This window comes from Ceratotherium simum, chromosome 10 (assembly GCF_057802395.1).
Source record: "Ceratotherium simum simum isolate JZ-2026a chromosome 10, ASM5780239v1, whole genome shotgun sequence".
In the NCBI taxonomy this organism is placed as follows: domain Eukaryota; kingdom Metazoa; phylum Chordata; class Mammalia; order Perissodactyla; family Rhinocerotidae; genus Ceratotherium; species Ceratotherium simum.
The window spans coordinates 3721436-3793524 of record NC_141909.1 but is presented as its reverse complement, the minus strand read 5'-3'; the positions used below and the strand labels follow the sequence as shown (position 1 = coordinate 3793524).

General features: G+C 45.8%; 1 protein-coding gene across 1 annotated transcript; it reads right to left on the bottom strand.

The window, feature by feature from the left end:
- Positions 1-23630: 23630 nt before the first annotated feature.
- On the bottom strand, positions 23631-55016 carry IRS2 (insulin receptor substrate 2). Its single transcript, XM_087435858.1, has 2 exons — positions 50474-55016; positions 23631-26081 (listed from the first exon to the last, which is right to left on the bottom strand). The coding sequence occupies exons 1-2, from the start codon at positions 54471-54473 to the stop codon at positions 26077-26079; spliced, it is 4005 nt and encodes a 1334-aa protein (XP_087291984.1). The 5' UTR covers positions 54474-55016; the 3' UTR covers positions 23631-26076.
- Between the last annotated feature and the right edge of the window lie 17073 nt (positions 55017-72089).

The following is a 72089-nucleotide window of genomic DNA, read 5'->3' as shown; positions in this document are numbered from 1 at the left end:
GGACGTCTGAACTGGGCCAGAAGGGGGTATGCGAAAAACCATGAAAATGTGTGTGAATTTTGCATATATGTGCAAATATGCTTTTCTTCTTAGGGAAAGGTTTAATGCCCACCACCCCCCGCCCCCCGAAGCCCCAGTGCATAGTTGTGTATCCTAGTTGTATGTCTTTCTGGCTCTCCTATGCGGGACATGGCCTCAGCACGGCTTGATGAGCCATGCGCAGGTCTGCGCCCGGGATCCCAACTGGGAAACCTGGGGCCTCCGAAGCGGAGCGCGGGAACTTAACCGCTACGCCACCAGGCCAGCCCGAAAATTTTAACTCTTAAAGAAGTCTGTGACCCGAGAAAATGTCCTTTTCTTATTTTGGAGATGCTTGGGTGTCTAGTGGCCAGGACAGGGCATTTTATTGGATATAGAGGGGTAGGAGGACACTGCATCACTCCCAAGCCTCTGGCTTCTCCTCCACAGGGCGTCTAAGACTAGGAGCAGTTCGCAGACACCTTGCTCTTGAGTTACCTGCCAGCCCTTAGAAGGAGGAGTCAAGGGCACACCCACATTCAGACGTCGGCAAGTCTTTGGGCAGCTGCAGCTGTGCTTTAAGGGGGTTAATCGTTCAAGCACTGAATGAAGAAGCTGTTTCGGTTCCATCTAGGGAAGACCTGTCAGCTGTGTTTCTTCACGCCCCTCCCCTTGGAGGATCCCTATCTCAGCCAGAGGCTGATCCCTGCGCACTGAGAATGTGATACACTTTGCCCAGGAAAGGAGCTACAGCCTCACCCCAGGCAAGTGCAGGACAGCTTCCTGAGCAGCACACGGTGGCCTGCCTCACGCATTCCTAGGTAGCCGGCTGCAGGAACAAAGAGAAAGGAAGCCAGCAGCTTGCCCCCCCTCCACTCCTGCTTTCAGGCTGGACCCAAACAATCCCCTGCAGCCACTGGGAGCCCCACCGCGGCTTCACACAGTGGCGGGTGCATCGCAAATTAAAAACAACAGCCTGCCAGTCAGAGGCAGTGTTTTTAAGCACAGAAAGAGGAACACCACTGTGGGGGGTGGATAAAAGGGCTTTGAGCACCTTAGAAGCTGCTCACACACAGGGGCACTTCTGTGCCTTTGAACAGGAACTCCTGTATGTGTCCCAGGGTTTCATAACCTGAATGCTGCCTGTAGTGATGTGGTTTGAAAATTAACCTGGCTTTTCTTCCCACTGCTGTTTTACATATTAATTAAAGTGTTTTCCTCAGATGGGGAATGCCTGCAGGCTGGTTGGTTCCGCAAAGGCACCTCATTCCCTGCTGCTCCGCCCCAGCCTGGCTGTGCAGAGTTCAGCCATTCATACTTTCCCAAGTCGGCTGTAGACCTGTCCCGCCTTTATGGCATCGTTAGAACGCCTGCTTTGATATGGCCTTTAAACAGTCACCGCCTCTTCCCCACGAAGACGGGCTGCACAGAACTAACTGAGGGACTTGTGTTGTAGGGAAATCGTTGAGAAGTCGGCCGACGACTTTCTCCAACCCAAGTGACCGCCTTCGCGAGCCTACTTCTCTCTTTCTCTCTTTTCTTTTTCCAGCAGTGCCTGGACAACATGTGCAAACAGCTCACATTTTATGAATAAGTTGACTTGTTTTAATTCACATATTTATATATGAATTTATACACGTTACGGAATCATGGTGGCTTCAAGTTTGAAGACCACGGATCTGACCACTCTGTGTGAAACTGTTTAGCAGGGTTCAGATTCCAATATCCTATTCCACTGGGAGACTTTGTGTCCTGATTTGCAGCTTTTAATATTATTTTTTAAAAATTGAAGATTCAGGGGATGGCCCGGCGGCGCAAGCGGTTAAGTGCACATGCTCCGCTGCAGCAGCCCGGGGTTCGCCAGTTCGGATCCTGGGCGCACACTGATGCACCGCTTGGCAAGCCATGCTGTGGTGGCGTCCCATATAAAGTGGAGGAAGATGGGCACAGATGTTAACCCAGGGCCAGTCTTCCTCAGCAAAAAAAAAAGAGGAGGATTGGCAGATGTTAGCACAGGTTAATACATCTACCACCCAAGACAATAAAATTAAGTCATAGTTACTTCCTTAGGTTTTGGACACTTTGGCCCAATACATCCTTTTCATTTTTGAATTATAATTTGGACTGTATCCATGAATTTCTTGGATTATGTTAAATAAACATATTCTTTGTGATTTTAGAGAACGCTTTGTTCCCTATAAAATCAAGTGTAAGTGATTTAAACTATAAAATGCATAATGTTGGGACAACTGGTAACCTGTAATGAAGGCAATTAAATTTCTATATCAAAGAGCTGATTATTTCAAAATTTATATAACAGATTTTTTACATGTGCAAGTAGATACCAGTATAAATAAACAAATCCAGCTGATTTATTGAAAATAAAATAAAGCTGCTCTATTTCCCTACTTAGCATTTATTTATAAAAATCAAGAGAGATCAATGAAGGTCAGGATTCACTGTCATGAGAGTTTAGGGGTGCCATGGAAAGGTGACCTCCATACTATATAACAGCTGCATCATCAGAAATTCCTTCACTGTTGACTTATTCCTTGGAAATACATCTATGGTTTATCCCTCCTGCATATCGTGCGTGTGGCAGTTAGGATGGCAGAAATCCTGAATTAAACTTGTTTAATTAATAAAGAAATGTAGTGGTTCCTATGACCGTAAGTCCAGAGGCAGCGCCTGCTTCCTGACTGGAGGAGGCAGGGGTCCACTGTGCCGTCAGTCTCAGGTTCTCTCCATTTCTCTGCTCAGTCGTCCTGCACTAGCTTCACTCCCAGGCTTTCACCTCTTGGAGTCCTGGGCTGATGGCCTGAGAACTTACTTACGTCCACTGAATGAGTCACTTCCAGAAGACTTCTCAGTCTCAGTAGGGCTGGGAAAACCCTTCTGTGAGCCCCACAAGCCTCCCTCCCCCACCACCGCAGCAGTCCAGAACCACTCAACGGCCAGAAGGAGGCTGCGTTGTCCCCGCTGGAGCTGCGGGTGGAGCTGGCCTGCCTCACCGCATGAGGTCTGCCCGGGAATCAGCATTCTCTTAGAAATGTCTGTCGAATGGAGCTGAGATCTCCAGCAGAGGAACAGGCCGTGCAAAGTTGCAAATCCCCGACACCAGAAGAACTCCAGGAGACAGAAATGACTGCTTGCACTGAGAAGGAAGTGGGTCTCAACTCCATCTGGGGCCTCTCCCAACTCCAGGGCTCTGTAATGTTACACCTGTTTGAAAAGAAATGTCCCACTTTGTCACGACCAAAGATTCACAAAGGATTTATTGAATGCTGACTGTATGCCAGGCACTTCTCTAAGGTCTGAATAACCAGGAGTGAACAACACAGACACCACTGCCCCACGTCACTTACATTCTGGTGGGAAAGATGGACAATACACAAGATAAATAAAACACACAGAACTGTGAGAGGGACAAGTAGTGAAAAGAGACAGTTAGGAAAGGCATACATGAAACATGGTGGCCATGACTGGAGTTTTCATTTTAAATAAGTAGCCAGGGAAGTATTGATTAAGAAAGGAACCATCTTAATATCTCCTCCTTCCCCCACCCTGCCCCCACCCCAGTAGTCCGTGAGGCAAGGAGTTGGTTTCAAGTAATTTATTTGGGAGCCAACTCCAGGAAGCACAGTGGGGAAGTAGAGGGGGGGAACAGAAAGGAAGAAGGCATGGAAGGTGCCCTCGGAGTGAGCTGGCACTGGGGCAGTGGGGACTCCACGTGCTGAGGAGCAAGGGAGCTGGAGAGCACAGCTCCGGGCTTCCCTCAGACAGAGGAGGTGGGTGTGGGAGGCAGAAGGTCATGGTGCACAGGGAGCTGCCCTTTGTGGTGAGCGGGGTGGGGGACACGGGTGGGCACCAAGCCCTGCTATATGGTGACTTTGAGAGATGTGGCTGTGGGGTTACCTGGGAGCAGCACAGCAGGCAGTGGAAACAAGAGTTTCAAGGAGAAATGTTCAGAGAAGGAGCTGGGAGCCAAACCAGAAAGGTTTTTATGACACAGTTAGACTTTTACTCTGAGCGATGTTGGGACACATCTGACCTATTTTCCTAACAGGGTCAACAGTGCTTCTTAAAGAACGACTGAAAGGAGGCAAGGACAAAAGCAGGCAGACCAGTTCTTCGGAAGGAACCAAATCCAGGCAGGAGGAGTCTGTGGGGCGGGGGTACCAGTGGGAGGTGGCGAGGCGCCCGCGGTGGGCACAGTTGAAGGGAGAGCCCACAGGATCTGCTGCTGGCCTAGGGAGCAGGAAGTTTGCCATCTTTTTGGCCTAAGCCAAGGGAAGAATGGAGTTGCCATAAAGCAGGTTGAGGAAGCAGTGGGGAACGGTAAGCTGCAGGGGAGGGTGCTCCGTGTGGAATGTTAAACTCTCACTGCTTATTGGCCAATCAAGTGGATAAATGGAGGATGCCACAGGATACGCGGACCAGGGGACATGAAGGGGAGAGCCATCGGCGTGGAGATGGTGTTTGCACATTTACAGCCATGGGACTGGATGGCATGACCGTGATGGTGCATGTAGACAGATAGCAAATATGTCTAAGGCCCGAGGCTTGCAGGATAATGTTGGGAGGTGTGGCCAGTAAAGGAACAAGCAAAACAGGCTAAATGAGAGCAGGTGGAGCTGAAGGAGGACGACCTGCAACTGTGCTGTTCCAGAAACCAAGAGGAGAGGGGTCGCGAGGAGGAGAGAGCAGTCAGCGGTGTCAGGGCAGCAGTAGGTCAGATCCACACGAGCGAAACATCTGCACAGAGATGGGACGGAGAGAGGGAGAGGGACTGAGAGAGAGAGAGAAGAGAGAGAAAGACAGGCAGGGGTGGGGAGCAGCTCCTGTGTTTGCTGGCTTGAGTGTCTGCCTTTAGGACACCACATCAGGGTTTTGAACCTTAACTAGAGTATAAGAATATAAAACATCCAACTCACTAGAATGAGGAAATCTTTGTATTTGCTGCTGATGGGTAAGAAGTGTGGGTTTGGGGGAAGATGTCATTTTCCATTTAGATACCTTGGCCTCGGGAGGGAAAGCTGGCCTCTGCTGCCCCCCACTCAAACTGTTCTTTTATTTCTTGTAATGTCTCCACATGTTAAAAAAATGAATGTGCATATTATGGGGTTTAACATAATTTTCAATGAATGAGGGAATTCAGGTGAAGGGTTTCTCAAAATGCCAATATCAATTGGTTAGATCTTCTAAAGAAACATCTAGGACTCCTCTTATGAATAGGTTTTATAAATCCAAGAGGTCAAAAAAAAAAAAAGGAAACACACTTACGATATATTTGCCTGAGTTACACATAATCATATCTTTCAAGAACAGACCTGCCAAAATATACAGAAAAGTAGAGCTGGCCTACCCAAACTGGCCACAAAAGTCATTTATCAAAATCCAAAGTTAGTTCCCTACAGAAGTGCCTTTTCATACCAACCCACAATTCCACAAACAAATGATTTTGAAGACCCAAACATTCACATTCTCTGAGAGATCCGACGGGATTGGTGCAAAAACTCTAATCAGTGAGTGGCCCCTCCTCTCCCCTCCCCTCCCCGAGATGTAAGCTCCCCTAAAGCCTTTTGCTCCTTAGCAATGACAGGCGTTCCTCCCAGGGCTGCTCTTTGGGAGTAGTTTCACATTTCCAGAAGGCTTATCCCTGAGTTATGAAACCATAGTTACCACCATACTTTCATAAGCGTAACTGATTATGTGGAGTCAATTTTCTAAATATTTACATCTACGAGAGTCAAGGATCACAGAAGATGGGAACCTCAAAGAAAATGGTACATTTTAGTAGACGGATAAAGCAGGTGCCCCAAGTCAGGGGCAAAAATGGGCCCAAAAAAGTGCTATGGATCAGTCATGTGTTTGAGGGGATCGGGGAAGCCTTCATGGAGGAGGTGACAAGGGAGAAAGGCCTCCAAGGATGGAGTTAGGCAGGACTCTGGAAGATACAGAGGTGTAAACGGGAAGTGAGGGCGCCTGGTTCCTGCCTGCCCCTGGGCCACTGTAGCACAGGGATGTGAGGATGAGCTACGAGACCACGATGGAGTCGGGGCTCGAGATGTAAGGGCCTGGAAGACCAACCCATAGTTTGGACTTGATTCAGTACAACTGGGAACTCTGAAGGTTTTGTGCTTAGAGCAGTGACGTAATCCGAGCTGAGCCTCACAACGATGAATCTGGGCACGCCACAGAGGTAGACTGAAGGGGAGATAAACTGGGACAGGAAGCCCAGGCATGATAAGTCATGTCACCAGTGGGAACGGCAAGGATGGGATGGATTCGGGTGACGTCTTAAAGACAGAAACTGATTGGATGTGGGGAAGGCCCACGGGGCTGACAGAAAGGAGCCGCCCACTCCAAGCGTTAGCCTCAACGACTCCGAGAAAGCGGTCAGGAGGTGGAACTGACTTTCAGAGAAGACAGCGGTCCATTTGTGGATGTGTTGAATTTAAGATGCCCTTAGGAAAACCGAATTAAGGCATCCTGCAGGCAACTGTAAATGCGAGATCATGGCTTCTCAGACTTGAGAGGCCGCTGCAGAGATAGAAGCAGAAGCCAAAGAGCCAGATCACAGAGGAAGGAAATGAAGCACCGAGAAGATGACTGATGGAAACTCGGGGTTGATGAGATTCAGAGAGCAGAGGAAGGAAGAAGGGTGAAGGCAGAGGAAGCTCAGCAACCAGAGCCACGGAGGGAGGGCAGGGCGGCTGCGTGCACATTTGGAACCAGACAGACTCGGGTGTGAGTCCTGGTCCTGCCTTCTGTGGTCATGAAACCTTGGGACTTGGTCTAAGCTTTCTCTGTCAGCGTTTCCTCACGTCTTAAAGGCGAGTTATTGTGAGAGAGAAACGGGATGCGAGGTGTTTGGTGCAAGGTAGCACTCAAGGAATGGTGCTGTGACTTCAGTCAGTAGGGAGGGTCAACAGAGGGAGCTCGAGAGGAGCAACATTTTGGTAACTAGAAGATTGTCAACACAAGCGTTTCCCTGGCTTGTGGGCGGTGGGCGATGCCAGCCTACAGAGGGGTAGGGAGTGAGTGACCAGGGAGGAAATGGACGGACATGCTCCGTCTTCCCTTCTCCACCTGGAAAATGTCTTTTTGCCTTCCTTCCAAGTAGAAACTGACAATTCATCTCTGGAAAGTTTCCTTGACTCTTCAAAACTGAATGAGTGACTACAGCCTCCGGTGTCTCCATGTGTCTTTGTTCTTAATATTAGGCCCCAGTGACACAATCCAGTTGTTTATTTTCTCACATGCTTGTTTCCCACAAACCCACCCACACCGATTAGGCAGCAAGTGACTCAAGCAGGAATGATGTCCTTGTCATATAACAGGTTCCCATTAAGTGCTTGTTGAACTGCTGACAGACCACGGATGAGGCAGAAGGAAGGAAGGTAGGGTGTGTGAAAAGGAGGGAGAATTTGAAGAAGAGAGGAGGGAGAAAGGAGCTCTGCTCAGTGAACACCATCGTGTGGACCAAGGATCACCTGTGCAGAACTGGGACCAATGTTGGGTGGTTAGGACAGAGGAGGTGAGGGAGAACGCAGTGAGCATTCTGGGGTGTCAGTGAAAGAGAAAAGAATAACAAAGCATCAAAAGGACCCAAATTGAGATTAGAAATTACAGATTTGACTTGAGGTGTCACCTGCAGCCCAAGGTCAGGAATGCCCCTGACCACAGGATCACCTGGAGCCAGGAATTTGAAATCTGTTAGGCCTTTCTTGGCTGATTTCTTGACTCTACCTATGCTTAGACATCTGCTTCAGGATAAATGTGGATAGAAAGGCAAGTGAGACCCTGGCGAGAATGGAGGGACTATCGATAACCACTGACTGGGGGACAAGTTCAAGAAGGGTACCTATTGTCACATGTTGCTGCAAACTGAACAACCACAGACACCAACAGACCTTTACCTTTGCTCTGAAGGTTTTGCTTTGAGTTTGTGAGTCAGTTGGGTGACTTCTAATCTAGACTGGACTCTCTACTTGTTTGGGGCAACTGGACAGACTGGTGTGTGCCCCATGTGGTCTCTCGCCAGCCAACAGACTAGCCTAGGCTTGTTCCATGGCGAGGGATGGGTTCCAGGGGAGTGAGCAGAAGCTGCAAGTCTTCCTGAGGACTAGATTTGGGACTGGACCTGTCGCTTCCTCCACATTCTACTGGCCATAGCAAGTCACAGCCTGACCAGACTCAGGAGTGGAGAAAGAGACTGCATTTCTTGATAAGGGAGCCTCAACATCACATCACAGGCGGCTGGATACAAGGCAGGGCTGGAGTGGGGAGTATGTGGAACCATTTTTGCAATCAATTTATTACAAGAAGCTTGAGGAAGAGGAGGGAACAAAGAAGAATGGTAGAGTGGCCAGGCAGGGGACTGTGGAGTTTGAAATCTTGGTGGTGGATCACTTTCAACTCCTGATAAGGCCTAATGAGTAGATCTTGGAGTTGCTAGTTGATACTAGAATCTGTCATGCAGAATGTCATTTAGTGAATTAGGTACAGGATCTTCAGTATTTCTTATATGATTTATTTTAATGCTTGTCACTTATTATAAGATTAATGAATTTTATAAAGGTCCTGTGCCTGATACAAGGTAAGTGATTAGTATAGATGTTTGCTGAATGAGTCTAATTGCATCACCTGTGAGATAATTCACGTATAAGGAAAGTGAGGCCCAGAGAGGTAAGATAATTTGCTCAATGTCACGCAGGAGAAGAATATTTTTCTGGAATCCTAGTCCATCCCATCCCTTTTTCACTCTTTGTTAATTAGTTTTTTATAAGTGACAGAGAAGAGAAAATGATTGAAGCCATGGTAACACGAAGTCACATAATAATTTTTATTTAACCCATCTTCCCTAAAAAGTCTAGTGGCTACTGCGATATATTATATGGTATGAAATAGATTATCCTGTCATTTAAGGAGCCAGATGCTATACCAATTACATAACACCATGGCTTAGGAAATCAAACCCAAGAATGTTGTTCCCTTATTTTATCATACCCTATTTATTTCAGCCTCTGGATTTCCCATGATGGATAATTCCATATTTACTCCAGATCTTGCCTTTAGGTTCCAATATTTAAGAAAGGCTTCAGGGAAAGACCCTTGTGTTTCTATTCTTAATCAGCTTGTCAGTGTTTCCCTCTGTCAAGAAGTAAGTGAGGATTCCACCCCCAAACTACACGACGGCCTGTGCTAGGAACCGCCCCAGACCACAGAGGATAGTGCTGCAGGAGACAGCCAAGATGTGAGGAAGTAGCTCAAAGACAAGGTTCCAGAATGGACAGGTCCCACAGGAAGTAACTGGTGGGCAAGTGATTTGACTAGAAACATCTGTAGCAGCAAGCAGAAGTGATCAGCAAGAGACAGCGGGACCGTGCTGGAACTGCATTTGTAGGCATCACATTATTAAGGAAAACATGGGATTCTATTTACCCTATAAAGATCCTATTGTTATGCATTGATTATATAAGTTCATATATTGGTTGTATTTAAAACTTTCGCGTCTGTGCAAACATTCAGATATGTATCTATTGTTTATGTATTTTTAATTCAAATGAATGGGTAAACATTAATTACCATAAATAATAATAATTAGATCATTATTTTCTCCTTTCCCATTTTCAATTGCTCCCATAGCTCCAAAACATTTGGAGGTAAATTAGTGTGTTGGTGTGTAGACCTGTACTGGTATGGATGTTTTTAACAAATCGTCAGCCATTTGTCAACTATGGAAAGGAGTGTGGATTCTGCTTCCAGTGGGCTGGAAAGCCCCCAGGGAGAGATCTGATCTGATTCATGCTGCATACATCTCACTCGGTTGTATGGAGAATGGGAGGAAAGGGGAAGAGTGCAGTGGGGGAACAACTTAGGAGGCTGTGCGGAGTGATGGAGACTTGAACTTTGAGGGGAGGTGGTGAGAAGGGGCTGGATTAGGGGCAGGACATACTTTTAAAGTGAAGACACCATGATTTGCTGAAGGATTGAATGTGGAGTGTGAGATGGACAGAAGTCCAAGATGGCTCCCAGCTTCTCAGCCTGAGTGTTTGGTGGATGGTAGTGCTATTTACTGAAGAGGAGAAGACTGGTGGGTTGGGGTGGTCTATGTTAGATGAAGAGGTCCTTTTGATCATGTTGATTTCAAGGCACGTGTTAGCCCTGCAGGTGGAGATGTTAAGTAGATTTGAGTCATCAGCATATAAATGGTATTTGGGGCCATATGATTTTGTGAGATCGCCATCCCAGATTTTGTGTTTTGGAAGGGTGGTAGTGAGGAGGATGGAGACAGTGTTTGGCAAGAATAGCTGAATGGGGGATTCGGGAGGAAGAGCAGGTCTAGGCGAGGATATGGTTTGCTTTTTTGACATGTTGAGCATGAGGTGGCTGTGATACAACCTTATGAGTTGTCCAGCTGGGCGGTGTTTATGTGAAGTTGAGACTCATGGGAGTCAGAGTTGGGGACTGGATATAGGACAGCATACAGTCTGGGGAGTTGAAGTAATGAGGGTGCCTGAGAGCACCCAGGAAAGGATGTTGAGTTGACGAGCAGTGGGATGGATGAGAACACTGACTGATGGGACAGGGAGAAGAAAACGTGCCAATGAAAGCAGCTGTGTCACACACACTCTAACCAAGAGGGGATGACTCCCTCACCTCTGGCTCAGCATCACTGTCTTTTCTTACCAAGCATGGGAACTCTGGCCACCAAGCAGTACAAACACAAGAAGGGGGGTTTGATTTACTGATCACTCCTCAGGCACCTTCGGGTAAATTTGCATAAAGGGATAGGAAAGTCATCCCATGGCCACATGGAGTAGGACCCTAGGGGTCAGCAGGGAGAGGAAAGAAGCTCTCACTGTGACTTTGCATGACTTCTCATCATTTCTCCCCAAATTCCAGGAAGCAACTCTTGCATGGACCTCTGTGACACGTGGGTGACATAAGGACATGCTTAGGGAAAATGTAGGTACTCATTGTGGAGGCTCCTTCTCCTGGGTCAGGGCGCTTTTTCAGAGATCCCTTCCACTGTGTGGTGTCACTGGCAGGACAACTGAATGATTCACACCAGGAGAATCCAGGCCATCCTGCCTTGGAGGCTCCCCAGGGGGCCAAGGCCCTCAGCACCTCAGCCTCAGAGGAGAGATGCTCAGATAACGGGTTACAGTTACCCTAGTGCCATGTCAGGAGTTGATGTTCCTATTCCTCTCTGGTTCATTAGCCCATTATGGTGCCGGCCAGGAAAGGCAGAGTTGGAGAGAGAACGGAAGAAGGCAGAGGGCACTCACTTTTAAGAGTGAGCTCCTCTTCCCAGGATGCATTTCCCACTTGCTCTATGCTTTGCACTATACACCTTTGCTACCCGAAGTGTGGTCCCCAGACCTGCAGATCAGCATCATCTGGGAGCTTGTCTCAGGCCCACCCAAGACACAGTGAATCAGCATCTGCATTTTAACACGATCCCTGGAGACCTGTGTGCACATTGACGTTAGAGAAGCACTATTCTATATCATTAAATGACGTTGGACTTAAGCTTTTCCAAACAAAAATTTTCAAAGAAACGACACAGCCTCCTCTCCTTTCAGGACAGGGCTCACTGAGTTATTTCAGGCGTGCACCAGAGCCAAGCACTGCAGATGCTGTTGCTCCCAGTGGCTGCTGTGGCTTTGACGCCTATGGCACAGCGCTCCGCTCATCTTTACAGAGCGCCTTCACGCACGTTTACTATTTCACGGAAACAGCAGGAGCCTCCGAGATCTCCCCCTCTACCTACTGCTGACGAGGAGCAAGAAGCCGAGCGATGCTGTCCCGTGCAGGACCCGGATCAAGGCTTCTGGGCTTGCAGCCTGGGATAGTTACCCACAGTGTCCCCACGCCAGAGACTGAGGGGAGCAAACTCTGTCCTCTTTTTGCCCTCCACTAGTCTTGACTCTACCTGTACAGCATCAGTTCAGCCACTTCCACACACTAGTCACAGTGGGTACTGGACAAATGTCAGTCTGTTCGGGCTTTAACAGAACTACCTTAGACTGGGTGGCTTAAAAACAGCAAAAATTTATTGCTCACAGTTCTGGAGGCGGGAAGTCCCAGATCCCGGTGCCAGCATGGCTGGTTCTGGTGAGGGCCTCTTCTGGGTTGCAGATGCCCAACTTCTCCTTGTGTCCGCACATGGTGGAAGGCGAGGGAGCTTTCTCAGGCCGCTTTCATAAGGATCCTAATCCCATTCATGACCAATCACCTCTCAAAGGGCCCAACTCCCAACACCGTCACCTTGGGGGTTCAACAAATGAATCTGAAGGAGACACAAACATCCAGACTATGGCAACAGATAAAGATCAGAAATTATTGTATGGAAAAAGACACAAAAACTACTTCGATATATGTTTTAAATTTACATATCTGTGCACCTTGGTGCAGTTCAATAATTAAAAGTCTCATCTTTCTACCTGACTTTGAATGCCAAGGAAACATAATTAGAAGTTTTATTTTCTTCCCCAAGATAATAGATTAGAGAGCAGCGTAATGAAAGTCTGGGACTACAGAAAGGACGAGGCCGTGTGAAACCCCCTTTCTGGGGAACTTAAGCAATCGAGTGAAACCACCCATCAGCCTTTGCAACGTGCCAGCCATCTGGCCTCTGCATCCTGCCTGAGTCACCAGGTAAACAGCTCCAGGTTGCTCTAAGCACTGGGCGCCCTGCACAGGCTGTCTTGCTTGCCTGTTCACTGCCCTTAGGTGTAGATATTTACTCCCGGGGTTGAGCATATTTTCAGCCACACCTGGATGCCTCCAGGTAATTAGGAGAAAACTTTTAGTGGAAGGCAAACAACATACCTTTGAAATTGGAATGTCTGTGCAGGGGAAGGTTAAGTGGAAGGGAGGAGTTACTCACTCTCCTCTGAAAGGAGCAGCTTTGCTTCCTATTGGGAAAGTGTGCAAGTGAAAGAAGGTAGAAATGCTAAAAGGCTCTCGTGACTGCTTCCTGCTGCATTCAATTAGGCTTCTAAAGGATGCCAAAAATGAGAGTGACTCCAGGACTTAGGAGAATACTGGGGGGCAAACCCAGGGGGCTGCCCTGTTGCAAATGTGGTGTGCAACCATGGTGGGGCGGCTGCATCATTGAACTGGATGCAGAGGTACTATTTTAATTTTATAACACATGGCCCGAGTTAGACATGCTCCCCTTCGTATGGAGTCCTCAAAAGTCAACCAACTCCTAGTACCTCAAAGGGGAAGTGACAAGGGAAAGCAGAGCTCTCTGAAGCGCCACGCGCAGACCTTGCTGTGCAGGGGCCTCGGTGCATCCTCGGGGGCAGTGGTAGGCTGGCTCTGGCCGCGGCCGGACGTCATTGTTTCTGGCCCTAGCAGATGAAAGCAGGAAGCAATGACTTGAGCCAAGAGCTTAATGTTTTCAAAAAATGGACCGGACGGGAGGAAGGAGCTCGGGTTTGCTCTGAGAGCAGTAAACAAAGTCTTGGCTGCCGGCCAGGGAGGAGCCTGACATCTCCAAAGGATCCTCGAAGGCTCAGCCCCGTGGCTGATGGGGCCCCATTAGGGCTGCGAATGGGGCAGCGGGGCAAGGGCTGCTGAGCCGGGGGCAGAGGGCATCCTTCCGTCTCGTGCCTCCACGGGGAGGGGGCATGGCACAGAGGAAGAGCCTGGGCTTGGTTTGGTGTTTGGGGATAAACTGGACCTGGGCTCAGCTCGCCAAGAGCAGCGGGAGGGAGGAGCCGCGCCGGGCGCAGCACCCGGAGCCCTCACCAGCAGGTGCTCCTGGGCAGCCAGAGGGTTGTTAGCACTCGGGTAATGGTTCTCTGGGGAGGGCCTGGATCTGTCAGCAGAGGCGTCCCTTCCTCTGCTGGAAGAGTCTGAGAGGAGTGTGGACACACCCGCAAGGAGGGAAGAGCTTCCCAAGGACAGACCCCCGTGTGTGTCGTCTGTTGCCGTCACAAAATACTGGCCTCTGCTGCTTTTTAGGGGAAACCTGCTCACCCACCCAGCATGACACAGTGACCCGTCAGATCTCTACCCCTGCAAAGTCGCCGTGGGCATGACGGTGTCCGGGCATCCCTGGCGTGGCGGGAGGGTGGAGTGAGGGTCCTGCGAAAACACAGCTGGAGAGATGGCACTTTTTTTAAACCCTATCTTTGGTTATTTTAACAGAACATGCCAATCTCCTCTCCTCAGCGTTTCAGTAACCACTCGGCACCGTGGGGCAACAGGGACCACGACATTGTGTGTTTCCCTTTCCTCTGGACAGCACAGAAGTTGTTATCAGACATCAATGACGAGGATAACCAAGATATCAATAATGCAATAACAGGAATTATATCAGTGGATGAAGGAAATATACAGCCTGGGAATTTTTGCTTACAGTCACTCATAAAACTATCTTACACGTGGGATGCTGGATACATCGGCATTGAGATCTTGCTAGCATGGGGCTCAACTCATCTCAACTGTGGATTTGGTCGGAAGCTGTCCATGTGGTCAGCCAGCGATGAGATTGATGAGATAGCACACACGTTATCCTGCAGCAGAGAGCAGCCTGGGCACGGTGGGGCACCCGGCTGGGCCACAGACAGCAGCTTATCTGCACACGCCCACACGCAATGACTACGCTAGTTGGCCCAACAACCTTGGCTCCTACACGCTGTCCTTCAGCACGGTGGGACGAAGAGGACCGCTGCACCGTCAGCTCTGGGTCACTACGGAAACCAAGGGTTTTGTTGCAGCAGCAGAGCTGAGGCAGCTCCCCCGGCACAAACCTGGTTCCGAGCTCTTCACTATGTCTGATGCTTCACTTACAGCCCTGCCGGGGCGCGTGGGCATCACGCATTCCCTCTGCTAGAAGACACAGCTGTCTACACTTGTGTCCAGCCTACCCATGTCCTGCCCTTTCTCATGGAACGTATCCGCACCCCAAGTGAATAACCCTTCAAAGCCAGCGGAAGTTTCTGTTTGCTTAATGCTGTCCTTTCTCTGATTCCTCCCATTCTCTGTATTAGGCCGTAATGCAAAGCTCTTAATGATCACACTTAAATGGCAAAACTTTGACAGACTGCTTGCATAATTGATTCTCTTTTAAACATGAGAGTTAAATAGTGAACTGTAAAACATGTAAAAGTGTAAAAAGAGCAGGAACTGAGTCTTTGACCTCCTTCTTGTTCTGGCAAGTCGTCAAGTATGTTCCTGCTCCAGGGCCTTTGCACATACTGGTCCCTAGGCCTTTGATGCTCTTCCTCTGAATATCCACACAGAGGGCTCCCCCAGGACTCTGCTCCGGTGTCACCTTCCAAGAGAGGCCTTCTCTGAACCCCTATAGAAGTAGTGCTGCCATCGTTCACCCCGACTCTGGCCCTCTCTATTCATTCCCTGTCTTGTTTGTCTTCTTCTCATGTTTTGTGTTTGTTTACTTGTTTGTCACTAGTTCTGCGAGTGCGGGGGCTCAGGTTTCTTCACCACATAGCCCCAGTGCCTGGAAGAACCCAGACGTGGAGGAGACACACTATAAGCACTTGTTGAAGAGACGAGGGATGCAGAAAGGAAATACTCTCGGTGACGTGTTTCAGCTATGCAGGCGTAGATGGTGACCTGCCTTCTCGATTACTTGGAGGCCACCATCCTCACGGGTGGACGGGGATGGTGGTGCTTTTCAATGTCTTCTGAGTGGGAAAGGCTGAGTGTACTTTCTGCAAGGCCAAGCGATGCCTGTCATGAGTTAGCTTTCAGTGAACTTCCCTGTTGCCTCCAGGCAGCTGAGGGAGGGGCCAGAGCTGACAACGTCCTACCAGAATTGAGGTTCATGTGTAATCTTAGTAATTTTACATTTGTACGCTTTTCCCTGAGACAGCGGACGGGTTGTCCCAACGTCAGTTCATGCCGTTTCCACAGACGTCTCCGCATGTGTGTTTCCCATCCAGCCCTGCGTGGGAGGAAGCGCACGTTCGTTCAACCATTGTTCTGCTATGCTCAGTGCTCAGAGCACGCGTCCACAGCCACCCTGCCTCTGGACTGAGGCTTTCATTCCCTTCAGAGTCATGCTATTTTAAAAACCCTTGAAAGAAAAGGAAACCTAATGAAAGATACATATTTTTAAAAATCAAAACACATAATCAAGTTCATGCAAAAGAAGCAGTTGCTTTTGAAGTCAGATCCAAGTGTATGATGTGGCAGAGGTTGCTTGTGTCTACCCAATCATCATTCTCCCCCTCCTCCTTAGACTGCTAGCCTGACTGCATTTCGGGTTGCAATGCTCCCAGTTCAAAGTTCGTTTCTCAGCTTCTCTTGCAGCTTTCACATGTGTCTAAAGTCCAGCTTGTAAGACTGAGGGAGAAGGTTCACTTATAAAGCAGCTGACTAAGCCAGGAGAGGCACCTTTTTTACACTTTCCCCGTTCATCTTTCTTGGTAAAGCAAATGTGATGGCTGGAGCTGTAGGAGCCATGTTGGACCGTGAAGCAAACTTGAAAACAGAAGATGTGCACTGAGGATGGCAAAGCTAAATGACAGGAAACTTTGGTCTGGGGAAATTTGATGGAAACACCATCAGCCTTCTAATGTCCACATTTAGTCTAGTTTTACCTGAGAGAATAAACTTTTATATGTTTAAACCATTGTTGTTTTGGCTTTTCTGTTATAGGTTTCTAAATGTAATTCCCATACATGTTAGGTATTGGGGGAGCACTGGGATTCAATATTGGTCAATTAGTATAATTCAGAGAATGGATATTAATTCCCTGAGTAATGTTATGCCTTTATAAACCCAATAAACAAGGTAAATATTGAGAAATAATGCAAGTACACAATATAATCACTCAAAACAACGGACTCAGACTGGTCCGTTAACTTAGACTGTTACAGTGGTATACGAGACACATGGGTCATTCAAAATAGTCAATACATCTTTATTGAGTGCCTACTGTGTATCACATGTTGTGTTGGCTCCACCAAAACCGAGTGGACAGGAGCTGGGACTTGGAATAAGGGCTTTGAATTCTGACTCGCTGTTTATTAGCTGTGTGGCCTTCAGCACGACGTTTAATCTTTCTAAGCTTCAGTGTTCTGGATGCTCTTCAGTCCACAGGGTTTGTGAACATGAAACGAGAACATAGGTAAATGCCTCAGCACGGCGGCTTTGCAGTGATGGCTGCAGGGTCTGCGCGGCTCCTGTATCTGCAGTGTGATCCTTCCCATCAAGAAGCTCCCTCGTGGGAGAAACACATATAATCAGATAATACAGTGAAACCTGGAGATGCTGTAACAGAGGGGTGAGCAGCATGTTCTGGAATCAGAGAAGTGAGTAATTAGCCCTGTTAAGTGAGCTGAAAAGAGGTTGTGTTGTCATTAAAACCGTTCACCCAATATTTCTGGATTTCCCCCTTCTTTCACAGGGTGATTAATGTCGCTTCCCACCCCCGGTGAAGATGAGCCCATAGGATCAGCCCCGCCCAATGAAAATGCGCAGAAGCAACATGTCTCACTTCTGAGTGTAAGTTTTGCAAGGCAGTGGACAATTCGCCACATTTCCTGCCAGCTGTGGAGTGATTATGGAACAAACGATGATGCGTCCCTCAGCCTGGGTCTCTGGTGACCACTGTAAGCCAGACCCCAGTCCTCCCTCCAGCCACTCACATGGAGATGTTATTGCGAGTGAGAAGTGAGCTTCTGAGATTCGGGGGTGCTTGTCACTGCAGCGTCCCCAGCCTATCCTGACTGAGTCAGGTGATGGTATCGTCTTGGAGACTGAGTACAAGTTTCCTGGTAAAGAAGGAGCTTTCAACACTCCACGGCAAAGGGAATTTTTATGCAAAGGCCCAGTCATAAAAGGATTAACATTTGGTGACGAGTTCGGTGCCACTGTTGCCACCACTGGGAGCAGGGGCAGAGGGGCAGAAGTGAGCCTGGTTGGGTAGTTAGGGGAGAGAGTATATGGGGCACCTTAACAAGGCCAATTGCCCAAATGTGAGTCAAACTCAGAAACCATCCAGAGAATCTCTGGATTCAATAATAAAGAGCTCAAAAATGAATTAGTAAACAAAAATCAAAATATGATGAAAAGGGGGAATGTAGTTCTAAAGATAATGAATTGACGACCAAACCAACATTGATTCAGCACTAACACATACATTAGAAACATAAGGAACAGGGAAGACATGGCTGAAACGTGGACTACTAACAGAGAGAAAACGTCAGCTAATCAGTGACACAGACGGAAGAAATAGCAGAACGACGGGAAGACACTTAGACACCTAATGACACGGATGTGAAGACGTGTCAGCAATAAAGCCTATGGAAATACCCATTGCCCCTCAAGTAGAGAACTCAACAAGTTAAAAATAAAAAGTATTCAAAGGTATAATACAAGAAGATCTTCCTGACATAAAGAACGATCTGTATCTGCAATGCAGAGTTCACAGTATCGCACAGAGCATCTGAAATGAAATGCTCCACACTGAGGCACATTCTGGGGAAGCTTCTGAACTTCAAAGATAAAGGCAGAACTTTTCAGGCAACTAAACAGAAAGGAAAAAATACTATAAAAGTAAGAAAGCAGGTTAAGTAAGATTTCTATACACAATATTCAATGCCAGAAGGCAATGGAGAAATGCGTATAAAGTTTTTGAGAGAAGAATGTGTGACCTAAGGATATTCTACCCAACCAATGTATTCCTCGTCTGTAAAGGCAACAGGCACGTGTTTGCAGATATGAGAGAACTCGGGCAGCATAGCACAGATAGAGGTTTCTTGGAAAAAGTTTTGAGTTTTCTGTTTTTTGTTTTTTAGTAACAATTTCAGACAATTAATAGATGGCTCAAAAACTAAGCATGTTCAAAGGACCAGTGGCAGGAATGAATCAATTTAAATAGAGGTTGAATATTTTAAAGCCATGTGAATTATATTATAGAAGAAATGTAACTTTTTTACCTTCACAGTATAATAATAATGTAACTAACAAATATAAGAAGGGAAAAGAGGAAAGGGGCAGTGAGAGGAAAAGAGGCTGTGAATGGCTTCAGATTCCGAAGGAAGAAGTGAAGGCATGATGTGTAGCGTTTAAACGCACATTTTAAAAAATACTTCCAACTTCTAATATTTTGCGTTAACTTTTCTTGAAGGACCATTTAGGAAATATCTCCAGGTAAATAAACATTTATCTCAAGTTCAGCAATTCTTTCAGTTTCGTTATATGTTTTCTTCTGTATGCAAACTGGATACGATTCGTGTCATTTTGTAAGATTAGGCGTGGACACGCAGAAGAGGTGGGACACAGGGAGAGGGCCATCAAGATGAGCCCAAAGAGGCAGGCAGGGGCCAGCCCTGTGGCGTAACGGGTAAGTGTGCGCGCTCCACTGCTGGCGGCCCGGGTTCGGATCCTGGGCACACTCCAATGCACCGCTTGTCGGGCTATGCTGTGGCGGTGTCCCACATAAACTGGAGGAAGATAGGCATGGATGTTAGCTCAGGGCCAATCTTCCTCAGCAAAAAGAGGAGGATTGGCAGATATTAGCTCAGGGCTGATCTTCCTCACAAAAATAAATAAATAAAGCAATACTTCAAAAAAAAATAAAGGAAGCAGGCAGAAGACAGGTCACAAAGTGCTTTGTGTCTACCAGGCTGAGGAATTTTGACTTTTCCTATAAGATAATGGGGGGGCGGGCAGAGAATTTTTAACCAAGATGGAGACGTGATCACACGTGCATTTCATAAAGATCATTCTGTCACTTTGGCTACACTGTGTTTTATAATCTCTTGGTCCTGAGGTCCTGATCTCTCCGTCAAGTTTTTAGATCTTTCCTTCAGATTCTTTAATACTGCTTTGGTGCATACTTTCACTACACAGTAAACTAGGTATAACACACACGGTAAGAATTCTCTTTTTCCTGCTTAAATCCAATCCAAGTAGTGCTCTAATCCTCAGAGAGGCCAGGACAAGAAAAAGGACCAGGATTTACAGGCTTCAGGCTGTGCCCTATGCAACTCCGGGGTGCTGCTGACGTGAGTACCAAGGAGAGTGACCCTCCCACCCCAACTCCAGTTGGGAAACGTGGCCGGGTGGGAAGGGCTGGCTGAGTTTGTATGGCTGACCTGGCACTCTCCCATCCCTTCAAAGGAAGATGGCTACAAAGTCCTATTTTTTAAGGCCTCCAAGGAATGTCATCTAAAATTCTTGACGTCAATACTGGTATTTAATAATCCTCATCATTATCAAATTATTCCTTGTGGAAAATGAACAGATTTTTCTGTCTTTTTTCCCTTTTTCTGGTTATATCTTCTTTCGAGAAGCTCAGCTGACAGATCTTGTCACGGCCTCTACCGTAATGGATGCCGATGAATCCCACAGCTTTCTCCTTTCCGACCTGAGCTGTCCTCATGCTTTAACGCACCTCCAAAGGCCCAATTTTCCCTCCTTTGTATCTTGATCTTTCATAAAATAGCCTCCAACGTTGCACAGAATTTAATAACAAAAACACACACACGAAGACCATAGTGGTAGAATTATGGCCAGAGTCTTGAAAATAACAATTCTGTAAACATAGGCCAGCATCACTATTATGTTTTTGATAATGCTAAATTAATCATCTTATTCTACTTGTACTTCATTAGAAATCCCCCTTTCAAAATCCCTGGAGATGGAGAGTACATGCACCATGAATGGAGACAATGTATTTGAGGTATAATTGCATTTGACGATGGTCACGTAGTCATTTTCTGCTGCGGCAGCAGACATTGTCACCTCCTACTGACGAGACACCATCCCTCTCAGTGCTTGTCACCAAGACCCAACCTTCGTTCAACGTCTTGCAGCCTGGTGCTTCCCCGCCGCAGAGGGTGAATCTCTTTTAGTGTACATCAACCACAGCAGTCTCCTTCCCCAGGGATCAGCGTTGGAATGGGTAGGGGACCCTGTTCTGGTCAATGAGAAGTGGGGCAGAGCTGGAGGGGGCGGATTCTGGGACTGTTTGTATCACTCCAAAAAGGTACCCAAGGAAGAGTGACTGTCTTTGTGGGATATTATTACGGGAAGATATGCTGTTGGGAGCTGCTCTGAGCATCTTATAAGCACGAGGGGATGACACTGAGATAAAAGCCAAGATCCTGAGGATGGCTGAGTGGAAAGAGGAAAAGCTCCTGTGCCCCTGATGATGTCACCGAGCTGCATAAGTAATCCAACCCTGAACTTCTTGTTATGTGAGATAATAAACCCCTTTACTAGTTTTACCCCTGTAGTGGTTCTCAAAGTGTGGTCCCACACCAGCCACATCAACATCACCTGGGAAATCATTAGAAATGCACATCTGGGCCCCTCTCCACACCACTGAGAAAGAAGTCCGGGAACCAGCCCAGCGACCTGGTCTAACACCCACTCCAGGTGATTCAGATAAGCCCCAACGTTGGAGCACCACCGGTCTAAATCACTGGCTGACTTGCAGCTAACACACCCTAACTAACACAGCCACTTGTAAGGATTTCATGTGTCTTTTCGGGGAAACTCCATCAATCAATTTGATGTTTTTATGTCGAGGTCATCTGAGAACTGACAATGTTGTGGATGGGAAGGTCTGGAGAGATGGCAGCAAGCTGTACTAATCTGATGCGAGTTTGGGGCCACCCAGGTGGGCTGGACAAGAAAATTTAGTAGCTTTTAGAGTTCCCAGGTGGAAAGAGGGCGTTCTAAAATAGAGAAAAAGAAAACTTAGGAGTAACAGCTCAGATCACAGGAACTAGAGAGCAGAATTTTTTCTGCGTGCAGTGGCAAAGGCCATGAGTAACCTGAGCGTTCAGATGGATTCAAGGAGAGTAGTTTTAGCATGAAATCAAGGAGGTGCTAACGACAAGCAGACAGGAAACCACCAAATTGCTACGCAGGGTCTTTGGGGACTGTGGAGTGAACACAGGCTGAAGAGAGAAGAGACCCAGCTGGAAGAACAGAATCTAACTCGACCCTGGAGGGACGGTCAGTGTTTTCAAACTGCCAAGCACATGAGATTACACGGTTATATCATCTAGAGATCACTGCCGAAGCAAGAATCATCAGCATCATATTTCACTCAGTTGTGCTAATCAAAGAAATGAGGAAGGGGTGCACTACTGAGGTGATGATGAAGAGACATTGCATACTTCTAGCAGCAATTCTGCCCTTTATCCTCCAACTGGTGGCATCAGAGTGGCTATGATAAATAAGTAACGCTGGCTTCACCCAAATACTAGTACACCTAGTCAACCCAGATGCCAAAATGAATGAAGTCTGCCCAAGTCAACCCCAAAACTGGCTAAGTGATATTTAACCTGGGACTTCAAGTGGGACTAGCTATGACCTGCAACTCAGCTCAAAGACATTAGACTCTTGGATATGATGACGGTAATTTTAGGGTAAAATGGATGCAGAATATGATGAGAGCGCCATGAGCCAACGTTCATCTCTGAAGCTGACTACCGAGACCATCAATGGGTCAGAACCAAACTCCTCTAAAATCAATGCAGCGGGATCTTGATCCTTCACCTCTTTACATCCTATAACACTCAGCATTCTCCTAAAGTTTATCAACTGGTTTCCAGTGAATGTTCCCAGGATCTATGAACCTTTGAAACACCACTCTTCGCTTCTTCATTTACAATTGGCTCTTTGGGGTAAATACATTTGTCGATTCCTACCTTACAAGACACCTCTAGAATGACAGTCATTATTTGCCCTTTTCATTAAAATTTTAAGATTTCAAGGATAGCAGACTTTGCAGATAATGCCTCCTTCTCTGTGCCTAATAGAAGCCCTCAGAACAATCCAACTAGGCAGGAACAGGCCACACCGTCACCTACAAGTTCCCAAACACCACACAGTGCATGCCAGTCTCGTAATTTAAAAATCATCTCCCAAATTGCTCTGATTTTATTTGTTCACAAGAGATGAAACCCACGTTACTGCATTATTGTAATTTGAGGGTAAAGCGGATGTATAAAAAATTTTTTTTCTAACAAGGAAGTAGTATTGTCCTTGATAAAAATCAATAGGCATCATTTTTCTATTTTCTGCCTCCTAAACTGCACCTCCTGGCTCTGATGACTTTACTTCTACGTATCCTTGAAGTACACGCTGGTGTCTCTTTCTCACACGTGCATCTCGGGAGGCAGCACGGCAGGGTGCACAGATTCGGGGGCTGTACTTCTGGTTAGATTCCTGGTGGCTCTGCCGCTCACGAGCTACATGCCCTCTGACAGGTCACATACGCTCTTTCTGCCTCAGTCTCTCATCTATAAAAGGTTTTTAGGAAATATAAAGGCATTAATATTTGTACAACATTTAGAGCAGCATCCACCACACACCCACCATACACATTTGTATAGCATCCTGCTATACAAACATAGCAGGATCTATGTTTTGTAAAGTAAACAAAATCTTTTTTTGTTTTATTAACACATTTACTTTTTGTAAATTTTGTGACTTGGGGAGTATTATCTGGTTTCCAGAATAAAAATTTCAAAGTTAAAAGGTAGCAAAGTATTTCTAAGAGCCTCATATTTACTTATTGACCCCAAAACACCAGAAGTAGAGTGGCTTTAAGTTAAACTCAGAATCCACACAGAAAACATAACCTCAAGACGTGATTCATTTCATAAATAATGTATTTTATTTTATTGCATATGGCTATTAAGGAGAGCATCCACGATCAATACAGACTAAATACAACGCACTACTCTAGCTCCACTGATTCTCGTCTCCAGCAGCAGCACGTGGACCCTATATACAGCGTGTACAGTGGAAGACAGAGCAAGATAAGGTAAGTCTTCTGTCATATCACAATAGCAAGAAATATATTTAACATCTTGATATCCAGAAACAATACGTACCCAAAAAGAAAACACTGTTTAATAACTGTTAAAGTTTATATAGCAAAAAATATTTTAAATTTAAGGTAAGTCAGGCAAAATGTACAAAGACCCAATATACATTGTCAAGTTTTAGCAAACATAACATTTATACATTTTGGTTCCATTCTGTAAACTAAATTAAAAATGTAAATATTGCATATGCCTTTTTTTTCTGAAATGTACAGGATAGAGGACAATTTAGTATATTATCAACTTTTTATTTTGCTTGTTTCAAGTTGCAGTACGAACATGAACCATGTGTATAGTGGCATGACTACTCTAAGTATAGAGAACTACTTAAATACACGTCATACACTGTATTCAGCGGGGTCCATATTCAGTCCTATTGTACCCGGCGGAGTTACATAGCAAACACCACCCATCAATTCCCATTCCCAAAACTAAATCAAAACTTTAGGACATTTTATACATTTTAATAAAGTATATATATTATACACTGAAATTGACCTTCAAACTAACATTGTCTGGTCTATGCACTGTTGTGACGTGTAATTTTAGAAAAGTAAAAATTTAAAAATGTTCAGGGGCATCACTTTACATTCAACTTTGTCTTGCAATACAATCCTCTGTTCTAAAAGTTCAGCGTGGAAGCAGGAAGACTTTTGCATTGCCATTAAATATATTTTTAAGACATTGAATTTTTTGGTCTTCCTCTAAAAAAGCCTCATTTTATTAATGCATTATTCTATAGTGATATATATCTATATATTTATATATATTTTTCTCCAAAAAAAAAAAAGAAAGAAAGCTCACATCTCCAATGAATTAGTGTAACCTCCACACGACTGTCAGAGAAGATAGGCATGGGGACGCACCCACGGGAGGGAAAGCTCCACAGCCTCCGTCACGTGTCAAGGGAGCAGCGAGATGACAGGACATTCTGCTGGTCGAGGGCAGCAGTTCTGGGTGATACTTGCAATAATTGCCACAACACTGATATTACTCTCAGAACACTGAAAACATCAAACAAGGCTAGACTTGTCAGGAACCTTTTCAACAAGTAACATGTACCGTGAGATGGTTTTCCTTCTTCTTTCTCTTTTTCCATTAATAACATGGGGGCCGGAATGCCTCTTTTGTGTTTCTTTCCTTTCCGTTTTTTTGTGTTGTTGTTGTTCTTCAGAGCAGCCTCACTGGCCGACATGATCACATTATAGTAAAGATAATACATTTTTTAAAAAACCTGCCAAACCCGTGACCGCTCTTGGATCGCCAGCGTGCCTGCGCGAATTTTTGGTTAAAGAAACGCAAGCTCAAGGTTAAGGACAGCAGAGACGTTTGAGCTTGTAAATAGGAGCAAAGGCTTTTGCAATTTGAAGTACCTACATGAACACCTACAGAGAGAAGATTCAACAAGTCTGTTAAAGGTAAAAAGAGATATTCACCCCCTTCCCAAACCCCTCCCCTCCCACCCCCACCTACCCAATACAGCTGATGATTTTCAAAAGTAGGTTGCTTTAGTTACATATAATAATTATTATTTATTAATCCACTTCAAAGTCCAATCTCAGATTTCATTTCCGTTGAGAAAAGTCAGCCCCACACTGGGCTCTGTCTGTGAGTAAGCAGGTACCGGGATGTGAGTCCCACAAGCAGCTGTGTACGGAGCCAGTTTAATAAGGCTGATGACCACACTGGAAACACATTCAGCACAGACACACAGGAGGTCTTGCCGGCCCCCGACCACGCAAATCCAGCTTCACCTGGAACTGAGGTAGGACTGTGGTAGTTTTGAGTGTATGCCAGTAAATACCAGATTTTACCACTTTAAGGGATATTGGTAGAATCTCCTAGCATGCTGAGGGATAAATTTGCTTTGCCAAAATGAAAGTAAGAAGAAATTAAGACACTGGCCCCCATTTAACAGGCCAATGAAAACATCCAATTTTCTTGAGAATGACTTCTTCAGCGAATTTTGTTAAAAAACAAAACACAACACAACACGAACAGCACAAGGAGGAATGCCCCCTATGGGAACAAGTGGGAGGCAGGCGTCCTCGCCTTGGTTCCATGTCCCATACAGTCACAGATGTTTCAAAACGTAGCCATTGCTCAGACCCAAAAGAAAATTGTAAGCAGCTTCAGATTAAAAAATGCTGAGCATCTTCTTTTAATGTTATTCTCTGACATGTGACGTTATCTGATAAAGCCAGACAGACCTTCACTCTGAAAAAGAAAGGAAAGGAGTCATGAGTGGCTGTCTCGAGAACACAGCAATCTTTAGAGTGAGAGAAAAAGTCCCTCTCCACTCGCCCTTATGATCTGTGTCACTTTCAGAAAGTGATGCACTTTGGGAAGCAAACATTTCCTCATTCCGTTTTCCAGAAATAAGTTCGATGGGTCAACGCCCATTCGGTTTCCCTGGAAGCAGAACTACTAAGTTTATAGTAAGTGGCGAGGTCTTATGGTGAGGTTCGTATTTTCAATTTAAGAAAACTATTCACACGTGCTTTTGTGAGTCATTCCGTTGAAGGAGCCGTGGAAGGATGACGCTACTCTTCAAAGAGAGCAGCTGTGCGACCTGGCCACGGCCCCTGGAACTGCCCAGGCCTCGGTTCTTCGTGTGGACTGTGGGAAAAACCACTGCCTTCTTCACAGGGCTGCCGAGATGAACACATGACACGTGTTCAGGTGCGCTGTAAACTGCACTGATTATGCAAACGTGTATCATAGTAAGAAGTGGGAGAAGTAATGAGGGCACACTGCTGCCCTCAGAAAACCTTTCCAACAGGATAATCTGTCCTATTCCTAAAACGACCCAAGATTTCAGAAGCTCCTCTGGCAGCATGCAGATTGTCACACACCCTTCTCATCTGCCTGCCTCCCCGTGGTCCAGATGAAGCAGTCTACTCTCGAGCTAAGCTCGGTGAGGACTTGGCATTAGGACCCCGGACCTGCTCTAATTGCTTCCTCTCCTCCAGGCTGAAGGATCAAACTTCCTTAACCTTTTCCCAATTTCCAACGTTTTCAGCGTATTTTTACTTGAAGTGTTCCTTGTTCCAGGGACCTACCAACTTGGGAGACTTTGACATTTCATAGCATATTGCCTTTTTTTTTTAAAGCTTCTTGGCTTTTTAACAAAAATGCCAAGTTGTCCATTTTCATCACTCTCCACAGTAGTAGATACTCGATCACTCGTGAGCACGGGTCACGCCCTGTCTTCCTACCTCTGCGGCTGTGTTTACGTGACCTGCAATTCTGAATACTCCTAGAGAATTATTTAGAATTCTAATCCTCGAGTCACCCCATTCCCTGGTTGACTTTTTTGTGAATCTAATTCTTTTCTGTTCATCTTGAGTTCATAGGACTGATCCCAGCAAGAGAGAAACTTCCAGTGTGTCCTGCAGCCGAGTGTGAGTGCAACCACGTGGCTCTGCACACCCGGCGGTCCCCTGGTACAAACTCAGGTGCCGCGTGGTGTGTAGAGCCAGAAAACGGAAGCCTGTATAGACACAGCGCTGTCAACGTACAATGGATAAATTGTATCTTTTTATGACTTTCTTTTTTTTGGAGGAAGACTGGCCCTGCGCTAACATCTGTTGCCAATCTTCTTCTTCCTCTTTTTTCTCCCCAAAGCCCCAGTGCATGGTTGTGTATCATAGTTGTAGAGCTGTAGCTCTTCTACACGGGATGCCACCTCAGCATGGCTTGATGAGCGGTGAGTCTGTCTGTGCCCAGGATCCGAAACAGCGAACGCCAGGCCGCCGAAGTGGAACTCGAGAACTTAACCGCTACGCCACAGGGCCCGCCGTTTCATGACTGTTTTTAAACGTTCCCTACGATGTGACAATTTGAGGCAGCGTACTTCATCTCACTATTTTTAAAAAGCCTTACATCCTTTAAAAAGTTTAACAGGTAAACTATTCTGCAAATGAAACTTAACAGAAAACAGAGTCCAAAATCTCCTCAGGAAAGATGTGTCCTCCACTATTTCATTCATTACTGTTGTGATTTCCAGTCTAAGAGACCAGTGAGAACTTGAACGTTTTCATCCCTTAAAAAGTAAGCCTTTGCTAAAATCCACCAGGATTTGCGTCTCACCCTAAAATGAGTTTGCATTTTGTCACCAGGGCCCTGATTGTGAGACGAATCCAACGGCCACCCCAGAGTGGGACTGTGGATCCACTTAGAGAAGGATTTCTATTCATAGTTTATTTTATTTTTACACTAATGATAAGCTAAATGTGGCTAAATTGTCTTGTGTTAACTCTAAACTCATTGTCTTGAAAACAGCTAAGCAAGTTAAGTTCTTTAATTCCTCAAACTTAAACACATAGTCATATAAATGGGGGTTAATTATTGCTGAAAAACTTACTTTCCAAATTTCCATTTGCAAATTCATGGGGCCACACAAAGATTCACTCTGTTTTTAAGGATGCTTCATTGCTATGAAACAGCTCCTATCATCAGGTCTGTGTGAGCTCTAATCAAGCTGAATGTGTAATTTTATTTTTTGAAGTATGATACTATTATCAGAACCTTAATTTCTAAGCATTAGCATTAAGAAAGAAAAGAGCTGATAAAAGGCAAGGATATAACTCATCCATGCATTTATTCACGCACTGACCTTTCAACGCTCTTTTTTTTTAAATTCTACTCTGGTGCAGGGCCTCATTGAGGCACACGGGATATTCGTGAGTAAGAGAGAGTTCCCACCAGAATGCGAGTCATAGGACTGCTATTCTCTTGGAAGGGAGTGAAAGCAGCCCTTCGAATGTGCCCAGCTCTCTGCAAACACCTGGATGCTGACAGACCACCGGGCTGCGGGTACCAGCCAAGTGAGAAAGCTACCGCAGAGGTGCCACAGAAGTGAAGGTGGCAGCAACCCAGTGACCCGATCCCATGTCAGGACAGTAGGGAACACAATTCCCCAGGATGCCGAGACCATGGGCCGAGCAGCCCCAGCCTCTATGGAAAGGAAGGAGCAGGGACATGATCCTCCACGGGGACCAGGGAGAGCCACCGGTGACTGGGGGAGGAGGCTGACCACACACACACACAAGTGCCATCACAGGGAGAGGAACCTGTCCATGGCACGTGGGAAGGATGCGAGCAGGCTTAGGCCAGGGGTACCAGAAAGAGGACGGCCACCAGCTCAGAGACAGACATCTAGGCACAACGTATGCTGTGCTTCAAACACAGTTTTAAATTTATAGACGTGCACTAGAGCAAAAGCAACGTGGACGTGACCTGTCTCCTACTGGGTTAAATAACACCTGTTTTCCAGGGATGCCTCCTGTCACAGCAGGGACAGACTGAGACCTGAGGCCTCCCCACGGCCGTGGTACGTCAGGCCAAGCACCGAGCAGCCTGCGCTGACACACCTGCGTTTACCACCGACTGGCCTGAGATCGTCCCCCACGTGCTGAGCCGGGTCGGGAGCCAGTTCGAGGTCTCAGAAGTACCCACGCCAAAGGTGAACAGAACTAGCCACCGACCAGAAACCCTCCGAGTTGAGGCTCAAAAGAAGGGGAGCCAGGAAAAGGCGGGGAGACCCTAGGATGGGTCGAGATGACCTGCTGAGCAAAAGGTTTCGGACAATGAAACGTAAACACTAGGAACGCACTAGAGAAAAGGGATCTGCTTTAGAGCCCTAACTATAGTCTTGAATCTGTTACAGACAGAGGGCTGAGACAGAAGCCGTCCGCCTCACCTGACATATGAACACCCTTTCCAGTGTGAGCCGGCTGTGAGAACCTGGCACATGTGCTCGCCAGGGCTCCGGACTCGGACCACTAGGAGGGAACCAGCCCAAGGAAGGGTGTGGTCGGAAAGAGGCCTGGAGGGCTCAAAGGATCAGCGCACCACCACTGGGGCTCAAGCAGACGCTCTGCCGTCAGGCAGGGCACCCCGAGTCAGACCCCCGGTCCTGGTCCTGCGGCCACCTGGAAACCACACCCTCGGTGGCACTCCCCATCCCCAGGAGGAAGGGGAGGGAGGCAGGAGCTGGAACCTAGGACTGTGCGCACACATCTGCCTTTTAATTTACTCACTTTTCAAGTAAGTTATCCCTCCCCTGAAAATTAGTCTGGTTCATGAAGACTAGAAAAAAAGTCCTCTAACACCACTAACCTGACATCCTCAACCTTTAAATATTTATGCTTCCTAAAGACGAGATTCCAGCAAAATTTTACTTTATTTTATGTATGTTAATTCTACTAGAAGCAAAGAACAAATTACTAATTTTATGATCAATCCACAATGAATATTCATTAAGATGAGAGACGTTCTTTGAACTCATTAGACCAGCGGCGAAACAAAAAAGAAATAAGGCAAGAATCATGTGTTGCTCATGAATGCAATTATAGAACACCATACACCGATTCTGCTCTTAGATGTAACGCATCTAAAAATAACTTAAACTTACTGATACAGATTGAATTTGTCACATAATTACACACCATACTATTCTGTAGCTTAGGCACTGCTTTGTAAAGAAACCCATTCACAGAAGCATCAATTGACAGTCACTAGATAAAATAATAAAATTCAGCAAAAAGATTAAAGTTGTTCCATATGACAAGTCACACAGGCCAGCCATCCTCTTCTTTTTCCCGCTCTGTCACATACGACAAACGACATTCACTTGAGGGATACAGCCCCACGTGTCAGTTACCATAATTCCCTGGGGATTAGCAATAATTCCACCCCTTTTCTCTTCCATTTAAAGGAGTAATCAGAAGGCAAACGAGCAAGCGTGCTGTCATTAAGGCCTCACCTTCAATCTGCTCTACTTCACAAAAAAAAGGAAGAGAGAAAACAGACAAATCACAAATGACCAAAGCTTTGTCATTAAAACACGTGGGAAAGCTCCCTTGCCACGGACGGCACAAATGTCAAAACTGACATGTCACGCCACGTGAGCTGGGCTCCACGATTCCAGCTACGTTAGTGGAAAATACAGTGAGCATCCGGTCTAGAACGTTTCAGAATAAGTTGGGTTAAATCTGCTCTGGCAAATAAATTCAAACAGCATTTTAGATACACATTCGGATGCACTACTTTTTCATTATAATTTCTCATGAGAATTTGGATTTGGACGTGTTTGACTTCATGGTCCTATTTCAGTGTTCAGAATTTAGGACATAAACCTGGGTCGTGGCAACTCTGACCACAAAGGCCCTGGTTCTCCTTGTGCCTTGTGGGTTCTATGTAGACCCCACGTAGGACTCCACAGAGGCCGCCATGAGGAGTCCAATGTAGAGTTTCACGTGGAGCCCTATGTAGATAGAGTCCCATGTAGAGCCCCACGTACAGTCCCATGTAGGGGTCCACGTAGAGCCCCATGTATAGTCCCACGTAGAGCTCCACATAGAGCCCCACATACAGTCCCACGCAGGGCTCCACATAGAGCTCCATAGTCAGCTCCATGTAGGGCTCCATCTCCATCCCCCTGTGGAGCCCAGTGCAGACTTTCATGTGGAGCCCTATGTAGCTCGAGTCCCACAGAGGGCCCCACAGCACAGCTTTGGGGAACAGAGTCTCACAGGCCTTGGGTGAGCAGCACTGGACCAAACAGAGTGCAACTCCATTTACTGGGTAAAAACGAACATTTCCAGGCATATCTGAATGAGAAGTGCTGCAGTATTGATTTGCACGACAAAATGAATCAATATACTTCCTAAAACTAAAATTTATATTTCTAGTAGCAACTATGATTAAGCAAGAAATAAACTCTCTGGTGAGCCCTTCAGGCTTATTTAGATCTTTTATGGTAAACACAGAATTACAGGAGAAAATAAACTTTTCAGTTACATGAGAAATTCCTAGAAAAATAAACCTGATAATTCAGTATCTCCTTACTTTACTAAAAGCAAAACACTCCTAGAATATACCAAAAAAAAAAAAAGTAAGGTTGGGTGTGATAACAAACAAGCCAGAAATTCTAAGAAAAACGGTTACTTGAACTTTCCTTTTAAATTAGGAAAAAAATCACTTAAAAGGAAAATAGGGAAGAAGTTCCCAGGACTAAAAGGGGCAGTAAATTACTTTCCCAACCCTACTTGTGAAAGATTTAAAACTTTCTTTTATATGAGCTCATCATTTCCACTGACAATTAAAATCATTTCATTCTAAATGCTTGTTATTAAAGAAGTTTCCTAGCATCAAGTCGTAACTTGATGTTGATGACACAACACGAAACAAGATGAGACAATCTAGTTTTCGTATAAGGCTGGGGTTAATAAAAGGTACCTCTGCTTCTTCAGCTCCTGTTTAATCCTTCACATAAGACCTTGTCCTAATCACCAAAGACCAGAGCTATCGGGGTCCCAGACTGTTAACCATCACACTTCCAATCCACAGTCACAGTCACCCACAGCAACCTGTAGTCATCTTACAGTGCACAGCCTCAGCTGACTTTAAGTCATAATACTTAAGTTTCTTTTCTGTGCTTGCTATTGAAAAGCCTGACATGGGCATCCTATAATCTATTCTTCTATGGCAAGTTTTCCACCATACGTGCAGCATCGTCCAACACCACAGGAGAAATATTATTGATTATTCTCCAGCACAAACACCCGAGAGGCAAAAATGACCCCTGAATTGCTGGTGGATCCTTCTCTTAAATCATGAAGTGTCAGACCATTCCAGGTCAAGACCCGATGAGGGAGCATCAGTGACCTGCCCGAAGCCTCACAGCTTGTCAGCAGGAAAGGAGAGTTCCTACCCTCCCCTAGAATTTTCCTCACTGCTCCATTTGGGGCCATTACTGTCCATTTCTGCAAAGAACGAGAGAGGGGTGGGCCTGGGGGAGGAGTGCGAGGAGGTCTGGAGCTTTCGCTTGGGCCCCAAAGTTTAAACTTTTACCCAGTACCATCAGCTCTTTATGAAACCCTCCCCAAGGACACCAAACACCGCACAGACGATGGATTTGTGCTTCATGCCATCTGTCTGCCCTGCTGGTTGAGGAGCTAGACGGTGCCTGTCCCCAGGATCTGGCACGACACTTGTTAGGTCCTTTATAAAGCTTCACGGAGTTAAATTGAAATAAAAACCCATGCAGTTTACACCATTTCTCATAGGCAGAAAGGCTAAACAAAATCTTCTAATGGAGCACACATTTTAGAAACATCTGAGGCCCAAGAGAAAAGAAAACCCTTTTCACCTCACATGAGAGTGGCGTTCTAAGACAGAAGTCAGTAAAGTACAGCCAAATCTGGCCCATTGCCTGTTTTGTAAATAAAGTTTTATTGGAACACAGCCACGCTCATTCATTCTGCTTCTGCACTTAAATAGTAGAGTTGAGTGGCTATGAGGGAGACTGTATGCCCCAGGACTTAAGGAAGACAAGGAGAAGAAAGAAGAGCAAATTTGTCAAAATAACACCAATATTACCATCTGTGTTACACCTGGAGACTAACTGATATGCCCTTCGAAAATTATCTGCAGGCTTACGTACTCTAGAAATGCAATACTATCTACTAAGAACTGTGCTATCCTGTTACAGACTCTACTGAAAATGCGGAAGCAAGTCATAAAATCATTTATGAAGCCAGCCACTTTTGGAATTAATTTCCCTTACCTATGGCTCTTCTATTTGACTTTTCATGCACAATACAAAAGTACTGAATAAAATAATCATATTATATCATGATTACTACTAAATATATAGTACTACTCTTTCAACGTTAACCTAAATATGTTTTTCCTATGAAATTAGAGAATGTAGAATAACAATTTATTCAAGATATATCCATCCCCAAATATCCTGTTCTAGATCATCATTTCAAATGAACCTTTCTTTCCTTCAAATATTTAAATATTTAAGAGTTGGTATTGGATTTTTTTAGTATTATGATTCAATTCCTTTTTGTTTTTATTATTGAAATTGAAATAAGCATTTTCTGGAAGTCTGAAATTATGCCAAATACAACTCAAATCCCCACTACAATATCACTGAATAGGAAACATATTTATGAGTATAGTTAAAAAGCATGCCTTCAGGATTCTAAACTATACTCTGGTTTTCACATTTAACAATAATGCGGTAATTTGGAAATGTATTAAAAATAGGGTATATGAAGCACTTGTCTTTCATTACACGAAAAAAAGGAAAAAGAAAAGATTAAAGAAAAAAAGGGGGGAAACTATGTAATGCCCCCACCCTGACCCCGCAAAGCCCGGCTAGTGACCGGGTCTCCATCCTTCTACACACCAGGCTTGCACTGGGCACAAACACACGGTGGCCTGAGCAGCCTCTGCTTCCAAACAGTAGGTAAACTCCCTCCCATCCATAACATCTACAGAATACAGGATGCCAGCTTTTCTCCTGGGGGAAAGAATGTATCTAACTTGAAAGCCCTTATGTGAATGGGCACCTGGGCTTTAGGTGGAGGATCTAGAGTAAGGTCAAGGCTGAGGGTCAGGCCCCACTCAGGAATGGAGCGGTGCGCTCTCTGCCCAGGCTCAGGTCAGAGGACTCATTCCCACCATTAGCCATCTCAGAAGCAGTCCTGGGAGCTTAGGAATGACTCAGGGCAAGCCGGCCCCACGCCGCCTTAGAACCACATGCCATTCCCATGCCTCAACTCGACGTGGGTGTAGACAGCCACTGGCCCCACCAGAGTCGGAGTCCTGGGGCTCAGGAGCCAGCACTTACCAACCTGCTCCCTCTTATGAAAATAGGGACATGATCCATTAATGGCCTGAATTTCTCACTGGGCCATTGCGAAACTACCAAATGAGATTTTATGTATAAAATTTATAAATTAATAATACAAACAAAATATATAAATTTTTTTCACATAAGAGAAACGCATGCTAGTAGCATGACGTGCATCTTGGGGCTGGATCCCTGTGCTTTCTTCGCGCACCTTCAAATGATGTAGACATGTAACCACATGTTTTGTTTTGAACTACAAAGACTTCTGAAGCTCAGCGGCCCTTCGATGCCATGGAAAGCCTGACTCCTCCCCCACCTCTCAGGCTAATTTGTGCAGCCACAGCCGCGGCATCTCTGAGCACATTTGCCATCACAGCTTTTTCTTCATTCAAAATTATATCCATGAATGACATCACAAACAATTACAACTTCAAGCAGCAAATAAACAACTGATGAATGCACAAAAACAATGGCAAATAGCTCCCGGAATAAAATGAATAAACTTGTTTTAATTGGATAGAAGCAGAACAGAAGTAGAATTGTTTTTCAGGGGGTAACTCTAGGCCATCTGAAGCTAATAGTACTCAAAGGCTGCACAGAGCGCCTTGCCGGGCTGCTTTCTTCACGCCCTGTGGAGGGGACAAAACACCCGAGAGGGGCTACATGTGTCCCTTCGTAGGCAGCTGCACCAGCAGAGAATTCACAACCCCTCTGTACGTCCCACATGCCCAACAAGCATAATGCGTTGTCTGCTAGCTGGGCCCCGGCTAGTTGGGGCTGAGGGGCAGCATTTCTGCTCTCTCCGGTTTATACACGAAGGTGCACCAAAATGTAGATCGACATTTAAATTCCTGCTGCAGATGAGAGAGTTCATCCAAATGAAGTACTATTTATTGAAATTTCAGTAATGAAAAATGGAAAATGCTAAGTTACAAACCATCTTTATAAAGTTGATTTACTAAAAAATAAAATAAAGTAAGACAGTAGCAGCTGATGGCCAGGCCCTCCCAGGGAAGCAGAATCCGAGGAAACTGTGGCTCCTCCCCAGCCAGCCTGCAGACCACCCACCCTCAGCCCCAGCTACACATGCAGACCGCGCACGGCTCAGCTCAGGTTCCGGCGCATGCTCGTTCAGCCCAAATGCCGAAGCGTCTCCAAGCTGTCACTCAAAACTTGAGTGTCAGCAGAGTCAACTTGCTGAGGAGTAGCTTCCCCAGCCTTGGCAGAACCTGCACTGGCAGGATCTGGTAGACTTTTTCCATGTTCATTTGCGGGGAGGGACCTCACACACCAGGCGCCCTGGACCCCGGGGTTTTCAAAGGCCCCTGGGGAGATCTGCAAGAGCAGGCAGGTTGGAAGCCTTGGCCCCCCAGCCCTCCTGGAGAGCCCAGGGCCGCCAACTGCTAGACTCGGAGCAAGGAAGGGCACCCGCTGCTGCCCCAGGTGGGGAGGTGTTCACGCCCAGGGACAGAGGGGACCCGGCCGTCCAGACGGGGACACACTGGGGACACTGCTGACACACACGTGATCACAAACACGTCTCCCAGCCTTCTCTCTTCCCTAGCGAGAAGAAAGCAGAGGGAAGGAACAAACTTCCCAGCCACAGAAAGACACTGTTCCCAAACTGCCGCAGGCTTGGAACGGGGGAAATGATCGATTCAGTAGGAAGCGGACATTCCTTAGGTTAGAAGAAGGCTGACTGCGAGTGCTGACTGACGCGGTCACATTTCCAGGTTCCTCAGAGCGGGGCAGGAGTCCTTTCAGACTTTTAAGAGTGGATTTTAAAGAGTCGTGCCTTCCTAACCACCTCTGTAGCCGTAACCAAAGTGACAGAACCCATACGGCGCCAGCGCGCTCTCGACGTGCGGTGACTCCGTCCCCCCTCCCGGGAGGGCAGCGTGCAGACAGCGACGGTCCGTCCGGGGGAGTCACCTCCACCGCCTCACATTTAGCAGCTGTGTGACTTTGTGACCCTCAGTACACAGGAACTAGTATAAAATAATTGTTATTCTCTCAATTTTCCTTAGAGAGCAGCAGGCCATTCTTCCTTTCTACCTGTGGTGTTGAACTGAACACGGATGGGACCTGGGCTTCAGAGCGGCCCGAAGAGTCACAGAGAGAGAGAGTGAACTTGCTCCAATCTGAAACCACTTTGCCCGGATCTGACAAGACTCCGAGTGATTCAACTTATGTGCAATCTATGTGAGCATCTGCTTGTAGGGCCGAGTGTGAGAGGCACAGGGGGGAAAGGGAAGCCCCCGCCTGAGCGTCCCCACAAAGGCCTCTTGACGTGCAGACACACAGCTGCCTGTCCCTACCACTTCCTGCCACGATTCCTGATACACCAACTTCTCCAGAACTACTTTAGAACCAGAGGAACCAAGGAGGTCCGCAAACATAAACATGTTTTCTAAAACATACACTTGACAGTACAAGGTTAAATTTCACATTTCTGGTCTGGAAGAGGACATAGCAACCCCTTATTGGAAGGAATAACTATTGATACAGTTAAACAAATAACGAGGACGTGATCATCACTCTTCTCTTACTAAAATGGATTAGCTTCTCAAGACATTTTACGTACATCATCACTTTTTTTTACCTATTTCAGAAAAAATAAGTAAAACTGAGCCTAAATTCTCAAGACAGACCTAACCACTACGTCAAGTTCTTAAAATTATACAAGCTACACACAACTGCACACAGGCCGTTTAGTGAACGTGGGTCCTCCTCACAGAGGGGGGAGGGGGTCTTGCACACGCACCAGCCTTTCTCAAGTGTTTACATGGGTAGCTCCCAACTCACTCCGCTGGCGCCTTCCTGTGAAGGCGGAATCTCTGTGAAATGTAGGGAATAAGAAACTATCTATCCTTTTCGTTTCCCCATCAGCTGAAGAATGAACTCCACTAGTGGCAGCGCCGGAGCGCGGTGCCCCCTGCAGGGGTGGAGCATTCGGGACGCCCGGCGCAGGGGGTAGGAGGAAGCGGCCACACACGTCCCAGGCGCAGTGCCAAGGGGTCACGGGGGTCTGTCCAGGGACAGGGCCTTTTTCTCCCAAACGAAGGCACCGTGTTACCTAGAAGACACAGAACCAGGCAGCGGCAGGCGAGCCAGGGCGGCGCCCCCTACAGGCCCCGGGCCAGGTCTCTCCACCCTCCGTGCCTCCTTTAAAAAGTAAGGATAAGGGGCGTGCCCGGTGGCACAAGCGGTTGGGTACTTGCTCTTCTGCGGCGGCCCGGGGTTCACAGGTTCAGATCCCTGGCACACACCAACGCACCGCTTGTCAAGCCGTGCTGTGGTGGCGTCCCATATAAAGTCGAGGAAAACGGGCATGGATGTTAGCCCAGGGCCAGTCTTGCTCAAGAAAAAAGGGGAGGATTGGCAGATGTTGGCACAGGGCTGATCTTCCTCACAAAAAAAAAAGAAAGAAAAAGTAAGGATAATAACAAGAACTTACCCTCCAAGGAGGTTCTCAGGATTAAACACCATTTAAAAATGTTTTATAAATTACAAAGTGCTTTTCAAGGATGTCTGTTTCATCAAGTATGTCATTCTGTGACTAGACACTTGTGTTCGGATTTTCTTGTCTATCTTGTGAAAATTTCCTGCCAGCTTCCCTACTTCAATTACATCCCAGTGTCTCCATTTCACTAGAACTCTTAGGTCTTTTCACATCTTACACACCAATTTTGAGAAAGAAACTCAAGAGTTGACATATACCTCACTAAAAAAAAAAAAAAAAAAAAAAACGCATTATGACAGAATTAGATGACTCCAACAGAAAAATCTGAAAATGCTCTACACATTGTTCCAAAGACACTATATTTCCCTTTTACACTGTTAAATATGAACTAAAATCTTTACCATGGCTGACCAGGCTCTCTACCCGTCAGGGCCCCTGGTTACCTCCTTCATGTCACCGACTACTCTCTCCCTACTCCCTCTTGGTCAGCCACACTGGTCTACTTCTTATTCTGGAAAACATCAGTAATCTTCTGCCCCAGGGCCTTTGCACATCTATCCATTCCCTTTGCCCATATGGATTCTCCCTCTAAACATCTACAAGACTGGCTTCCTCACCACCTTCAGGTTGTCACCTTCTCCCTCCCACCCTTCACTGCTTTATTTCCTGGAGCATTTGTTTCCAACGACAATACTTCATGTTCCGACCACATTTCAAAACTAAGTGTATTTCCTAGGTTTCAAAGGTAGACGTGAAGACTCAGGACCTTCTGTTTCTTCTTTTTAGCTTGGAAACCAAACCTGTTTCTTTCAAGCCTGTATTTTACTATTTTTCAAATGGGTAAAATATTTTTAAAGTATTCAACATGTAACAACTGATGTCTTTGTAGTGAAAAAGTATGAAAACTTAACCATTTGGTTAAATGTGCAAGTTGAAGGAAGATCTAACCTCTTCCGCCTCTGTCCCTCCTGCCCCACAAGCCCATCTTTCTACCTTCCCTCCCAAGCAGCCCTTAAGTGAAGTTCCTGTCGTCTTTTTGTTTGTTTGTTTGTTTTCTAGAAAGAACAGTTAAAAGGTGGTAAAGCTAAAAACGACAGGAAACTCACCTGGAACTGACTCCCACATCAGCCCGATGGGCTGGTGACGCAGAGCCGCCCCGCCAGGTGGGGCTGCCCTCCTCCACTACAGCGGCCACCGCGCGGAGGGCAGGGGTCCAGCAGGGGCTTCTCAGAGCAGGAGGCACTAGGGGCTGAGGGGCTGCTGGCCAGGGGGCCTCCTCTGCACAGAGGGGGAGGGGGCTTTGCTGGACGGGTCACGGATGTCTAAAAAGGATGGACACACGCTTTAAAAATGGCTCCATGCCACCTGCACGCCACTACATGTGGGTCTTAAGAAAACACAACTCTATTTGTAAATTATTAGGACGATGAAAGAAAGTTAAGCAATTTGAAGCACAAAATATAAAAAGAACTATGATTATATTAAATGTGGGTGATTTTTGAGAAAAATTTTAACTAAAATCTAAACACTGACTTTTACGGAAGGGCACGCTGTGTGAAAGCAGCAGCGCTGAACACACTTGTGCTTCCTCACGTGTGCAGCTATGAATGGGCAGGGAGGGTGATGAAAGACGAGACGAGTTCACAGACAGAATTCCTGTCACCCGGATTAAAGGGGGAGTAGCTTTTTAAGCAACACCTGAGGGTGAGCGGGGAAGAATCAGAAGGCGCAGAAGGGACCAATGACCTAGCACTGGGGAGTTTCTGGAACACGAGCAGTGACAACAAAGACGGCACAAAGAGAATTACCAGGATCTTGATGAGGCAAGGCCGCCAAGCGGTCAGAGCAAGCTACATCTAGGAGCAAGGACCCAGGCAAAATCAAACCTAGGGTTTCTCAGGGAAGAAAACTGACTGGGAATTTCCACCTCAGGGGATGCACCCCAAGTGTGTGGGGGGAGGGGGCTAGAGTTTGAGTGATTCCATCAGAATTTTCCGCCAAGGGCACCCAGAGTCCCAGCAGCGACATCCCATTCTTTGTCATTGGCCAAGAATGCCGGAGCATGGGCACCTACTGAGGTGTTCACCGTGGCTGCCCAGAAACAGCAGTGGGTGCCGTCCAATGGGACGACGAAGGCGCCAGTGCACAGAGGCTGGTCTCCGATCTCCCCTGTATCTCCCAGAACACCGACTCCCGAGTTGGTACACACTGAACTCGAGACAGATTGATTGGCTTAACTGTCTTCCAGCTTCAGGAAACGGCTGAAGACCCGACGAATTCTGAACACTCCAGCTCAAACACACAGACTGGAGTCGTGAAGATGAACGCTCATCACCCAGAGTTATTCTAGGAACTTAATTAAATGCTCCATGCAGGGGAAACCTGGCCATTTTACTGCAGTGGTTATTTCACTTGGAACTAAGACGACTAATAAACCAGCACCACTGATAAGGTAAACTGCAAACAAGGATAAGTCCTCCTGCACCTTTCAAATTTTGATACGACCCTAAATACCAAAATGGCATTATATTTGGAAGCTGCATAAACTTTAAACTAAAAAAATGCTCATTAAAAAAATTTCTCAAAATAAATAAAATCTAAAGAATGTTTAAAAACTCTTTAACATTTATATTTCTAAGTTTATCAGGCTTTCATATCTAATATTTCCACACCACTCATTATCAAAGTTTTAAAACTTTTTGTTTACTCAACCAGTTAAAGTTAGTTTTCTGAAACTGACTGTAAAATAAATTGACACTCCTGGATTTATAATATTCTAAAGAAGCAAGAAACATAAATTTTGCAGTTTTGCATCATATATTTTGCTAAAGCACAGCTATTTTCAACTGAACTGCACATTTATTAGGAGTCTACCTGCCAAGTAACAAAAGCTCTTTGCAGGAAGAGCTTACAGGTAGCTTATGTATTTGTTTTCTGTTTCATTTGCATATGAAAAGTGTTATTTTTTAGGTCACTTTTATGCTGGAAAACAATTTAAAAACCTACGATCATTTAAGAATAAAACAGAAGTATAACTGCCACAAATCACTTTAGTAATTTATTTTTTAAAAAATGCCTCCAGGCCGTGGTATAAGAAACTGACCACTGGAATCTCCCTTTCTAAAAATTTCTGTTGTCTTACAAGGTCTGGAGCTCGGCGAAGCTGACAGAACACTGGAGTCCTGGTACCTCCATTTCTGATCTTCAAACAAAGGAAGCTGCTCCACACGCTCTAATCCCAGCCTTGCTTAATCCTGCTTATTGCCCGGAGATCCTAAAGTATTATTTGCATAGTTTTTAAATTTAGTAAGAACATCCTGGCCTATTTCCAAACTTCCCTCCCCCCCCACCACCCATCCTCATCCACCAAGGAGCTCAGGAAGCCCTGAAGAGGGAAATCGAGGCAGGAGGCCCACACGGGCGTGAGCTGGGCTGTGGCCGGGGGGTATAATTCACCTGGGAATTCACAGGTATCAGATAGTCACTGACTTCTGTCCGTATTTTCAGGGGCTTTCCACTACCAGCACTGGGCAATGCAGCCACTGCTCAACTCCCAGGTCCTCAGAGGAAGGCAAGATTTCACAGACGGGATCCAAACTGCACCCAGGGCAAGCCTGCTGGCTTTATCTGTGAAGACTCCCTACACAGCACATCAGAATCTCTATCCTGTCAGCTTGTCTCCCTAACTTCAGAAGTACTCAACAGACCCAACACCGTAAGACAGGGTATTCTAACTTTGCTTTCTTCTTAACCTGAAAAGCAGCTTCATCACTCAACTAATCTCCGATAGGACAAAGCATTTCCCTGTTTTGTTTATCCTGGGCAGCAGACAGTCTCCATCCCACCCTGTTGTCAACAGCGATGCTGGGTACATTACTGGTGCACATTGCTTATAATGGCAGGCGAGCGGCCCTGAGGCTACCATCTGCTAGGAAGGAAGTACTCTCTCCTCGGATGCTGGAGAGACTGACAGCTCATGTAAACAGAACCCTGAGTCACCCGCAGGAGCACGAGGCCACAGATTCCCAATTACATTTTCTTAAGATACGGATGGCTTATGAATTTGTACATTGCCCACATCTTCCTTTATGCTCCTGAAAGTGGGATTAACGCCTTCTAAAAAATCATTCCTCTTCACGTAAAAATTCCGTTAAATGATTTTTTTCCCTCAGGAAAAAAAGGATCTTAAAAACAAGAGGGGCATTGGTGAAAAAATCCACTGCCCAGAAGATGCCACCTAGCAACAACTGATTGGTTACTTATTGGTCCTTAGGCAAATTCTAAATTGGTTAGTTTTCAAATGAACTCATCATTAAATAGGTTAATGACTCATTTCTTAGGAAACTGTTACTGGACTTATTAATAATGAAGAGTATATGATATTCCATTACAGAATAAATGCATCTTAAGGACACCCCAAAGCAGTGACTGAAAACACCAGCTGACCCATTAGGTATGGATCATCGGTCCAGGTTCAACCAGCCTATAAAGAGCAAGGACTTACATTTTTTTCGGACAATAGAGGCCTTTTGATTTGAATTATCTCAAGAATTTTCTTTCTCCTTCTTTTTTTTGTTTCTATAATAAGCACATGATCTTGAACGTTTGCCAGATCTTCACTCTTTTGCTTCATCGGTAAACACTGCCCACATGGTCTTGAGCAGCCATATTTCTCTGATTAACAACAGGCTTCCTTATTTAGGTACCTCTGCATCCTCTATTTCTGTCCTACAGCATCCCTTCATCCATGCATGAAGCAATTTACTAAAATGTTCCAGAGTAAAAGACGAATACCACTTCTACAAACACTAAGTTGTTCTAGAGGGAATAGACCATGTCCTGGGAGACAGTTATTCACTAGTACACAAAAGACCCGAGAAGTAGCATACCCTCTTCTTTCTTGATAATATTTACAAACATCTCTACCAACTAATTAAACAGACCTTGGAAAAGATGCCCGACTTCCCTTGCCCTCTGTTTTCACAACCTTGAAATGAGTTACATTACACCAATGGCTCCCAACTCTTCTCCCTCAAAACGACCTTGCGTTTTTTTCTGATTGTCACCACAGCATGCGGGAAGAGGTTAACGTAGTTTGTGGTGGTGATGCCGGTGGTAGGGAGGCCTCTTATCAAGCATAATGTACAGATTGCTTCATGGAAACAGAAGCAGCTGGAAGACTGTAAGTTTTCCACTTTGCAGACCACCCGATGTCCAGGAATCAAGACTGGACACCCCAGAACACATGACCAACCGACAACTTGGTTCAACCCTAAAATTCACTGACAAAATGAGAGCCTTGCAAGTGGGATCAAATCCTGAACTCTTCAAACTGGCAGGTATAAAAACTGGTGAAAGGAAAAAAAAAATTGGGGGTTTTCCTTCAATGTCCAGTCTTCCTGCTTAACTGTCCCCATTTTACTCTGAATGAATAATGTATGGGGAAAAAAAAGAGAGAAATTATGTCATTACCACCCAAGTGAGATAAAAAACAAAATGTAAACCTTAAAGTTGCCTGAGGCGGGGTCGACAGCAGAATTCTAATGCAACTATTGTAAATGAGCTTCCAAGGCGGACCTGGTTTGTAGGACTTGGAGACAATATGAGATACTGCAGAGGGCACTGCCCTCGGGATCAGACAGCAGGAGGTGGACCATGGGAAAACACTGGTAAACCAGCATCTTCAAGTGGTTCAACCCAACACTTCTTTTGGCTCAGTGATCCAGAGCAAGTCACTAGACCTCTCTAACCCGCAGGTTCCTTATTCCGAAAAATGGGGATCCAAGTGGCCTTGCCTACATCATGGGGCTTTTTGGTGTATTAGGTGATACTATATGTAGGAAAATGTCTTCAAATTATGAAGTGAAGAAAAATATCTTTTGAATTTTAAACAATTCTTTTGACCCAATGGGGCGAGGGGCATGCAATTATCTTTCAATATTGATCAGAATAATGGTTACATTTTCATCATCTCCAACTCCAATAGCATTCTTCCAAAATCATTCACTGTCCACCAAGTTTGGGGATTGTTAGCTACATTTATAATTTGGAGGCAACAGATGGACTGATTTAAGTAAGTACTTTAAAATTTGCATAGAGAAAGGACTATGTCATATTCATAAACATTAAAGATTATGCGTTAATACTATGCAAAAACATAAGTCATTCTTAAGATACGCATATAAATTTTAAGGTAACTAGTAAAATCACATAATGAACTCTATTATAATATCTATTTTTACACATTGAAAAAACTGAAATTTAATACTACATCACAATAACTCACTCAAGTATTTGTACCAATACCATGTGGGTAGATTAAAGCAACAGTAAGACTATAATTATACTTAAGGTTATCAAGTGTTAACACAGTTAGAGAATACATCAGTATTTGAGTTTCAATTAAGAAAAAAAATCCACATCAAGCCTCTTAGAGCATGACTGGATGAGATATTATGGAACTGCGCGCGCGCGCACACACACACACACAGACCCAAAATACTTATTTCTGGAAAATTTGATACTTCGTAAAATCAATACTGAAAAACCCAGTCTTTATAAAGTGCTATGCATGTGATCATTGATCTTTCAAGTATACTATGGATCACGATATTTGACCAAATACTCCAAATTTCAGTAAAAGCATAATAAGCAAGGAATATTTTATAAATCTTATCTGTGTCCATAAATATCGTGTACGGCATAAAAATTTGGGCCAAGTTTGAAGACATGTTTACCTGATCAAATTGTCCAAAGTTTCTGGACATGTAAAAGCAACTTTATGCAAATTTAATATTTTTCTAGTCCAATCGAAAAGAAATCAGAACTGCTAACTTGACTGTTTCATTATTTGTAAACATACAGCCTATAAGTTTTAACCCCAATTCTATTTCAGTGTTCTCATGTGATGAATTCAACTAAACTTTAAAACCACCAAGCAGAGACGTATCTCATACTATTTGCACCCATGGAGCAAAATGGTAGTATACAACATATACTCCAACTCTCTCTATTCAAACTTTGTTCTGTGCCTTTTATTTTAGTGTGCAGTTAATGTAAGTCTGTAGCTTTCTAGAAAGAAATCCAATAATCAGTAGCAATTATCAACCTCAGCATTTCCTCCACCCTGAGTGATGACTTCACCAGTTCTCTCCTAAAAAAATCTACCACTGAACTCTGTCTACAATAGTCTACCTTGAAGGATTCAAAATAACCACTGCAATCTTGAAGAACACATTCAAATGAATAAAATTAACACAGAGTGCCCTCATTTAAATTCGGATAGCACTGTTTTCATAAAACCCACCACTTGATAAATAACATGCATATAACTGATAATTTTGGACGTTCAGAAAATTGTTTTCATTTGCTTATCAAAATGCCAACATTAAGATGCCTTCCCCATCTTGTATAGGAATACACCTTCTGCTGATGTCTCTAGCAGAGAGAGTGCAGGGAATTCATGGATTCTAGTGGCCTCGGTGAAAAACCGGCTTGGGGGGCGGAGCAGGGCGCTTGACTTCCCTCCGAGTGTTTCCCCCACTCAACTTGGCAATGCAGATAAAAGAGTAAGGTGACATTTTCCCTTAAGTTTCTGAGGTGAAACGGGAACACTTGATTCTGTGCTACCCAAAAAAACAAAACAGAAAAACCTCTCCACTTGCCAAATCTGATGCCAAAAGTTAACTAGCTCTTGGAACGCTGCTTCCACAGAAAATGCATTAGTGGGAATTTTAACAGAAAACCCATTATACCCGTGCTGTTAATAAACCTTTTGCAAGTTCTCCTCTTCAGAAAAAGAAAGAGGTTCATTTTAATACTAATAGTTCTAAAGAAAATAAAACATTAATTATCTATTAAAATTCCTTTTTGCGGGGGGAGTGGGCCAGTAGAAGAACAAAAGATTCGAAGGCTGGAGGCTTTCCTCCTCTGTTTGACAACTAGACACATTCCTAACAGCGCAGGAGGGCCACCCTAATAAGATGGACCTGAAGAGTGAAAGCCCAGGCCCAACCACGGATGATCCAGCAACCCCAAGTTTAAGGCTCCTGTCTTTCTTTTAACACATCCCACATGAAGAGCCAACACTGGCAACTTAAAAAAATGTATGTTCTAATTACACATTTTCATCTTGACAGTATTTCTTGACATATAAACAAATCATAAAAGGTAATCAAACATACAGTCTTAATATAGTTTCAGGATTAGGATGCTATTTTCCTTAATTGTTATTTTACTATGTAATTTAAAACACTACTTCCTTACAATTGATAATTATCTATGAAAAAAATCAAGTTAAATAAGAGGGGAAAAAACAATGGTTCTTGGAGACTGGAATGGAACTAGCAATACTAGCAGGCACTTCTTAAGAAGATATTGGCTCCATTTTCAGACGACTATGAGTTGTTTGTTTTTGAATTTAAGAACACCCATTTACAACTGTCTTTCCTGTATATACTCATGGTTTCAGAGTAATAAACATCAACAGAATTATTGGATTTGTTAGCACATTTCTTCAGAAGAGCTTAACCGCTCTCGATGTTTGCAGTCTCCTGGACCTCCCAGTGGCCCTGCCACATAGAAGGGAGAGGCTCATAATTGCCCCATTTCACAGAAAGAGAAAATGAGAAAGAGGGATTAAATGGCTTCCTCTAGTCACACAATAACTCATTAAGATCAGCAACTAGAAACCTGGTTTCCTGATTCCTGGTTTAGTGTTCCACATACTATGTTTCCTTCTACGAGGTACTATTTTTGTAAAGGTTTCTCTTTCAATAAAGGAAATAGAACAAGTCATGTGACTTTCATTCACGAAAGCCTGAGTGTGTTTTCATTAGCACCTTAGTCCTCTGTTCCTGGGAATAGGGCTGAAGCAAGGCACCTTATCATCATACTGTGACAGAGCTAGCCAAGGAAAGCAGCAAAGCATGCACAACAGAAAACATAAAGGGTATGTGGTTTGTCAAGCAATCTCACTAGAGTTCTCGAGTTCTAAGACTCTTTAGTTCTTTGCTCTGAGACTTCAACAGGCAATACTCTTAAAAATAAATCGTGATTGTATTGCTCCTTTGGAAACATTTCTTATCCCATAATTCTTTTACCATAGGATGAATAAATAGTCCTTTTATCAAACAAAATTTAAATACAAATGCTTTCAGTGATAATTCTTATCTAACCTGCCTTGTACATACATATAAACCAATTTTAGAATAAAAAATCCGACTAAAGAGGAGTACTAAGATAGTATATTTTATGACATATACCAATCTATAATCATAACACAAAAATATATAAAGTTATTGTTAAAAAGCAGTTTTAAAGCACAACAAATTCAGTAACATATTTCAAGTTTCCAAACAACAACACTCTAACAGATTGGCTAGATTTTTCTACACACACACACACACACACACACACACACACAACACACAGTAAGTAACCTTTCCCTACTCCCAAATAAGATGCATAATTTAGAGTTAAATTTTTATTTGCTCTGGACTAAGATATACACACACACACACACACACACACACACACACAGTTAAGGTGTACTCACTTTTTAAGTGGATCTAGCGTTGAAAGCCCACCCCCATTCCCACTTCTATTGTAAACAACTATCAAACATTGCTGGAATCTTTCGTCTTTGTTACCGCTTATGCAGATATCAAACACTACCCAAGTGACCCCAAATTATTCTGCTTCAGCACGACTAATGAAGTTTTTCCAGGCAGAACCCGAGGAGCTCGACATGGAAACGTATGTGAGTTCTGAGAGCCAGGGCAGGGCACGGAATGACCCAGGAAGTTCTTTTTCCATTCCATCTTCAAAGAAATGCTTTGCAAGTCTCCCTTCTATAAATCATCCTCTCAAAGGACACTTATCTCCCATGAACTTTTTACTTATGAGCACCACAAACAAATGTCTACGTGCATATGCGAGTTCAACAAAAGTGGATGTGCATTCTGAGTCTCTACATGTTCTCTCTCTGGCTCCACAGGCCACAACTTAGGTTCCCCATTAATTAAGATGACACCCTCATCTTTCCTAGTCTACTGCTCTCCATGCTCACACTAGTTTACTAGAAACCCATTTAGCCTGTCGTCCTTTCTTCAAAATGTGGTTTCGGCACAATGGATCAACTGCAGTTATCTATTTTGCTTAAAAATAGCCGTTTTCCTTCTTAAAAGCATGTTTACCATAATGCCCACACACACTTTGAAAAACAACAACCAAGACCAGTCCCTCATCTTTGTTCAGCCACCATGGGACATACAAACTGCTACTTTGATTTCAGAATCCCGTATCCTATAGGTCGAAAGGAATTTTATACTGGTGGGAAATATTAAACAAAACAAGCTAAATGAAGTCTCTAACTAAACTTATCTCCTGCAGTTTCAAATTTTCCCTAGACTGAAAAGAGCATGATAGCATACATGAATCACATTTCTGAATGTATCCACTTCATCAGAAAGGCCTTGAGTCCTTTTAGGCCCGTGGACGCAAACTCCAGCTCACTCCTGTTACTGCAAGAACCCATTCCTGCGGCCCTCCTTGATCCAGTCCAGGTTTTCACCGCCCACTCTACCAAAAGCAGTAAAAGGTGTTATGTTCTCAGGCTGTTTTTCTGATTAGAATCAGATTTCAACAAAATGTACTTTCCTGTTCACCACGGCATATACCCATCTGGGCATACCAAATACATTTGTGTGCGTATGTGTTTTTTCCCCACTCAATTCTAGTTATGCCGGTGTGTTTATATGGCCTGTGTCTTGTACGGCAGCTAACCTTTCAACTCCTGACACACTGGCAATTTTTCAGACGTACCTGTAGTGCTTAACATGACTCCAAGCCAAGTGACCTTCAGCTGACAGTCATCTTTCTGGGACACATTCTGACAACTTCCAGTTGATTTAATTAGATGCGGAAGCACCATACTCCTGATAATTCTTTTCATCTTTTATTCTATGGTTTAAACAAAATACTAAATAGCTTTTCCTCTATTATATTAGAATAACAGGGAATTTACCCTACAGCTATAATTTTAGATCCCATGGATACTATAAAACATATACTGGATTTAGATAGCATGAAACGGGTCTGTTTGCTTTAAGAACAAAAGGACTGTGGATCCCCAAGCCACCTCCATCATCACCTTGTGACCCCTGCAGACTTTTGACCTTAGGCCGGCATCTAGGAGAGCATCCACATAATACTCTTCACTACCATGTGCTTTGTGGATCCCAGAGCCTCTACCTGACTAGCAGCCCCGCACAGAAGCATCTACAAAATTAAAGAGACTCTCTTGAACATCCTTACGCCTCTCTCTCCCAGTCATCATTCAAAGTTTGAGACAGTCAGAATGCACTGCCAGCTGCAAAGCAAGCACATCTCTCTCTCTTCACGGATATTTGCTGAGAAGGGGAAGAACAATGCAGGACACCATCCCATCCAATTGTTCTTGAAAAGATCCGTGTTGTTGTCTTCCCCTGGTTTTCTCTAAAGCACTGATTCTAAATCCTGGCTGCACATTAACATCACCTGGGCAACTGAAACACGCGGCGCTGGGCTCTGACCAGCCGATGCTTTACTTGAACGTGTCTGGGGTGATGTCCAGTAGGTAATTTCTCAAACCTCCTCAGGTGAGTCTAACCTGGGGCAGGGTTCTCAGAGGATGGTCCCCTAACCAACAGCATCAGCACAACCTGGGAACGCCTTAGGAATGCACATTCTGGGCCACAGCCCAGACTACTACTTCAGAATCTGAGGCTGTACACAGCCCAGCCATCAGGGCCTCAGCACACTCCCCGGGGGCACTCCCAGGGATGCTCAAGTCTGAGAACTACTGTTCAGAGCTGTGTTTAAGCAGTGTTACCCTTTTAGCCCCTTAGGAGAAAAAGAACGTCTCTGACGGGAAAGCTCCTACCCCTTATGTGTAAACTGTAAATGGTTAACTGCTCCCTTTCAGCAGCCACCAAGATGGATGCTCACTTCCTAAACGACTTTCGGGCCTGTTTTTATAAACTGTGAGGCTTAGCAAGAATCAGCTGGGGCCCAGCTCAGGAAAACAAAGACAAAGGTGAAGGCTGCAGCCTGGGAGCGGTCAGAACTTCAAGTCCCTTCCTAGCAGAACTTGCCCACCTCTCAGATCAAGAGACCTGCCTGCTGTCTCTTTGGGGGGCTGACCTGGGGAGCACCTCCAGACGTACAAGATGGGAAGAGAAGGGCTGTGGGAAAGAATGGGGTGGGGCGGAAAAAACAAATCAAGTCTCCTGAGTCAGAAGCTTCACATTCAACTCAAAGACGACTGCTCTTGGCAAGGTCTTTGGGGAAAGAGGAGGACCTGGGAGCCAGAAGTAAAACAAAACAAGCAGCCTGGGCCGATATTTTGGCATGTAGGTCAAGGTGCCAGAGAAAGGAGGAGGAGTGAACCCACTGACGCTCCCCCACTTTCCCACGCTTCCTCCCACCAGCCGCAATCTCCAAGGACCTCACCTTTCACAATCGTGGCCTCCTTCAGGTGATGGGACAAGAAGTCAATGCTGGCATAGGTGTTGGCGGAGGGCAGGGCACCAGGGCCCGGCCCCCCACACACCCCGCCGGTGCTGCTGCCCCCCACGGCGCTGATGAGACCCCCGAGGCTCCGGGTCCGGCCCCAGGCGCTCTTGTCTCCCGGCTGCGGATGCTGCGGATGCGGCTGCGGCGGCGGCTCGTCCCTCACGTCGATGGCGATGTAGTTGAGGCCATTCTGGAAGCCGGCAGAGGTCTCCCTGCGCATTGGAGAGCCACTGCCACCGGGGCAGCCAACCAAGCCCCCAGGCTGACCCGGTGTCCACGGCCGCGCCTGCTGGGGCAGCGGGGGCTGCAACTGGCGGGGGGATGCGGGGGACTCGTCACCCCCACCGAGCATGCTGCTGCTGCCCCCTTCGCTGGTTTTCCTGAGAGAAACGTTTTCCACAGAGGCCGAGTTGTGGCGCTTCGGGTTGTGGGCGAAGGACGGGGACACGGGGGTCACAGTGGTGGTCGAGGAGAAGGTCTCCGAGCTGTGGCGGCGGCGGCCCCCCTGCGGGTCTGCGCGGATGACCTTGGCCCCCCGGTGCGGGTCTGGGGGCTGGCTGGCCTGAAGGAAGGCCTCGACCCCCGACACCTGATCCATGAGACTCAGCCTCTTCACGCCGGACGTGGGGCTGGTCACGCGGGCACCTTCTGATTTCGGGGGTGCCGCGATGGGTTGTGGCGGGGTGGCAGCCACGCCAAAGGCCATCTCGGTGTAGTCACCATTGTCCCCAGTCTCCGAGGACGAAGAGGAGGCAGCGCCGGGGTCCTGGGAGGTGGATGCTGGAGGCAGGCGGTACAGCTCCCCTGGGGAGGGCGGAGGGGGGGCCAGCGGCTGCAGGGAGGAGCAGGGGGCGGCAGGGCGCGGGGGCAGCGGTGGGTACGGGGACGAGGCCTCGGGGGACAGGAGGGCATCCAAGGAGCCCACGGGGTCCCCCCTCTGGGTCCCCGGCTTGGGAGACTTGGGCGAGCTGAAGTCGAGGTTCATGTAGTCAGAGAGCGGGGAGCGCTGCCGGCTGTCGCTGCTCGTGCCCGGGGTGCCGGAGCCCAGGGACGAGGCCGGGCTGCTGGCGGACAGCAGCGAGGAGGATGAGGCGGCCGAGGCCAGCAGCGGAGGGGCGGGCGGCGACAGGCGCGCCCCGGCCTCGCTGAAGTCAATGTTGATGTACTCGCCAGGGCTCTTGGGCTCCGGCGGCAGAGGGTACTCGTGCATGCTGGGCAGGGTCTGAAGCCCCTCCAGGGACAGCCGCGTGGGCCGCACTGCCCGGCAGCGCTGGTTCAGGAAGCCCTCTGGGCGGCCGCTGCCGCTGCCACTCGGCCTCCCGGGCGAAGGCACTACGGGGTGAGGAGGCTGCGTGTGGCCGCCCCCAGCGGACCCGGTGGCGAAGGCGCTGGCCGACTGCGTGGTCCCCGGGCTGGCCTGCGGCTCCAGTCTCTCCTCTTCCAGGATGCGCCCCACGGGGGAGCTCATGAGCACGTACTGGTCGTGGTCCCCATCACAGGTGTAGGAAGCCTTGTAGGATCGAGGCAAGGAGCTGTAGCAGTAGCCGGGGACGCCCTTGAGCATCTCCCCGCCGGGCAAGGCTGCCGAGAAGAAGTCGGGCGGGGTTCCCGAGGTGCCCGCGTCGCTGGGGGACATGTTGAGGTAGTCCCCGTTGGGAAGCAGCTTGCTGTCGGCGTTCTCCATGGACAGCTTGGAGCCACACCACATGCGCATGTACCCACTGTCCTCGGGGGAGCTCTCGGCCGGCGAGCTGGCCTTGTAGCCGCTGCCCCCGTTCACTGGAAAGGCCCGGCAGGCCACAGAGGCGGGCGGCGGCGCTGCGGCTCCCGTGGGGGGCAAGGCCGCGGCAGCGGCGCGAGGCTGCAGGATCTGCTTCGGTGCAGACACGCTGGTGGGGCTCATGGGCATGTAGTCGTCACTTCTGCAGCTGCCGCTGCCGCCACCCATGAGGGCCACGCCAGGGGTCATTGGCATGTAGCCATCGTCTGTGCCCAGGTTACTGCTAGAGCTCCTATGGGACCCAATTTCGATGTCACCGTAGTCCTCGGGATAGGGGTGGTAGGCCACTTTGGGGGAGGACGCGGGGCAGGACGGGCAGAGTCGGCCCGAGCTGCCGGAGAAGGTGGCCCGCATCAGGGTGTATTCATCCAGGGACGCAGAGGAGGGCTGGGGCACCGGTCGCTGCCGAGCAGGTGTGGTCAGGGAGTAAGTCCTCTTCCTCAGCCCTCTGTCCAAGTCCTGGGCCCCGTCCCCTGAGACTCGGCGGTAGGGGCGGCCACAGTGGCTCAGGGGTCTGTCCATGGTCATGTACCCGTACAGCTCCCCCGCGCTGCCGTCCCTGGCCGGGGGGGTCTCGGCGATGGACTCCGGCGTGTTGCTCCTGTGGCTGCAGAAGGCTCTCAGGTCCCCAGGGCTGGAGCCGTACTCGTCCAGGGACATGAAGCCGGGGTCGCTGGGGGAGCCTGAGGCTGAGGCGCTGCCGCTGGAGGGTCTCTGGCCCGCGGGGAGATGCAGGGGATGCTGCAGGTGCGGGTGCGGGGCCGGAGGCGGCGGGTAGGAGCCTGAGCCGTGCCCGCTGCTTGACGACAGGCTGCCGGGGCTGGTGGCGGCCGGGGGCGAGTACGCCACGGGCATGGACATGGAGCGGCTGTGTTGCAGGGCGCCCCCTGCCGGCGCCAGACTCACCTTGCCCGCGCGGCCGCCGCAGCCGCCGCTCAGGGTGTGCGAGCGGCTCAGCGGCGCGCGCACCGGCCCGGGGCTCAGGGGGCTCCCCGACACCGACACGGGCCTGCCGCCCGCCGCCCCGGTCCCTGCCGCCGCGCCGCCGTCGCCCTCGCTGGCTGTGCGCACCCGGCAGGAGCTGCACTTGGCGGCCGGCGGGGTGGCGGCCAGGCTGTCGGTGCGCGAGCGGCGCACCAGGCCTGTCTGGCTGGGGGGCAGGTTGACCAGGTGGTGGTGGCGGCGCGCTCCGGGGACGCTGATGGGGTGCGTGGCCGACGAGCCCGACGACTGGCTCTTGCTGCGCGGCCGGAACTCGAAGAGCTCCTTTAGCGCCTTCATGGCCTCCAGGATGGTCTCGTGGATGTTCTGCGCCACCACCGAGTCGTCGGCCTGCATCCACAGCTCGCCAGGGCCCGTGACGGCCGAGCGGCCCACCTCGATAAAGAAGAAGCTGTCCGAGTGGCCGCAGCGGCGGATGTTCATGAGTTGCAGCGTCACCGACGGCTGCTCGCAGTTGAGCTTTACGAAGCCGATGGTGCGCGCCGACAGGCACAGGCGGTACACGCCCGTCAGGTTCTTGCTCTGACCCAGGCCCTTGGGCTTCAGGTTCACCTGCCACACCTCGCGGTAGGCGGCCGTGGCGGGCGCCACCAGCCCGTAGCTGTCATCGGCCGCGGCGGCGCCGGCCGAGCCGCCCAGGGCGCCGGGCAGGGAGGCGCTGCAGGACACGGCGGTGGCGGCGGCGGGGGGCGCGTCGCCGGCGCCCGCGCGGCCCTCGCTGACCAGGTCGGTGAGCGCGCGGTACCAGCCCTCCTGCTCCTGCTCGTTCTCGGCCGCCACGGCGAAGTACTCGTCCTTGGTGTAGAGGGCGATCAGGTACTTGTGTTTGGCGTCGGCGCGCTTGTTGATGTTCAGGCAGCAGTCAAGCGCGATGACCCGCTTCGGGGCGCCCGCCTTGCTCCGCCACTTCTTCTCGCTCTCGTAGTACTCGAGCCGCGGCGGCTGCGGCGCCGGACCCCCGCCCGCTGTCGTCGTCGCCTCGTCGCCGCCCGCGCCGGGCCCGCGCAGCACGAAGAAGCGCTTGTGGCCGTGCTTTTGCTTGCGCAGGTAGCCGCACTTGCGCACGCTGTGGTTGTTGTTGTTGTTGTTGTTGTTGAGATTGGGGCCGTCGCCGCCCGCCGGCCCAGGGAGCCCGTGCAGCGGCGGGCTCGCCATCGCCGGCGCTTCGGGCCGCACCGCCCGGCCCGGCGTGGAGGCGCTAGAGGGGAGCGGAGGGGGCGCGGGCGGGGGCGGCTCCCTCCCCCCTTGTTCGCCCGCCGGAGCGCGCGTCCCTCGGGCCCTGGAGGTGGGGAAGGCTCGGGGAGGCCCGCGGGAGCCGGCACTGCGCGGTGGCGCAGCGCCCTCCGCGCTCCGGGGCCCCAGAGGATGCCCGGCGCGGGCGGTGGCCGCCCCCTGGCCCGGCTGCCCTCGGCCGCTGCCTCCCGGGCTCTCGGGCGGCGCCTGGGGACTCGCAGGCTGGGCCGAGAGTCGGGGTCCCCGAGCCGCGGGGCCGAGCTTAAGGCGCGCGCGGCCGCACCGGTCCCGCCGCCGCGCCGCGTTCCGGGGTGCCGGGGTGCGCCCGGGCACTCGGGGTCTGCGCCGCCGCCGGGGTTGCTGCTTCTGATGCTGCTGCCAACGGCGACCCGGGCTCGTCGCGGTCCCCGCCGCACAGTGAGTAACACATCGCGCACCGAGTGACTGAACTAAGAAGAGCAAAACAACATGTGACTCGGCGTTACGCAGGCACACACGGCGCGGCCGCCCCGCCCCGCCGCCCGTATTGGCGCCGCGCCCCCCGACGGACGGCGCGCGCGGCCAATGAGCGCGGGGCGCGGGGGGGCGGGCCGCACGCCCCCGCCCCGCCCCCCTTTCTCCGCGGGTCGCGTTTCCCGCCGTCCCCTCCCCCTCCTGCGGAGGCCCGGGCTCGGGCGGGGTGGGGGCCGGCCGGAGCCTCATTAATCAGAGGCTCGTTGTGGATGCCGGCGGAGGAGATGCCACCCAGGGCGGGAAAAGGGGCGCGCGGGAGGGGCGGGGGCCGGCCGCCGTCCAGAGGGCTCTTCCCTCCCGCCTTTCACTCAATTAATTGGGCTCGGCGCTTCCGCCGGGGAGGGGTCCGGGAGAGGGGACACTGCAGGGGGCGGGGTCCGGCGGAGATCAAGGGCCTAGGCCGCCCGCCCAGGGTGGGCGCAGGGAAGGGGGCGGCAGCACCCGCCTCGGGCCTCGCATCACCCCGCCGCCGCCCCACTCGCGGCGGGCAAGAAGGGCAATGAACTTGGCTGCCCTCTCGTAAACCCCTCCCCCGAACACACACACTTAGGCGAGCCGATCGGGCGCCCAAACTCGGGGTGGGCGCGCACCCGGTCCCTGCGGCAGGTTTGCGCCTGGGTGGTTCCCGGGTGCCCGGCCCTAGGCTTGTTTACGAGCATCACATTAGTCACCGGTGAGGTCTGGATCGATAGCCGCTTCGCGCCCCTTCCTGGAAGAAGAACCGGGGTGCAGGAGGGGCGCGTGCGCGGCGCCCCCGGCCCCGGGCCTCGCTGGCCGAGGGTGGTTCCCGGGGTCCCACCCGCTCGGGGGCGCCCTTCCCCCGCTGCCGGGTCGTGGGCTCTTTTCCGGGGCGTCATCAGCGCCATTCACTCGTCAGGTTCTCAGGAAGTTGAAATGTCTGTTTGGGATGTAATAGGAGAAGGAGGAGGAGGACGAGCAGGCGTAGAAAAATGCAGTTTCCATAGTGCCGGGAAGAGGGCGGGCTCCAGCGAGAAAACAGCCCCTGGAGCGGGGTCCCCGCGGCGGGGTGTCCTCCTCCCACCAGATCCTCTGCACGGCGCACAGAGGTGCGGGAGGCGGACGCCTCCAGACCTGCGCGCCCTTCCCAGGCAGCGACTGCCGCGTGGAAGATGCCCTTGACGAAGTGCTTCCAATTTTTCATCTGCACGGCTTTTGTGACTTCCAAAGTCGATTACAAATAAGGACCCATACAGTCGCATCTCCTAAATGACAAAGTGAGGGCACCTGGTGAGGGCGGGAGTCCCCGAGTTCAGATCGGAGCAGGCTCCGGGTCCTGCAGAAACTAAGAAGGCTAGCAAAACAAGCCCTGGTCTTTTTGTTTGTTTGTTTTAATTTTTGTATCCTTATGAAATAATTAGAAACAATAATGTTGGTTATTTTTTAGTAAGTCCTGGAAGTTTGCCTTTGAATGTCCTCTATAGTATATCAAAGTCTTTGTTTTAAATGTAATGAAATCTTAAATTTAAGGAAAATAACAAAATTATAATTTTTAAAGGGTGATATATATTGTAACATATTTGTAAGAATGTGCCTTAAAGATTCTGCTAGTAAATATTATGTGCCAAGAGATCCCTACTTACCCAAAGATCATAGCGTTTTTATTTTTTATCATGCATACAGTTAACGATTATTGATGAGTAGCATAAATTTGGGAAGAATAACCAGTGAGGCAAATATCATAATAGAATTTGCCTGAAAGAGGTATATTTAAAGGCGATCCTCCATTTTAAACCATACTTTAAAAAATACCTCTAGGAATGTGTTTTTAAGTGTGTGTATGTGTATATGATTGTGTTTGTGTTGGGCATGCCTGTAAGTTCAGTAACTCTAACTAGTAGATGATGATCATGGAGCAACCTCTTTTCAACATCATGCCATAGGGATTTCTTCTGAGAAATTATCTTTTCTAATTGTTTCATTCTTTTCTTTTGGATTTTGGCTTTTCATACAAAATTAAATTTTCATATATTCATTGAGTATTTACTTGCTGTGCCCCTCAGATGTTAACCAGTGTCATCTTTGGTTTGTTTGTTTTTCCCGTGGGGGCTGTTCTAGTGCTAAATGCCAGGATTCAAGTTAAGGTGTCAGAAGTTCTAAGTTGGCAGTTGGCACTTTCCCCCTGCGCTGCCTCAGTCACCAGCTTAGAGGCAGGAGAGGGAAGTGTGAAGAACTATCACCTACATCAGTGGTGTTCTCATACCATACAGATCACAAATCTCCTACAGCAAAACTGCAAACTAATTGTCATTCTGCAGTCCTAGAACCTCTAAACACAAGTGTGGGAGTACGATTTCCATTCTCATTAAGAAGTCGGTCCATGAAGCTAGCAGTAAGGAACTCTGTAAATAGAAGTATCCCAGTCTTCTTCCTCAATGCAGGAACTCGTTGTCTTTCTCCCTTTCTATTGCCAAATAAGCTATTTATTTATTTAAAGCTTGTTTGACACCTTGTGATTTTCCAACTGTTCTCCCATACTTGTTCAGCAAAAGTCAGCTAATAAACATCTGCCAACCTGCTCTCCACGCAGGGCCGGGTGCTTCATGCATGGCCTGTTGCCAGTAAGCAGCCTGGAAGAAATTTTTTCTCATGGTCCAAGATCTTTTGTTGGACGTTCTCTTTCCTTTCATGGATGATAAAATGGCCATCTCTTTTAGCAAAGAGTGTTTTTTGTTTGTTTGGTTTGGTTTGTTTGTTTTTTTACATAGAATTGTATGCAATGATTCTTTTATTAAAACTAAAAGACCTTTCTGGAATAATTTCATTACCTTTCATAAGGTAGTCATTTTCATAAAAATGTCAACATTAAAAATGTATCACAAATCTATAATACAAGTACTACTCCTACTAATAAGAATAGTTAGCACCGTTCCTTATCTTCTCTGTTTCATATGAGAAAGGCATGTATAGGAGGAGAAAAGTAGATAACATTTCAGTACTTGTGAGGTATTTTGCCTTGTTAATTGTTAACCCTATAGCTGTTTGACGTTATTTTCTATCCAGATAAGCTCAATCTAAAAACTGACGAAGCGATTGTTAAGTGAAATACTATATGACCAGTTAGAATAGCTTTACTTTAAAATGTATTTTAGGAGGTAGAGATTTTAACTTCACAGGTTTATGTCAGAGGATATATTTAGTCTTTAAAAAGAGTGGCAACATTTCATCACATTTCGCTTTATTAAATAATGTATTTCAGTGGCTCATTTAATAAATTTCCCTTTCTCTGATGAATGAAACTTGCAGACAGACTTTTCCTCATCTAGGATTCATAAAGGGACTTCCTGCACTTTAGCAGCTAGTTTTTTTTTTTCACAAATATATTTGCTAATACGTTTCAACTGAAATTTCACAAGAATTTTGTAACATGCTAATTTTGTGCAACAGAATGATTTACATGAGAGAATGTAACTGCTGTTTAGATCATTCACTATTGATGTATAGCACTGCAAATGTTTAAAGAATCAGGATTTGTTAATAGATTGTATCGGTTCCTTGGAAGTTTTAAAAGCTTTCCACTTCAGTATTTATTTTGCTCGTTAAAAACACTGATGTTTTTTAAATAGTCTCTTTCAATGTGGAGGGATTTTCTAAAATAAATGATATTTCATATGCATACATGCTAGAGCAAACCTGTAACTTTTAAAATAAGAATTGTTCTGAAAAGTATATGAATTGAATTAATACTGTTTAGAAAAAATACTCATTTATGTAGTAGGCACAAGTACAGCTACCCAACATTCAAAACATTTTCATTTTAAATATAATTATGTTGAAGAAATATAAACACGTAAACAACCAATTAAAAAGTAACTGCAGTTAGTAACTTAAAATTCTTATTAATTCACCTTTGGATTTCGTTGTGTTTGAATTTTGAGAATGTATTTCTAGATTTAAAAAAAAAGACTTCCCAAAAGACTTTCCATGATTGGAATAAAAATGTTACACTAATGACTGTATAACATTGCTGAATCATAAAAACACAAGTGTTCCTCCTTCGGACATCCCTACTCCGTGGGCTGCTTGGCCCTGTGACACAGTGTCCTCAGGGTCTGCGGGACTGAATCGATGCCCGTGTAGTGCTTGCTGTTAATGTTCTGGCTGCTGGGTTAAAACATTGTTTGTGAGTTTGTTTGTTTTTTTCCTTTTTTCTGTCACAGCAAAACAAAATTGTCTGCTTCTCAATCTAGATCAGGAGCAGATGACATAAAAAAAAAGTCTTTAAAATGACACAGCTATATTTCTGGGAGAGGGAGGTGAATGAGCAGTGAGGATGGCTGGGAGTGTCCTTGAACAGAGCGCACATGTTGGAAGGGGAAAGATCAGCCCGTGGTCATTGATCCCACTGTTTGTTCTAGAGCAGGCTTTCACCTTGTTTTTGTAAACTGCTCAGGAGCTGAATAGGACACGAGCCATCCCGCTTTTCTCCAGATGCTCTAGTGTTTTGTGGAACTGGATTGGAGTCAGAAACCTTCCACTTTTCTGCAGTTGTTCACGTGCTGTTTCTAGGCTTGCCTTTGAGTCTGTTTTCTAGAGTTGTTTTGAAATCCAACCTAAAGATAACAGAGGAAATGTGACCGGCTCTTGTGAATGCTGCCACCAACTGGCAATGTTTCTTCCCAAGGCAAAATGGGCTCTCCTGCGAGGTGTCGCAGCCAGAGTTGTGGCTGCTTTTGTAGAAAGTTGATTACAACCTAAGGTACATTTGCTTTGCACAAATCTTTAAATAAGTTGATAGAAGCAGTCCGAGATAAAACAAAGAAATATCAGTAATGAGTGACTAAGGGCAATATCAGATGACAAATGAGGAATGGATGCGTTAGTGAGTTTAGGAACTTATTTTTTTTATGATTGGGTAAATATCAAGTTAATATGTTCATATTTTCTGATACATTTTATATCTAAATTTGCATATTTACTTACCAAGAGCAGCTGTCTTATAAAAAGTGTACATCAATGTCTGTTTAAGATTTTAGAATATTATCTAGCCAACAGAGTAAAAACAAACAAGAATCTAAACAAAGGATTATTTTGGAATGTTTACTAGGGGAAACCTAAGAGTTACAATCAAGATTTGCTTGTCTTGCAAGCAAACTTTTTTATTGTATTTCTCCACTAAATTGACCTATCAATTGCAAATTTTTTTATAATAAGCCAAATTTTTCATAATAAGCCAAAGAGAGATACTGAAAAGCAAAATCTGAAACTATGGATGGGAGAGAAAATATATTTTAAAAACTATAGATAACAAAAATATTTTTAAAACTATAAATAACAAATAGCAGTTAATAAGTATCAAATGTTATTATCTTTTTTATTAAAATAATTTGAATTTATGTACTCATGACTTATTTATCAACTCTAAATGTATAAATTACATCTTCTTTCTTAATTGCTTTAGTCTCAATCTCTAGGCAATGCAAATGGTAGAGATATTCACTTAGTGATGGTATTTAGAGCTGAGTTATCCAAATAGAGTAAAGGAATCAGAAGACTTGATATATTTGCTACTAAACATGTCCTACTAAACATGTCCTTCATATGTGCATGAAAAAAAAAGCTGATATATCAAATAGCAATAATAATAATAACTAGAAGGAATAGTTACCAATGTGTTTATAGATGTTATGGCATTTGATTCTAGCAGTCTGTGGAATAAATAAAAAATATATTATTCTCCCATAATGCCAATATTATACGATTCTAACACAACTGAGAATAGAGACTAGATCTTTTCATTCCCTTCCTGGGTAACCTGTCCTGTCCTGTGAGCCCACATAAAATGTTTAAGAAGAATGATTAGCTATCCACATGAGTGTTATATTTTTTGCCTTGTTTAGAATACTTATAACAGAAATGGTATTAACTCAACTAAGCAGCTTGGAGAAATATGGATTAGTGAGGTTCACAAGAAAATAAATAAAGCAGTAACTTGTGATATTAAAGCAGATGCCACTTATTGCCATTTCCCGCTGACTGTTAAATGTTAAATGGAGATTTCAGTTCAGATAAACACATTCTAAGAATTACTGCTGGAAGTGTAAACATCAGCCTGCATTTCCATGTTTGCTAGTTCTTTATTAAGATGTCAGCCTATTGTCTTGCTAAAAGAGAGGAAAAAAAAAAAGAATTATCTATTGAAAATTTCTTAAAATTACATTTTATACTGCAAGAATGTCTTCTTAGGTAGCAAATAGTAAAAATTAAAAAGCTATATTTTCCACAGCTATTAAAAAGCACATAGAAAATGAAATATATTGATATTTTGAGACTTGATATTTTTCTGTTTTCAGTTTGGTAAACGTGTACCTGATTCTAAAACTTCTGTGCACTAAAAGTGTATGCAATTTCAAAATGGCACCCGTATCCCTCACAGTATAAATTAAAAAGGAAATGAATATGCAGATTATCATTGAGCCTCATTGTTTAAAGTCACATTATTTTTCAGTTATAGATTAATAGAAAAGTAGGATTATCCTGTATTATGCAGGTGAATTTATATCTTTCTCAATTGAAAATATAAAACTGGCCAACATTGAATTACTAAACATGTGTCAAGTATTTGTTAAGCATCAAACACATTTTAGGAATTTTCTAGAATATAGGTCTTCACCTGTTTGGTTTTCTATCTAAATAATAAGGCACTATTTTCCTTAAATGATTTATGTTTGAGAAATTTCTTTTTTCTTGTGCCTTTTGTGACAATATTGTCACATATAATTTGGAAACAAAAATTATTATATGTTATTACAACCATCATCTGGAATTTTTCTTAAGGCTTTATTTTAACTCCTAATGTTGCTATTTTAGCCTCTTCTTCACTAATAGTATGTGGTAAAGAAAGTGATTTTCACCTTTGAGACTAGGAAGTTTCCCAAAGTACCTATATCATATCAGATTACATATTCAGGAAAATTCAGGGAAATTTGAAGATATGGTAAGAAAACAAGAACTGAATTTCATCTTGGTTAAATAGACCTATCTTCTGATTAAAATTTTCTTTGCACTTAGAAGAAAGAAAGGAGTAAATGAGAACAAGTAAAAGGTAAATTGAGGCAGCTTTAAAATTAATCTTGTTTTAAATGTCTTTTTATTTTATGACGTTCGATGTTGAGCAGTTGACATTTACATTGATTGGCAAGTGATCCTGAGATCTGTTTGCAGGACTGCAGCCTCCTGTGGCCTCTGGCACATGCACCTGAGCTGTTAGAGATCTTCAAGGTGCTCCTGAAGAAGCATCGCTGTGGCTGCTCCAGGCTTATTCCGTGTCCAGTCAGGGAGTAACCACTCGTTATTAATGGCATTGAAGTGCCTGTCATTCATTTCAAAATGTTTCTTAAATATAATTAAACTATTTGCTGTTGTGTCTCAATGCTGTTTTCCATTGCTTCTTTTTTTTTACCTTTAAATTCTTAAATAAGTTCACTTTTCTCTCTTCAAAATGGTGTTTGCAATCTAGCTAATTTCATAGGAGGGGGAAACCTTTTTTTGTCTCCCCATGTTTTTTTCTGGATGGTGTTCCTAGTCATGATTGGATTACAATTTCAAACATAATAATGCATAATTAAAACACTTTAGTAATAATAACCAAGTGCCCATTTTATAAATAAGGCACATCCATTTGGAAGAGATTAAGGATGCTTAAAACAGCGCATGCTTTCCAAGTTACCAGCTCAATACTTCACAGGGAATGAAAATAGTAAATAAAGTCTCTAAATTTCATTTCATGGAAATTTATTTTAATCAGTCAAACATTAGTAATTCTATTTAGTCTATTTTTAGTTAATTTTTTTAAAGCTAATGTTTTAAACTATAGATCCTGCTTGGGTCTACAGCATGAGGAACTATCTGCTTAGTACAGAATTATACTGAATAGATGGCTCCTAGTTCTGTTATCTGGTGATAAATTCACACTAACCCAATGAAATATTTGATTCTATGAAATTTACCCGTATGTCTCAAGCATCTACTTTGTGTCAGACACCGTGTGTGGTCTTGTGGGCACTAAAATGCAAATCTTTGGGAGGGATGGACTTCCATGGGTTTCTCCAGTTCCCACACCTTAAATGCTGGGTAAGTGAAATACATCAGTCCTTGGCCTCCCTTTCCTCAGGCCATTTCTAGGGACTGTGTTTGCAGCCAATTTCTCTAATGGATAAAGTGATGGGTGGCAGCCTCCAGGACAAACAGCAGGCTTCCTTATGTCCTGCTACAAAAGAGGTGGATTCCCCATGCCGAGTGCATCAGTTGTGGACAGCTCCTCTGCAGGGGTAGTATCCATTGGGCCTCTCCATGTCGCCCCCATGGTGTTTGCAGGGCAAGAGGAAACCAAGAGGGACAGAAGCAAGTCATGCTGTTTTCTGTGCCAAGAATCTCTGACCCAAGAAGCTCGTGTCCTCTGCCAGCATGCATGTCACAGCACAAGCCAACTAATTCGTTTGTTGCTTGTCAGTGTCCTCGAGTGGTTTCCGGCTCCTGGCAACCCTCTACGGTACGGCTGAACACTGCCCAGTCTTTCTATAGCATCTTCTCACCTTCCACCACTGCTATATTAGACAATGCTCTGCTGCTATTCATAGGGTTTTCATGGCCAAATATTTTGGAAGTGGGTGGCTGGGTGGCCAATCCATCTTCCTAGTCTGTCTTAGTCCGGAAGCTCTGCTGAAATCTGTCCACCATGGGTGACCCTGCTGGTATTTGAATATCCCGTGGCATAGCTTTCAGCAACACACAGCTGCCAAGTATGACAACCGACAGGTGGGTGGTGTGGTTCCCCGAGCAGGAAACAAAGTCGGGCCACAGCAGTGAGAGCCCTGAATCTTAACCACCAGACTGCCAGGGCTGGCTGATCAGCTTGTAAGAAAAGTGAAGTGAAATCTCAGACCCCAACAGTGCCCTCAGGAAGCCCACAGGGAGAGAACCTGTATGCAAATAGCCAAATCAAAGGGCTAGTTGTATCAAGCACAGAAGCAGATCCAATTTGGTAGGGGAAATTAGTGTATTATAAAGTTTGCATTTTATTTCACTGGGGGAGAAGATAGGTTTATTCAATAACTGGGGTTGGCATATCTGGAAAATATATCTGAAGACACAATAAAGATAGATCCCTGTCTCCTTTCATTAAATTGTCTGGTGAATCAAAGATTTAAATGTTAAAATATGAAACCATAAGACTTAGGAGAAAAGGGAAGAAATATTGGTAAATTTAACTTTCTGAAATAGAATGCTGTGGGGAAAAATACAGTAAAAACAAGGCCAAAGTGCAGACATCAAACTGAGAAGAAATCACAGCTGGTATCACAGATGAAGTGCTAATTATGTATCTGTTTAATACCTTAGGGGCTCCTGTAAGACAATAATAAAGAGACCAAAGGCATAATCTAAACATGGGTGAAGAATCTGAACTCAAAGTTCACAGTAATGAAAATAAATGCCAGAGAGTCTTAAATATAGGAAAGGTTGCTTAACCTTTCTCATAATAAGATAAACACAAATTAAAACCACAGAGTGGTACAATCATTCGCATATCAGATTGGCACAGATCGAGAAGTCTGATAACACAGTGTGTTTGCCAGAAGGTCAAGAAAGGTTCCCACACCGAGCTGCTGGTGGTACAGATGGAAACAGCATCTACGCAGGGCAATTTGACTCTATCTATCAAAATGACAAATGCCCATGTTCCTTGACCCACAATTTAACTTCTAGGAATTGTGCATATATGAAATGATTTCCTTCTTTTTTTTTTTTTTTGTGAGGAAGGTCAGCCCTGAGCTAACATCTGTCAATCCTCCTCTTTTTGCTGAGGAAGACTGGCTCTGAGCTAACATCCATGCCCATCTTCCTCTACTTTATATGGGACGCCGCCACAGCATGGCTTGGCAAGCGGTGCGTCAGTGCGCGCCTGGGATCCAAACCAGCAAACCCCGGGCCGCTGGAGCGGAGCGCGTGCACTTAACCACTTGCGCCACCAGGCAGGCCCCTGAAATGGTTTCTTTACAAGGGTGTTTATTGCATTATTGTTTGGAACAGAAGCTTATACCCATGTGTGAAATAATATGTATTGGAGTATCTTCTTTACAGTCTGATCTGGAATAGCAAAAATTTGGAAGCAAGTTGAATGCCAACGATTTGGAAGTGGCCAAATTATGTATGTATGCAACACTAGGCAACTGTGACATGAATGTGGTGGCTCTGTTTATACCGACCCATAACATTTGAAGATACAGTGTGAGGGGGGAAAACAAATCACAGAGGAGCATATATAGGAGAGTGCTACCATTTTTATAAAAAACAAATGTGTGTGTTCACACATAGACACTCTGGAAGCACACTCACAAAGCTGGCGACAGCACAAACCTGGTTCCCAGGGACACAGACAGGGAGAAGCCTGCCAGGGTGGGTGGGTGGGACCTCACACTTCACCAAGTTACTTTTTGGATTTTCTGAATTTTGTAACACAGGAATCTATTAAATATATAAAGGTGTAAAACTAATTCATTTTAATTTTTATAGGCTCAGGAGGACTTGATGATGGTTGGGGTATGAGGGAGGAGGGAAGTGTCTTACGCAGAAAGTCGGTAGATGGCAGCATCATTTCCTGAGAGAGGGGAGACGGCCAAGGAGAAAAAGTGAGGGAGGGAGGATTAGGAGATTGATTGCAGACACCAGAGATTTGACATAACTGTTGGAAATCCAAGAGAAGATGTCAGGTAGACACCTGAGAGGTTTGGACTGGAGGTATCAGTTTGGGAGTTAGGGGCACATGGCTGCATTTAAATCCATGCGGTGAGCTAAAATCCCAGTGAGAGAGATGGGATGAAGAAGACCCCCCTGGATTGCACCCAGGCCACACTAACATTTAAAGTCAGGGACAGGAAGAGGCGCCTGGAGAGAACATCGGAGGACGTGGTCTGTGAAGCAGGAGAAAACTAGCAGGTGAGGAATCACAGGAGGGAACAGAGGACAGCTTTGCAGAGGGATGGGCTGTGGATAATGATGCTGAGTAATGCAGTGAAGTGAACGATGCTGTTGATCTAGACACGAGTAGTTTCCTCATGTGAGGAGATAGGGAGGTTGGAATGCAGCCCAGAGAAGGCATGAAAGATGGGGCAGGGTCCCTGAAGATGAAATTTAGCAAGGGAAACACTTCATTAGGGGTTGAAAGTTCTGTACTGGAGGGAGAAGTGGGGACCAAGAAGGACAGAGCATTCCAAGGAAAGCTGGCGTGTAGAGTAAGCAGCATCCTCAGGGAACACGGGGAAGTTGGTGTCCTCAGGATGGAAACAGGGCTCCTATAAGATGGAGACACAGATTTACAATGTAATGGGCACTTTAAAGAACCTACTGGAAGTGTTTGGGAGATAAAGGAGGAAAATAAGGCTGGTTGAAAGGCAAGGACCAGTTAGGACACCCCCGTGCGAGCAGGTGGATGGCTGGAGGCTTCTGCTGTGGGCAGAAATCTGATGCATGGCAGGTTGAGTTTTAACAGTGTCTGTGAAGATGCCAATTAAGCTGTAGCCAGGAAGTGAGACCTGGCGGTTGTGGGGGCACTCAAGACCCCTTTTCTGTGTTGCTTGTGTTGGCATCCAAGGGGGGAGGGGGATGCAGGAATAGCTGTCATTGGTGAACAGAGGGGTTCCAGCCAGGGGGTCCTTCGTGTGGGACAGGGAGAGGCAGAGATCCATGTGTGCCTGGGACCTCTGGGGTCCTCAGCACAGAGCTGTTGGTGGCCTCTGTCGTGTCTGGACAGTGATCTGAGTCATTCATCTCAATCTCATGGTTTTGTTGTAAAGCTTAGAACCCCATTACCAACTTTCCCTCAAAGTAAATATCATCTTGTCCCATCTCTTCAGCTTTTGCATCTTTGGAACATGGATCAAAATCCCCCCTTCCCTTAACTCTCAAGCTGATGGCTTGTTGGAACATGTTCATATAACAACTGGGAGTGGAGCAACTTGTTTACGGTCAGCAACTCCCTTCAAATGCCTTCAGGTCAAGAATTTCCAGAGATTGCTCCATTAGAGGAATGTTAGATGCCACCAAACGCCTGAGACCAAATGTTGACATCATTTTGGAATCGAGATGGAAGCTAATGCCGGACCCTTCCTCCTGTTCCCAGTCCTACAGACTGCACTTTCTTCACTGCACGCCCTCAAAGAGCTTCCCCTGATGGCCCCTCAAACCTGCCCCGGACATTTGGCGATTCACTCTTTACTCTTGATACGCTTTCCTAAAAACCCTGCCACATAGTAGATGCTCAATCCATTCTTGTCAGGATTGTTCTGCTGCATTTTTGGATTATACTTGTATACCGTTTCCTCTAATTAAACACTTTTTGTGGTTATAAAAAGCTCAAATAAATTAACATATTAAGCCTTTTGAATCCTACCTGGCACATTATATACAGTCAATAAACATTTGCTATTATTATTTTGTGTTCTGTGTCATATCCTCTTCAGCCACAAACATGGGGACCTTATGGATCTTCTGTTCAAGGAGTGAAGGGCTGATATCTGAGGATATACAGAGGCTTTTTTTTTTTTTTTTGTGAGGAGATCAGCCCTGTGCTAACATCCGCCAATCCTCCTCTTTTTTTGCCGAGGAAGACGGCCCTGGGCTAACATCCGTGCCCATCCTCCTCCACTTTATATGGGTCGCAGCCACAGCATGGCTCGCCAAAGCAGTGCGTCGGTGCGCGCCCGGGATCCGAACCAGCGAACCCCGGGCCGCCGCAGCGGAACGCGCGCACCCAACCGCTTGCGCCACCGGGCCAGCCCCCGGAGGCTTTTTTCTTTGGTCAAGATATGGGAATTCCAGAGGGTACCATGGATGTTGGGCGCAGGGAGAGGGGCCAGAGTATGGACAGGAAAAGAGGTGATCCAAGGGACCTACATTTTGAATGTGACCACAAGTTACAGGGCTATGGGCTGTAGGGGAATTAACTAGCCTCAAGGTTTCCAGAAGAATCAATTCTGGAGTCTCTTGTTGAAGAGACTGGGTGATGGTAGAGGAACCTGAGCCTCTGGGGGAGGAATCAGACAAGATTTACGACTAAAACATTACTATTTCTTGTACCATATTGGGCATTCTGGAAAAAATATGTATAAAGTGGATATACAGTATAAATAAGTAGATATTTAATAAATATTTCTAGATTTAGTTCCAGAAAAGCAATGGTTTATTTTCTAACCATTGCTAGAGGGGAAAAATGAGTAAAGCCAATCAAAGAAAGCTGAAGGTTTCTAAGGGGAAAATAATGTAATTTTTCAGGGAAGTAGATAAATATATAAAATGTTGGTGTATTTCTGATGTGCTATTACAATAATCTAGATTTGTTTCTCTTAATTATTAATGTCTGAAAACTATCAAAATGAAGTGTATAATCTTTAGAGAAGAGAAATCTGTTTGTTAGCTGTGAGGTTAATTGGGAGAGGGAGATTCTAGCCATACGTGGTTACTCTGATGAAGCAGACTGACTCTCAGTGTCTTTTTGTTTGGGGGGTAGATAGCCCTTATTTCAATGGAATATGCTTTTCATATTCGAAGTCTACTTGTCAAGAGCTGATGAAATACAATGGCAATAATTATCCCCTTATTACCTAAGCTCTTGCTGCTCAGACTTGTATTTAACTACATAGGGATACTTATATTAATTTAGAAAGTTTATATCTGAGCAGAGATTTCCTCTGTACGTGTAAAACAATTTTTGTTCTGGTAAAGCAGAACAATTTTTTAATTTGCATAGTGTTGTTTGGAGGCCTAATTAATTCAATGCAATCTTATTTAGTCAGTGATACATGTTAAACATAAATGCATTAAAAATCTACCATGAGTCTCTTCACCAAACGGTGCTGGAACAACTGGACACCCACATGCGAAAAAATGAAACTAGACACAGACCTTACTCCCTTCACAAAAATTAACTCAAAATGGATCATAGACTTAAATGTAAAACATGAAACAATAAAACTCCTGGAAGACAACATAGGAGAAACCTAGATGACCTTGGGTATGGTGGTGCCTTTTTAGATACAACACCAAAGGCATGATTCATGAAAGAAAGAATTGTAAGCTGGACTTCATGAAAATTAAACACTTATGCTGTGCCAAACACAGTGTCAAGAGAATTAGAAGACAAGCCACAGACTGGGAGAAAATATTTGCAAAAGGTACATCTGATAAAGGACTGTTATCCAAAATGTATTAAGAACTCTTAAAACTCAACAATAAGAAAACAAACAACCTGATTAAGAAATAAGCCAAAGATCTGGACATCTCACCACAGAAAATATACAGATGGCAAATAAACATATGAAAAGATGCTCCACATCATATGTCATCAGGGAAATCCAGACACTAACACCACCTGATGCTGACGAAGATGTGGAGCAGTAGGAGCTTGCATTTATTGCTGAGGAGAATGCAGAATGGTGCAGCTGCTGGTAGAAGACGGTTTGGTAGTTTCTTGCAAAGCTCATCAGTCTTCCCATACAAGCCAGGAATCACGTCCCCTTGTATTTTCCCAGAAGAATTGAAAACTTATGTCCATATAAAACGTGGGCACAGATGTTTATAGCAGCTTTATTCATAATTGCCCAAACTGGAGGCAACCAAGATTCACTTTAATAGTGACTGGATAAACAAACTGTGGTCCATCCAAACAATGGAATATTATTCACTGATAAAAATAATGAGTTATCAAGCCTTGAAAAGTATAAAAGAACCTTAAATGCATATTAATCAATGAAAGAAGCCAATCTGAAAGGCTATATACTGTATGATTCTAACTATATGACATTCTGGAAAAGGCAAAACTATGGGGATAATTAAAAAAAAATCAGTGGTTGCTGGGGTCGGAGGAGAGATGAACAGGCAGAGCACAGAGAATTTTTAGGACAGTGAAAATACTCTGTATGATACTATAATGGTGGATACATACCATTATACATTTGTCCAAACCCATAGAATGTACCACAGCAAGTCTGAACCCTAAGGTAAACTATGGACTTTGGGTGATTATGATGTGTCAATGCAGGTTCATCCTTGGTAACAAATGGACCACTCTGGTGAGTGATGTTGATAATGGGTGAGGCTGTGCACGTGTAGGGGCAGGGGAAGTCTCTATACTTGCCTCTCAATTTTGTTGTAAACCTAAAACTGCTCTAAAAAGATAAAGTCCTAAAATGAAAAAAAAGCTACCATGAGAAAGTACTAAATGTCACTCAATTGTATATTTTACCATAGTTATTTTATTTTATTTTTTTTAATTTTTTGTTTATTGCAATAACAATGGTTTATAACATTGTAAAAACTTCAGGTGTACATCATTGTACTTCTATTTCTGCATAGATTACATCATGTTCACCACCAAAATACTAATTGCAACCCATCACCACACACATGTACCGAATTATCCCTTTCACCCTCCTCCCTCCCCGCTTCCCCTCTGGTAACCACCAATCCAATCTCTGTCCCTATGTGTTTGTTTATTGTTGTTATTATCTACTACTTAATGAAGGAAATCATACGGTATTTGACCTTCTCCCTCTGACTTATTTCACTTTGCATTATACCCAATGCACAAAAAAGAGGTTAGATATGATATCAAAAACATAAAAGGAGGGAGGAGGGGAGTTAAAGAGTACCATAGTTATTTTATAGTGTATGAATTTTACCTAAAAAGTCTGCCGTGATTAAAGCACTTCACCTCTACAGAGAGGGTTCAAGTAATGCCATCGTTACCCTAACTGTGATAAACAGACAAACCAAAACGTAATATTTATTACATCCGAGATATGTTCTTATTTCAAAAAGAAGATAGGGAAGGAGAGAAGGAGAGAGAAGACGAAGAAAAAAGGGCTGGGCAAGGATAAATGTGCAAAACCCTGACATTCCAAAGTTAAGGAGAAGGGAAAAACTATGTAGCGCCTGTAATCCACCTGATTAAAAATCTGTTTCTGATAAACTGACGAGCCTTCTTTCTCATGGTGGTTTTGTGCAAGAAGTTGCTGCTGTGCTGAGCGCTCACCTGGGTCCCTGGGATGCACTTGAAAAGGAGGCATGATGATAGTGCATTAGAAGCGTCTGAGTGAAAGCTGGGACCCAATTGCCCACCAAGGCTTTTAACGCCCACCCCATCATTATTTCATAACAAACAGGCCGTTCCTTTCCCGAGTCCATTCCCCGTGCTGTCTCGCAGCTCACGCACAGTTTCACGTGTGGCTTTGCAACCCGCCGTGTAACTTCAGTGTCTTAACATACACTTGAAGAGATTGTCAATGATTAGTTAATTATAACTAATTAAAGTTAGTTATAATTATACCACCCAGAGACCACTACTGTCAGCACTTGAAGGACTTTCTGGCCATCTTTTTATATGCATTATATTATGGCGCAAAATGGAAACCATACTGCATATGCATGTATTAATCTGCTTTTAAAATATTTAAATGTCATCAATTTCTTAAAACATGACTTTTTGTGGCTGCATACCATTCTCCATGCAATTGTACCATGATTCATTTAACCACTGTCTTATACTTGCCTACTTTTGTTGTTGCTAATTTCTTACTATTAAAAATTAAACTGCACCAACTAAACATTATTTTGTGATGTTCTTTATCTTGGTGTGTCGGTCACCATACATCCAGTTATGCAAGCCGGAAACCTACAAGTCATTCTTGCTATGGCTCCCACTCCCAACCTCAGTTCATTACCAAGTCCTGTTAATTTTCCAACCAAAATAACTCGCAAACCTATTCACTTCTTTCCACCACCACTCGCTCTTGTGTCAATAGCCTGGTCTTAGTGTTTTGAGTCCCGTATTGGTGGAGTAATGTACCAGGTACTTAGTATCTCTTTTATTTTTCACACTTACTCTAAGAAGCAGACATTGTTTCTCCTCTTCCAACTTTTCTCTCATATTTTTGATGGGATTTTGTTTTGTTTACCTTAGAATTTTTTTTTTTTACATTATGCAGCATAGTACACACATACAAAAGGATATTT

Bases quoted from the DNA above. Each gene is read 5' to 3' on its own strand.
- IRS2 (XM_087435858.1), bottom strand. From the start codon at position 54,473: ATGGCGAGCCCGCCGCTGCACGGGCTCCCTGGGCCGGCGGGCGGCGAC.